This window comes from Scomber scombrus, chromosome 17 (genome assembly GCF_963691925.1).
Source record: "Scomber scombrus chromosome 17, fScoSco1.1, whole genome shotgun sequence".
Lineage (NCBI taxonomy): Eukaryota > Metazoa > Chordata > Actinopteri > Scombriformes > Scombridae > Scomber > Scomber scombrus.
This window is the reverse complement of record NC_084986.1, coordinates 5,274,200-5,335,147: the sequence shown is the minus strand read 5'-3', so window position 1 is coordinate 5,335,147 and position 60,948 is coordinate 5,274,200. Positions and strand designations below refer to the sequence as shown.

At 38.8% G+C, this 60,948-nt stretch overlaps 4 protein-coding genes across 4 annotated transcripts in view; all 4 read left to right on the top strand.

The window, feature by feature from the left end:
- Window positions 1-1,831: 1,831 nt before the first annotated feature.
- Window positions 1,832-10,744, top strand: LOC133998034 (interferon-induced protein 44-like). Its single transcript, XM_062437773.1, has 8 exons — window positions 1,832-1,856; window positions 4,292-4,345; window positions 4,453-4,486; window positions 4,581-4,776; window positions 9,086-9,232; window positions 9,374-9,545; window positions 9,691-9,791; window positions 10,565-10,744. Exons 1-8 carry the CDS (start codon window positions 1,832-1,834, stop codon window positions 10,742-10,744), a joined length of 909 nt encoding a protein of 302 aa, XP_062293757.1.
- A 5,309-nt stretch (window positions 10,745-16,053) lies between these two features.
- LOC133998033 (interferon-induced protein 44-like) lies at window positions 16,054-24,985 on the top strand. Its single transcript, XM_062437772.1, has 8 exons — window positions 16,054-16,078; window positions 17,129-17,147; window positions 17,937-18,132; window positions 19,598-19,732; window positions 22,759-22,905; window positions 23,070-23,241; window positions 23,388-23,488; window positions 24,797-24,985. The coding sequence occupies exons 1-8, from the start codon at window positions 16,054-16,056 to the stop codon at window positions 24,983-24,985; spliced, it is 984 nt and encodes a 327-aa protein (XP_062293756.1).
- A 3,316-nt stretch (window positions 24,986-28,301) lies between these two features.
- Window positions 28,302-32,387, top strand: LOC133998032 (interferon-induced protein 44-like). Its single transcript, XM_062437771.1, has 7 exons — window positions 28,302-28,335; window positions 28,444-28,477; window positions 28,577-28,772; window positions 30,378-30,524; window positions 30,733-30,904; window positions 31,095-31,195; window positions 32,193-32,387. The coding sequence occupies exons 1-7, from the start codon at window positions 28,302-28,304 to the stop codon at window positions 32,385-32,387; spliced, it is 879 nt and encodes a 292-aa protein (XP_062293755.1).
- A 2,276-nt stretch (window positions 32,388-34,663) lies between these two features.
- Window positions 34,664-60,948, top strand: part of LOC133998031 (interferon-induced protein 44-like) — a 34,244-nt gene continuing 7,959 nt past the window's right edge. Inside the window, exons 1-4 of the mRNA XM_062437770.1 lie at window positions 34,664-34,940; window positions 37,224-37,265; window positions 37,381-37,414; window positions 37,509-37,704. Coding sequence (XP_062293754.1) covers window positions 34,664-34,940; window positions 37,224-37,265; window positions 37,381-37,414; window positions 37,509-37,704 — 549 coding nt within the window. The remainder of the gene's footprint in view (window positions 34,941-37,223; window positions 37,266-37,380; window positions 37,415-37,508; window positions 37,705-60,948) is intronic.

Sequence of the window (60,948 nt, the reverse complement as noted above, 5' to 3'; positions counted from 1 at the left end):
TGGTTAGATTCCCAGCTCCTCCAGTCCACATGTTCATGTGTTCTTGAGAAAGATACTTAACCCCAAATTGCTCCCGATGGCTGCAACAACGGTGTGTGAATGTTAGCTTTCCTCTGATGATCAAGTTGGCACCCTGCATGGTAGCCCGTCATCAGTGTATGAATGGGTGAATGTGACTAGAAAAGTGCTATATAAGTAGTCCATTTACCATAACGTCCTGACAGTAGAATAAGATACAGATAAACGGTGAAAAAATCCACTGTATCTGGGTCCATCTGGTGGTTGGAATGTGATTTACAAGAATCCACCGCTCCCAAATCAAAACAACCAATCAGAGCAAGGAGTGTTAATGATGCTCATACTCACACTCGGCAGCATCTGCTTTGCTCTCACTGGGTCAAACAGGTTTCCTCTGTAACTACGGTGACAAGTCTTCACGTGCATGTAGCGTGCATGGCAGGTTCCTCTGTGAGGAGGGGCTTAGAAGGCAGGGCTGCAGCGCAGCAGAGAGGAAGAAGGAGGGACCTTCAGGTTGACCTGTTCAAATATTCTGGCTAAGTCCACTTTTTTTATCATAACTACATACTGCAGCTTTAACCATCGACATGTATTAAGACTTTGTCATCGCACCGACAGCTACTGCTACAAGGTGAGCTTACGATCTCTGCAGCTGAGAGGAAAGCAGTAATGATAAAAAGTAGGCTACTTTAGAAAAAAAAAGATGAGTGATGATGAATCATGCTAGAAAAAACATTTCAACAATGACTACTCTGAATTTCAATGTGTCAGTATTTCTGAAGGCGAATACTTTGGTTCACATCACAGGTTATCTGTATTGTTAAGTATAAGATTTGAGACAAAGGAATTTTAAATGCAATAAAATCAAAAGTGAAAGAAACACATCCAAAACTATGCAGTTTGATTTTATGTAATAGGGCGTAGATAAGGAACGTTAAGGGAAGCAGGTGAGGATCTTATCTAAAGAATTTGTTTTGGTCGACGTCGTTGTCTTGTTGTTGTGGCATTATACGTTTTAATTTGAATGGAAAAACCTAAATTATTGTTGTGATGTTCAAACGACAATAATAGTGGAATTTAAATAGTCGGTAACATGACATTCCCTTTTTTCATTATTAACGGACATGTTAACCATCGTCATGTATTAAGACCAACAGATGCTGCTACAAGGTGAACTTGCAATCTCTGCAGCTGAAAGCAGTAATGATCTCTACAAAGTACAATACTTGTTAACAACTGATTAATGATGATAAATCATGTTAGAAAAATAATTTAAACGATGACTTCTCTGAATTTCAGTCTGACAGTATTTCTTAAGCTCTTTGTTTTACATTACAGGTTATGTGTATTGATAAGTATAAGATTTGAGACAAAGGAATTTTAAATGCAATAAAATCAAAAGCGAAAGAAACACATCCAAAACTATGCAGTTTAATTTTATGTAAGGCACTTTACAGATAAGGGAAGCAAGTGAAGATCTTATCTAAAGAATTTGTTGTGGTCAACTTCGTTGTCTTGTTATATTGTTGTTGTGGCATTATACGTTTTCATTTGAACGGAAAAACCTACAATTTTTTTGTGACGTTAAAACGACAGTAATAGTGGGATTTAAATATTCGGTAACATGACATTTCCTATTTTCATTAAAGCTGCAGTATGTAACTATTTTTGTGTTATATTTTCTAAAATTGTCATTATGTGGCAGCTGTGGCTCAGGAGGTAGAGCGGTTGTCCACCAATCAGAGGATCCGGTTCTTCCAGTCCACATGTTGATGTGTTCTTGAGAAAGATATTTAACCCCAAATTACTCCCGATGGCTGCGACAACGGTGTGTGGATGTTAGTTTCCCTCTGATGAGCAGGTTGGCACCCTGCATGGTAGCCCGTCATCAGTGTATGAATGGGTGAATGTGACATGGAGTGTAAAAGTGCTTTGAGTGGTCAAAAAGACTAGAAAAGTGCTATATAAGTACAGTCCATTTACCATTACAGTCTGACAGCAGAATAAGATACAGACAAACTGAAAAAACCATAGACTGTATATAAAATGGACGTAACATCCGTGACGTCACCCATTGGTTTGTGGACTGCTGCTTGGAAGCGAATAGTTTCGGATCTAAGCAGCGCCATCTTGAAAATTTCAGGTGCATGCTGGGTAAAAAAAAAACACGGATTCTACTTACATGGGCATCAGGAGGAGCAAGAGGCGCCCTCCTGAACCTGTGAACCAATCAACCTGTCAATCACGACGTAGCCACGCCCTAATACATACCCTGCTTTATCGTCAAATATAAAATCAGGGAGGTCAAAATTTCACAAATGAACATCATACTGCATTGAAGAAGGCTTTAAACTAACGATTGAGCCCATAAACACATTTTGAAAATGTTTACTGAGTTTATAAATCAAGTGAGAAGTTGGTGAATTCTCCATTGACTTGTATAGAGACGGAAGTCCTTTTGACACCAAAACGGTCGCCCCCTGGTGACCTTTTGATAGAATGCGGTTTTAAGTTACTTCCACGTTCGCATCATTTCAGAGGACCAGAACTCCCCGCCTGGAAAAAACCCACTGTATCTGAGTGTGATTTGCAAGAATCAGCGACTCCCGAATCAAAACAACCAATCAGAGCTAGGAGGAGTGTCAATAACGCTCGTACTGTCACTCGGCAGCCCCACCCCTCCAGCACAGCATTTGCTTTGCTCTCACTAGTTGATTGCTCTGATTAATAAATGCATTCTTTCATTTAGAAATGTCCCTCATGTTGTTGTTGTTATTAAGCCTGGTTTAATTTTATACATTTTATTTTATACATTTTTTTTTGCAATTTTTAACAGCACCCTTGGTCACTTCATCCTGTCACCAGATCTGCAGCTAACATTATCATTCCAGAGGGAGCAACGCACCACCTCTCCTGATCTCACGGTGCAACAACTTGCTTCAGTAAAGGTCTTCTCTTTGTCCGTATTATATCTTGGAAGACACATTATATAGGCAAAGATGTTCTTGCCACATATTAACCAGCCTTTCCTTTATCTAAGCTGTCAAACACACACGTACAACAGCTTGTCGTTTCTTCAAGGTGGCCTTTTCTAAAGTCTTCTCATTCATTTCTGTCTCCCTTGTAGACATGTCTCTCATTGGCTATTGTGGTCCTGCTCATAAAGAAGTGACATAACGTATGTGTATATATATATATATATATATATATATATATATATATATATATATATATATATATATATATATATATATATATATATATTTAAGATTGCATCTGAACACCCCTCACATTACCAGATAATATAGGCTGAACTCCAGTACCAACCACAGTCCCAAACCAGATGTATTCTCTGTTCCTCAGTAGGGGTTGAATCTGGGATGAATCTGCCACATCCTATTAACCTAACTAACTACCATGCTAACAATATGTGAGGCTAGTGTGTTTTTTGTTGTGATAATCAAAATAAATGTTGCTGCCTCTTTCTGTTTTATTAAAAATATGTCCCACTGTGAGGATATGAGCATGTTTAGATCTGCAGCAGATCAGTTCTGAACGCGTCTTTTCATTTTCTTTTGTGAGAGTGGGAGAATAATTTACCATGTTTATCACTGAACTGACATTACAGGAGAGCATGAATTACTGTTCTTAATCTGTGGCTCACTTTCAGTCTTTCACTTTGTTCCAGTAAGACAACAACAACACAGGTATGAACTACCAATCACACCTATCCTCAAATGAGAGATATATAAATTATTGTTTCCTGTGTTACCGATCTTTTAAACAAAAACAGTTTAACAATCTGTTTTTGTTTAAAAGATCGGTATTGTGCTTATTTTTGAATAGAAAAAAAAGATAAGTGTATTTTTAAAAACGTTTACTTGTCGTGTCATTAACTTTAGTTGAATTAATTTAAAGCTTGTTTTTGGTCATTCATTTTTTAAATAATTTTTCTTATAATAAATAATTTTGATGTGTTTTCTTTACTGTCACGGTATGACCGTTAAAAAAAACTGAGCACATTTTGTGAACTGAAAAAGTTTATTAAGATGCACCATCATTTTCAGTGGTTTCAACCAACGTGGCTTTTTATATCTCATTTGCATTATAAATTACCCTAAAATATTTTTAATTTAAGTACAGAAAATCTAATTTGTTGTTGCAGCATATCAGAAAAAATTATTAATTATTAACTTACTTTCTTTACAAAAGTTTAACCTAAATACTTTGAACATGATTATTGAAATATTTGTGTGACTTTCTTACTCTCCAGCTATGGGAGCAATTTGTGCTAAAAAACGAAAATCTGCTAAAAAGCCTCCTCCACGTAAGACTGTTTTTGATAATTTTACAATTTTAAGAAATTAGCTCATTGCTGCATGATGAATGTATTTCTTCATAATCTTATGTGAACATGTGTCCTGTATTTATCAGTTCTCGACACACCATGGAGAGAAATAAACTGGAAGTGAGTGTGTCTACACCTTCGCTGCACAAATTAACTGTTAAATTGAACTTTAGTCGATACTCTAATGTAACATAATGTCTCCTTTTCTGAGCAGAGACAAACAGATCGATCTGCAGTATATGAAGGACTACAAACCTTACATTGAAGATCGGCAGCTCAGGATTCTTGTTTATGGACCAGCTGGAGCTGGAAAGTCCAGTTTCATCAACTCTGTTAAAAGTGTCTTAGAAGGCAGGATGTCCACACTGGCCATGGTGGATAACATCTCTCATGACTCTTTCACCAAAGAGGTATGAAGCAAGTTTGATTGCTTTGATGAATTAAGAAACCTCTCAAATGTAGTATGTCTTATAAAAACTTTGCAAACCTTTATGAAACTCGACTGAGCCTCTTCCCTCCTGATTATAACACTGATGATAATAGTAGCCTATTGATAACAATAAAATGCATTTGTAACATTTTCATTGTTCCATCTATCTATCAGAAGAAGGAATCTCTGTCTGTGTGTCTGTATGTTAGTCCTTCACGTATCTCTTGAACTCACTGGTGCATATTTCCTTGTTATTTTAACTGTGCATTATCAGGATTTTAGGATAGGCGGGTGCACAATGCAGGACAGGCAGCGGCAAACAAACATACAAAAAATAAATAAAAGTAGCCTATTACATCAACATATTAAAATAAATACATGTCATATTGGTTAGTCATAATATTTATCAGATTTAATTGATTGTAAAAATTACAGATTAAATGAAAATGAGCCTTTTCACTACTGTGTATGTTTATTAGTCTGGGGGATCAGCACCTTTTTTTTTTATCAACAAGAAAAGCATCTGAATATCTTTGGTTAAAACATCTGTATTGATCTGTTAATCAATATGGGTGATTCTTACAGTGTATTTAATCCACAGGTGGTCATACTGTAGTACTGATGTGTTGATACGTCTAAAGCCTCTGAGCTGCTACACAGAGCGCAGTGCCATTACACACAGCCGTTCACTGTTCATAAAATCAGCTGATGACACCAGGCTGTTGCAGTATAACCACACACACCTCTACACTCATCAGCAGACTGGTTGGTTATAACTCCATAGTCTTACTTTTTATGAATGAAATGTCGGGTTAGCAGCTCATCAGCCAACTTTCTTTTCAGCAACAGTAACTCATGTTTTATTCTTGAAACACATTGCTTGGCAAATGCGCCGTTATAATAGCAATCTGCCAAAGTGACAGCGCTCCTGGATTATAAAGGGAATGGGAGATGACATTCTGATTGGTTTACCGTGTGTTAAGCCCAAAACACACCTATGATTAATGAGGGAACTTAAGTCCAACCCTTTTGGACCATGCGCCCTGGCGCATTGACCATTTTTCCGCCGTAAGAATAGCAAAAGTGGATTTGGACACGCCCCAAAGGCACTTGCGCCATGTGATTCACGCCATGCACCATAGATCATTAAAATGGGGCCCGAGATAGAAAAGTACAATTCAAGAAGACAAACTTAACTTGCTGAAAGTGAATCACAAAATGTGGAAGATGTGTTTGACAAAAGGTGAATTTTGGATGATGTGAAAATATTACATCATCAAAATGTATCAGAAGAATTTATCAGTTTGTCTTCTTTCTTCAAACAGACGAATAATTATAACTGAAGTTTCATTCCTTTTTTTTTTTTTTTTTTTTTTGTTAGGGGTTTTTTACGCCCAATATTGCTTATCAAAAATTTTCAATTTCTGGCAACATTTAACAACTCCTCATATTTTATCTGGCTTCAGACAGCAGTTTGCATCTTTTAGGGTATATTTGTGATTCCGCACATGTTTACAGTTTGACTGGAAACAGGTCTACAAACATGACCCAGCTATTCTCATCTTCGCTGCACACCACTGAAATGTTTGTCTCTGCCAGGGGAAAGAAGTTATCAGTAAACACCTATAAGATCACAAAAATACATGACCATCCATCCATCCATCCATCCATCTTCTACCGCTTATCCGGGGTCGGGTCGCGGGGGCAGCATCATAAGCAGGGAAGCCCAGACTTCCCTCTCCCCAGCCACTTCGTCCAGCTCTTCCCGGGGGATCCCGAGGCGTTCCCAGGCCAGCCGAGAGACAGTCTCTCCAGCAATTTCTCCAGCGTGTCCTGGGTCTTCCCCGGGGTCTCCTACCGGTGGGACGTGCCCTGAACACCTCACCCGGGAGGCGTCCGGGAGGCATCCTAACTAGATGCCCGAGCCACCTCATCTGGCTCTTCTCAACGCGGAGGAGCAGCGGGTCTACTCCGAGCTCCTCCCGGATGACCTAGCTTCTCGCCCTATCTCTAAGGGAGAGCCCAGCCACCCAATGGAGGAAGCTCATTTCGGCCACTTGTACCCGCGATCTCGTTCTTTCGGTCACTACCCAAAGCTCATGACCATAGGTGAGGGTAGGAACGAAGATCGACTGGTAAATCGAGAGCTTCGCCTTTAGGCTCAGCTCCCTCTTCACCACAACGGATCTGTGCAGAGCCCGCATTACTGCAGACGCCGCACCGATCCGCCTGTCGATCTCCCGCTCCATCCTTCCCTCACTCGTGAACAAGATCCCGAGGTACTTGAACTCCTCCACTTGGGGCAGGATCTCATCCCCGACCCGCAGGGTGCACTCCACCCTTTTCCGGCTGAGGACCATGGACTCGGATTTGGAGGTGCTGATTCTCATCCCGGCCGCTTCACACTCGGTGGCGAACCGATCCAGTGAGAGTTGGAGGTCACGGTCTGATGAAGCCAACAGGACCACATCATCTGCAAAAAGCAGTGACCCAATCCTGAGGTCACCAAACCGGAACCCCTCAACGCCCTGGCTGCGCCTAGAAATCCTGTCCATAAAAATTATGAACAGGATCGGTGACAAAGGGCAGCCCTGGCGGAGTCCAACCCCCACCGAAAACGAGTCCGACTTACTACCAGCTATGCGGACCAAGGAACACGGAACATGGCCCACTCAGACTCAATGTCCCTCGCCTCCCCCGGTACATGGTCAAAGTTCTCCCGGAGGTGGGAATTGAAGCTCTCTCTGACAGGAGACTCTGCGAGACGTTCCCAGCAGACCCTCACAATGCGTTTAGGTCTGCCAGGTCTAACCGGCATCCTCCCCCACCATCGGAGCCAACTCACCACCAGGTGGTGATCAGTTGACAGCTCCGCCCCTCTCTTCGCCCGAGTGTCCAAGACATGCGGCCGCAAGTCCGACGACACGACTACAAAGTCAATCATCGAACTGCGGCCTAGGGTGTCCTGGTGCCAAGTGCACATATGGACACCCTTATGCTTGAACATGGTGTTCGTTATGGACAATCTGTGACGAGCACAGAAGTCCAATAACAGAACATCGCTCGGGTTCAGATTGGGGGGGCCGTTCCTCCCAATCACACCCTTCCAGGTCTCACTGTCGCTGCCGACGTGAGCGTTGAAGTCCCCCAGCAGAATGATTGAATCCCCAGAGGGAGCACTTTCCAGCACCCCTCCAAGGAGTCCAGAAAGGGTGGATACTCTGAGCTGGTGTTTGGGCCATAGGCACAAACAACAGTCAGGATCCATCCCCCCACCTGAAGGCGGAGGGAGGCCCACTGGGGTAAACTCCAACATACAGGCGCCAAGCTGAGCAATAAGTATTGCCACCCCTGCCCGGCGCCTTTCACCAACGGCAACTCCAGAGTGGACGAGAGTCCAACCCCTCTCGAGAAGACTGGTTCCAGAGCCCTTGCTATGCGTCGAGGTGAGGCCGACTATATCTAGCCGGAACTTCTCAACCTCGCGCACCAGCTCGGGCTCCTTCCCCGCCAGAGAGGTGACATTCCACGTCCCTAGAGCTAGCTTATGCAGCCGAGGATCGGACCGCCAAGGCCCCCGCCTTCGGCCGCTGCCCAGCTCACATTGCACCCTACCCCTTTGGCCCCTCCTGCGGGTGGTGGGTCCGCTGGAAGGGGGTCCCATGTGTCCTCTTCGGGCTGTGCCCGGCCGGGCCCCATGGGTGCAGGCCCGGCCACCAGGCGCTCGCCATCGAGCCCCACCCCCAGGCCTGGCTCCAGGGGGGGGGGGGCCGGTGACCCGCGTCCGGGCAAGGGAAACCAAGGACCATGTATTGTACTCGTCATTTGGGTTTTGTGAGCTACGCTTTGTCTGGTCCCTCCCCCCGGACCTGTTTGCCTTGGGTGACCCTACCAGGGGCATATAGCCCCCGACAACGGAGCTCCCTGGGTCTTCGGGACACGCAAACCCCTCCGGCACGATAAGGTAGTAGCTCAGGGAGGGGAATACATGACCACTTTTTGCAACTTACTAAACTGATTAATCAGACAATGTCTGGGGAAAATCTAACTAATCTAATACTGTTTACTACATGGAAGATGGGTATTGGGCAAGGTGCTATTTTTATTTCTCAAATTCCATCAATTCAATTTTTCCTGTTAAATGTTTGTTTTATGTAAAGCACATTGAGTTGCCACTGTGTATGAAATGTGCTATATAAATAAAACTGCCTTGCCTTGCCTATTGATGTATCTGTTCTTGCTCTCTAATGATCACAATAACTGCTCTTTTTTCTGTTTGTGGTTGACAGTACAAAACCTACAAGATGGAAAAGGAAAACCCAAGCACCTTTTACCCTTTTGTCTTCAGTGACATCATGGGCCTAGAAGAAAGCAAAGGTGTCATTGTGCACGATGTCAAACTGGCTTTGAAGGGACGCGTGAAGGACAATTACAAGGTAGTTAATGCAAACAGATATTTATTACTATTAATATTATTTTAAATTACAGTACCAGTCAAAGGTTCAGACATATTTTCTCTTCCAAGCAAATGGAAATGTGTTTTTGATCATTTAGGTGGATTTAACTTTGTTTTTCAGTTGAATCCTGAACATACGTTGTCAGAAGGCGACCAATATTACAACACAGAAGTAAATCCCAATGATAAAGTCCATGTCCTGCTTTGTGTCATTCCTGCTGACACAGTAAGTCATATGAAAGAAGAAGTTACCAGGAAGATTCAGGAAATCAGGAGAGCAGCCAGTGAGCTAGGTGAGAGCACAAATCAATGTCGTTTTTCTTTTCTACATATACTTGAAAAACATCACCTTAATGTGGAACCAAACATTTTTAAACACCTCCCTACCTCCTGTATTTTAATTTACTTCATTACAACAACTGTTTGTTGTCCTGGCAGGGATTCCCCAAGTGGCCATCATCACCAAAATTGATGAGGCCTGTCCTGAGATCAAAGAAGATTTAAAGAACGTCTACAAGTCTGTCAACCTGAAGGAGATGGTACATTAAATTCGATTAAAAAACTATTTTGACACTTTTATCTTACCAAAATTACACTGACAAGATCGTCAGTTTCACAGTAAACTGCCATAAATTTAAAGGATCATCCTGGCAATTTTCTATATTTTTGTCATTGTTAACAAATCTCATATTTGGATCCAAACCAACATTGAATTGGTCTACTTACGAGTATTGTTTGTGTATCCAAAGCCTGATGTATCTTATTCCTCTGTGCCACAGACTTTAGTTATTTCCAAAACACATCAATGAGCCACATCGGTCCCCCAGGCGACTTGTTCCTTCATAATGAAGACAATGGCAACTATAGTTTGTCTCAAGTCGTTCCCTGTAAGACAGACACCACTAAACCATTTGCAGGAATGTGGTTTTGTTCACAGCTTCACTAGTTTGTTGTACTACATTTAACAACCTGCAGATTTTCACTCTCAGTAAAGATGTTCCTTGTATGGTTGATGCCACTGAGCATGTGCAAGAATGCACAACTTCATGACTTTGTACTTCAACTTCAGGAAAATATTTTAATAGTTTTTGGAGAACAACAAATTGGATACTATTGGATGTGCATAACATGCTTGTTAGTAGATCATTAATCACCAGCCATATTCTTTGAAATATGTGATGGATTGATTATGTTTAACCAATATCCTCTATGTTTAATAATGTCAATATCAGAACAACTCAATTGAATGGTGCAGTGAGTACAGAAGCCAATGGTTACTTTTGACATGTGATTTATTTATTTTTTAATGTAGATGGAGCAGTTGAGTAGAAATGTGGGTATCCGAAGGAACTGCATCTTCCCCGTGAGAAACTACTTTGAAGAAATCAACTTGAATGATGACGTTGACTCACTGATCCTGAGTGCACTGAGACACATCATCGACTTCGGAGAAGAATCCATGAACCACAAAATGATTCAGTCTGAAGGTTGATACGAATAAGATTGAGGACAGCATAAAAAAGCTGTATGTCATGACAATTGCACTATTATCCAGCAAGATGTCTAAAATAATCTTTTTGCCTATGCTGTATGCAGTTTCATTCACTGTGTTAAGACTCTTACATTATACATTATAGTCTTTATGATATTTTAAGACTGATCAGTTTCTCCATTTATAAAAGTCATGTTGTTTTGTCTGAACATTGTTGAAACCCAATATGTCAGACTGAATGTGAAGGAAATGTGTCTAAAATGCTGAACATCAAGAATATTTCCCTTTATATGGATTATTGTGATTCAATCATTTACATAATAAATCTGCTTTTTTAACCTTTATTGTAAATGGGATTATTATTACCATTATAATGTATTTTGACATCTGAAGTTCAAACTATTACAGTCTACGGTAATTTTTCCAGTTTACAGAAACATTAATTTCATACTTTAATAGGAAAGCCTTTTGGAGGACTCTACTATCCGCTCCCTACTTTAGATGATGTCACACCAAGACAAGCTTAGGCACAGTGCTTCAGTTTAGTAGACATTAGGTCCAGGTACTGGACAATAGACCTCAGCCAAGAATCATCTTTGCTGACCACATTTAACACCAGTAACGACAGGTATTGGTTCAACAGTCTCCCCTTCAGAATCATTTCTGCACAAAGTAAGTTACAGAGGAGAGTGGATGAGGCTAATACGAGGTTACTGCTATTGTGGATAACATCTTCGTGTAAAGCAACACTGACAGCTCAGACATTATAATTCTAAAAAAAAATCGATTATAACTATTTTCTCGCTTCCAGTCCAGGCTAAACATCTTTTCTCTGTAGTGTATGCACAGCATAGACTGTATATAAGAAATGGACGCAACATCCATGACGTCACCTATTGGTTTGTAAACTGCTGCTCGGAAGCCAATAGTGACGGATCTGAGCAGCGCCATCTTGAAAATTTCAGGTGCATGACGGGAAAAATAAAAACACGGATCCTACTTATATGGGCATCAGGAGGGGCATGAGGCGGAGCTTTGTTAGCACATGGTGACTCGTAACTTAAACTTTACTCTTTGTCAGTAATGCACGTAAATGTTAACTATGATATTATTTGAGATTCTAATTTTGGCTAAAATAAGATGCAAGTCATTTTAAATGGGAAATGCAATGTTACTTACCAAAGCATCTGAATATCCGAATCCTTAGTGTATCTGTTAGTACATCCAAAAGCCAAACAGGGCATTGTTAGGTGACCCTGCTTTATCGTCAAATATAAAATCAGGGAGGCCAAAATTTCAAAAATGAACATCATACTGCATTGAAGAAGGCTTTAAACTAGCGATTGAGACCATAAACACATTTGAAAACGTTTACTGAGGTTATAAATCAAGTGAGAAGTTGGTGAATTCTCCATTAACTTGTATAGAAACGGAAGTCCTTTTGACACCAAAACGGTCGCCCCCTGGTGGCCTTTTGATAGAATGCAGTTTTAAGTTACTTCCGCGTTGGCCTCTGCTCAGAGTTCCGGAACTCCCCGCCTGATGCACAGAGATGAAACTGATCCATCTGTAACATGGCAGGTGGAGCCCTCTTGTGGCATAATAAGATGCACAACCCTGAGAGAGAGAGAGATAGATAGATAGATAGATAGATAGATAGATAGATAGATAGATAGATAGATAGATAGATAGATAGATAGATAGATAGATAGTGTAGTGTTTATATATATATATATCTCAAGCTTCTTGTGTTCCTTCTTCCTGATGTTGCTGTCGCTCGGGATTTCTAAATCTATCACCGCCTTCTTCTGTTGTTTATCTATCAAAACTATGTAAAGCTTATTGGTTGTGACTGTAAAGGTCTTTCACTGTAGTTACTATCTTTGTAAGAGTCCTACATGGGTTTGGCTACCTGATGGGTGACCCTCAACATATGTTGATGAAATGGGTGAAAAATACCCTACTGTGTGATTTGTAGGTATGGGTCAGGTCAGACACATGCAGACTGCAGGTCTAAAGTGCAACGTTATTTTAAAAATGTAGTTTTTGCAAATCTGAAAAATATATATATTTTTAGTAACACATCCATAACAATATGCCCTGGATTCCAGTTGATAAAAGCTTTTTTAAATCATGCGGACCGGAGGGGTTTCCTTATGGGAGCGCATGATGTCACTCAGGATTCCCCCGGTTATCCCGTTTTTGGCTTTATTCCTCTCAACAATGACAGCTGATCAAAAAGCGGTTATGATGAGCAAAGCATGACTTAAGCAAGTTATAAGATACATGGGAATTATAAATCAATCTATTAATTAAAATGAGCACGTCCAGTGTAAACACACACAGATCATTTGTTGTTAACGATCTCAAATCACTTGTTAAATGTAACCTCATCGGCCTGTCACCAATATTACTGCTCTTCTAAATCTCTTCTCATCTCAGAATATTCACAGAAAAATAAAAAAGACAAGAAGGTTGTTGAATTAATATTACAGGGCGTGGCCGAGCAAAACGTTGCATTCCTACAATGTTGTGGCGTATTTGAAAACTACTTTGTAATAAGTGAAAAACTAGACATCATATACATTCACTGAACAGAGATTGTGAAAACAAAATGCATATTTCTTGCTAAAAATTTCATCAAAACACATTTTAATGCAGAATCTATGTTAAAATATTACATTTTACACTGAGAATTAAATGAATGGCAGCCATTTTATTTGTTTTCGCAGACAAAAATTGAACACAGTCGTGACGTGAACGCAGTCCTATAGAAAAGAATAGGAGCAGGAAAAAAAAGTAACCATCTCACAATTTATGAGCCCAAATTGTGAGATGGCTACGTTTTACACTGTGGAACAACGTAACTGTGATACGTTTTGCTGTGAGACTGGGTTGGTGGCTCAGGAAGTAGAGCGGCCATTCGCCAATCCGAGGATCGGTGGTTAGATTCCCAGATCCTCCAGTCCACATGTTGATGTGTTCTTGAGCAAGATACGTATATAAATACAGTCCATTTACCATTACGGTCTGACAGCAGAATAAGATACAGATTTCTGGGTCCATACAGTCGTCGTAATGTGATTTGCAAGAATCCACCGTTCCCGAATCAAAACAACCAATCAGAACAAGGAGGAGTATCAATGACGCTCGTACTCTCACTCGGCAGCATCTGCTTTGCTCTCACTGGGTCAAACAGGTTTCCTCTGTAACTACGGTGACAAATCTTCACGTGCGTGTAGCGTGCACGGCAGGTTCCTCTGTGGGGAGGGGCTTAGAAGGCAGGGCTGCATGTGTCAGTATTTCTTAAGCTCTTTGGTTCACATTAGGTTATCTGTATTGTTAAGTATAAGATTTGAGACTAAGGAATTTTAAATACAATAAAATCAAAAGTGAAAGAAACACATCCAAAGCTACGCAGTTTAATTTTATGTAATAGGGCGTAGATAAGGAACTTTACAGATAAGGGAAGCAGGTGAAGATCTTATCTAAAGAATTTGTTTTGGTCAACTTCTTTGGTGTTAGTTTCCCTCTGATGAGCCGGTTGGCACCCTGCATGGTAGCCCGTCATCAGTGTATGAATGGGTGAATGTGACATGGAGTGTAAAAGCGTTTTAAGTGGTAAAAAAGACTAGAAAAGTGCTATATAAGTACAGTCCATTTACCATTACGGTCTGACAGCAGAATAAGATACAGATCTCTGGGTCCATCCAGTCGTCGTAATGTGATTTGCAAGAATCTACCATTCCCGAATCAAAACAACCAATCAGAACAAGGAGTGTTAATGATGCTCGTACTCTCACTCGGCAGCATCTGCTTTGCTCTCACTGGGTCAAACAGGTTTCCTCTGTAACTACGGTGACAAGTCTTCACGTGCATGTAGCGTGCACGGCAGGTTCCTCTGTGAGGAGGGGCTTAGAAGGCAGGGCTGCAGCGCAGCAGAGAGGAAGAAGGAGGGACCTTCAGGTTGACCTGTTCAAATATTCTGGCTAAGTCCACTTTTTTATCATAACTACATACTGCAGCTTTAACCATCGACATGTATTAAGACTTTGTCATCGCACCGACAGCTACTGCTACAAGGTGAGCTTACGATCTCTGCAGCTGAAAGGAAAGCAGTAATGATAAAAAGTAGGCTACTTTAGAAAAAAAAAGATGAGTGATGATGAATCATGCTAGAAAAAACATTTCAACAATGACTACTCTGAATTTCAATCTGACAGTATTTCTGAAGGTGAATACTTTGGTTCACATTACAGGTTATGTGTATTGTTAAGTATAAGATTTGAGACAAAGGAATTTTTAATAGAATAAAATCAAAAGCAAAAGAAACACAACCAAAGCTACACAGTTTAATTTTATGTAATAGGGCGTAGATAAGGAACTTTAAGGGAAGCAGGTGAAGATCTTATCTAAAGAATTTGTTTTGGTTTACTTCGTTGTCTTGTCTTTTTGTTGTGGCACTATACGTTTTAATTTGAAGGGAAAAACCTAAATTATTGTTGTGATGTTCAAACGACAATAATAGTGGATTTAAATAGTTGATAACATGACATTTCCTTTTTTCATTATTAACGGACATGTTAACCATCGTCATGTATTAAGACCAACAGATGCTGCTACAAGGTGAACTTGCAATCTCTGCAGCTAAAGGGAAAGCAGTAATGATCTCTACAAAGTAGAATACTTGTTAACAACTGATTATTGATGATAAATCATGCTAGAAAAAAAATTTAAACGATGACTTCTCTGAATTTCAGTCTCACAGTATTTCTTAAGCTATTTGGTTGACATTACAGGTTATGTGTATTGATAAGTATAAGATTTGAGACCAAGGCATTTTAAATGTAATAAAATCAAAAGTGAAAGAAACACATCCAAAACTATGCAGTTTAATTTTATGTAATAGGGCGTAACCTACAAGGTAAGGCATTTTACAGATAAGGGAAGCAGGTGAAGATCTTATCTAAAGAATTTGTTTTGGTTGACTTCGTTGTCTTGTTATATTGTTGTTGTGGCATTATACGTTTTAATTTGAACGGAAAAACCTACAATTTTTTTGTGACGTTAAAACGACAATGATAGTGGGATTTAAATATTCAGTAACATGACATTTCCTATTTTCATTTAAGCTGCAGTGTGTAACTATTTTTGTGTTATATTTGCTAAAATTGTCATTATGGGGCAGCTGTGGCTCAGGAAGTAGAGTGGTTATCCACCAATCGGAGGATCGTGGTTAGATTCCCAGCTCCTCCAGTCCACATGTTGATGTGTTCTTGAGCAAGATACTTAACCCCAAATTGCTCGAGATGGCTGCAACAACGGTGTGTGGATGTTAGTTTCCCTCTGATGAGCAGGTTGGCACGCTGCATGGTAGCCCGTCATCAGTGTATGAATGGGTGAATGTGACATGGAGTGTAAAAGCGCTTTAAGTGGTAAAAAAGACTAGAAAAGTGCTATATAAGTACAGTCCATTTACCATTATGTTCTGACAGCAGAATAAGATACAGATTTCTGGGTCCATACAGTCGTCGTAATGTGATTTGCAAGAATCCACCGTTCCCGAATCAAAACAACCAATCAGAACAAGGAGGAGTGTCAATGATGCTCGTACTCTCACTCGGCAGCATCTGCTTTGCTCTCACTGGGTCAAACAGGTTTCCTCTGTAACTACGGTGACAAGTCTTCACGTGCATGTAGCGTGCACGGCAGGTTCCTCTGTGAGGAGGGGCTTAGAAGGCAGGGCTGCAGCGCAGCAGAGAGGAAGAAGGAGGGACCTTCAGGTTGAACTGTTCAAATATTTTGGCTAATATATATATATAGATATATACACACAGTATATATATATATATATATATTTAAGATTGCAACTGAACACCCCTCACATTACCAGATAATATAGGCTGAACTCCAGTACCAACCACAGTCCCACACCAGATGTATTCTCTGTTCCTCAGTAGGGGTTGAATCAGGGATGAATTGGACCATAACTTCTGAAAACTTTACTAAGTAACACAGCAAATATGTCAATCTGCCACATCCTATTGACCTAACTAACTACCATGCTAACAATATGTGACGCTAGTATATTTTTTCTTGTGATAACCAAAATAAATGTTGCTGCCTCTTTCTGTTTTATTAAAAATATGTCCCACTGTGAGGATATGAGCATGTTTAGATCTGCAGCAGACCAGTTCTGAAAAAGACAAAACGTCCTGATGAAAGCAAAATTGAATGTGGAGCTTGTGGTTTGAGAGTTGTGTTTTCTTTTGTGAGAGTGGGAGAATAATTTACCATGTTTATCACTGTACTGACATTACAGGAGACTGCATGAATTACTGTTCTTAGTCTGTGGCTCACTTTCCGTCTTTCACTTTGTTCCAGTAAGACAACAACAGCACAGGTATGAACTACCAATCACACCTATCCTCAAATGACAGATATATAAATTATTGTTTCCTGTGATTGTTAAACTGTTTTTGTTTAAAAGATCGGTATTGTGCTTATTATTGAATAGAAAAAAAAGATGTGTATTTTAAAACATGTTAGAATTTTGGGATTTCTGTCTAGTGTCATTTACTTTAGTTGAATTAATTTAAAGCTTGTTTTTGGTCATTACTTCTTTCTTTTTCTTAATTTCTTATATTAAATCATTTTGATGTATTTTCTTTACTGTCACGGGTATGACAGTTAAAAGAACTGAGCACATTTTGTGAACTGAAAAAGTGTATTAAGACGTTTTTAATCTAAGTACAGAAAATCTAATTTGCTGTTGCAGCATATTAGTAACATTATTTTATGTAATTTTTATTAACTTACTTTCTCTACAGAAGTGTGACTTTACAGTAAAACCTAAATACTTTGAACCTGATGAGTTAAACAATATTTGTGACTTTTTTATTCTCCAGCTATGAGAGCATTTTTTGCTAAACAACCACAGCTGCCTCCTCCACGTAAGACTGTTTTTGATCATTTTATAATTTTAAGAAATTAGCTCATTGCTGCATGATGATTGTATTTCTTCATAATCTTATGTGAACATGTGTCCTGTATTTATTAGTTCTCGACGCACCATGGAGAGAAATAAACTGGAAGTGAGTGTGTCTACACCTTCACTACACAAATATCACTACAGTAAAATTGAACTTTAGTCGATACTCTAATGTAACATAATGTCTCTTTTTCTGAGCAGTGACAAACAGAGCGCTCTACAGCATGTGAATGACTATGAACCTTACATTGAAGATCGGCAGCTCAGGATTCTTCTTTATGGACCAGCTGGAGCTGGAAAATCCAGTTTCATCAACTCTGTTAAAAGTGTCTTAGAAGGCAGAATGTCCACACTGGCCTTGGTGGATAACATCTCTCATGACTCTTTCACCAAAGAGGTATGAAGCAAGTTTGATTGCTTTGATGAATTAAGAAACCTCTCAAATGTAGTATGTCTTATAAAAACTTTGCAAACCTTAATGAAACTCAACTGAGCCAAAGGCTCCTGATTATAACACTGATGATAATAGTAGCCTATTGATAACAATAATATGCATTTTCATGGTTTCATCTATCTACCAGAAGACTGTCTGTGTGTCTGTATGTTTGTCCTCTATGTATCTCTTGAACTTAAATGAATAAACAAGCTCTGCAGCCAAACAGTGGAACTTTATATACCTGCCATAAGAAATATGAAGGGACAACATCTCACTTTGTTTGATAACACTGAAAGTAAGGATTTCTTGTGGGATTCCCCACTCATTTTTAAAAAGACAATAGAAAAAGAAGGAGCGAGAGCGAGTGCAAAAGGGAGCAAAAGAGACAAGCTGAAAAGTTTTCTTGAAAAAAGAAAACTAGCCGAGAGGATCACAGACAGTTTGACTGGCAGCAGAATCAACCAATGGAAGTCTATAGTTCAACCTCAGTTTAGTCCCACTACTGAAGTCTCTGCCTGGATTAAAACCATTTGATTTCTTAAATCCTTATTATCATTTTAATTGATATGTTTGTCAATTGATGCATATGTGCTTGTGCAAAATAATAAGTAACTCTCCAATTCCATGTAGTGAGTGCTCAATTAAGTCATGTAATCATCTATCATGTGCTTTTACTAAATACTAGAACTGTTAAACAGAGTACTACTCAACTGAATATCACTGTTGTCAGTAATGTAATGACTCATTGATGATCTCAGGAACCTCATTAATGTACATACTAAAGTCAGTCATGGTATCACCATGTATAACGGTGTAATAGCCCTACTAATACACAGATGCATTGTGGGAAATAGTAGTAACAACAGCAACACATGAATAAACATGTTTAGAAGAAATATGGTTAATAAACGGTAAACTACCCACCTAAGCACAATATGGATAATAGAGAAATAAACTCTGATAGGTTGATTTCTAGGGCCAGTGGCAACAGGACATTCTGTTGCTATGTCAAACGATGCGCTACTACCATAGCAACGTGCTGTTTGACCAACCACCTTCATGTTTATTCATATGTGCACTGTTTCCCACAATGCTGCTGTGTAGTTTTAGGACTATTATAGAGTTATACATGGCGACACCATGACTGACTTTAGGAGGTAAATTAATCAGATTTCTGAGATTTAGTACAACTATTTTTAACTGATTAACAGAAAAGCGCACCTTTGAATCCAAAACAGACTATTCCAGTCTCCCGGGTCTAACCTGGTGCAATAACTAAATTGTGGGTAAGACTTTAGTCTGATCAAAATGTTGTTATGTATGTGCATCAGAGCCAAATGTGTCAAACTGTGCAGAGGGAGCTGATGCTCTGACGCTCCTGTGCTAATGAATGAGTGTATTTGTCACCTGGAGTTCTCTTTCATAGCCGCTTCTTCCTCCTCACACTGAGTGGAGGTCGGGGATGGCCGATCAGACCGAGTCCCTTCCTGGGGTAAAGGCTTTTTCTGCCACGGACCCTTCGGAGCTAGTGCTCTCGGCGGAGCCTGAGGGGCTGTCTGAGGTTTGGGCAGCCTGGGGATTTTGAAGGTGGCTGTGCCACAGCCTGGGCAAGGGATTAGCGATGGACCAGGGGGGTGACAGCCGATGCCATTCTCGGCAGACAAAGCTTTCTCTCCTCACACATCTTCTGCATTGACCTGACCACTGTGCCGAAGAGACCCAGGGGTTTTATTGGTGTCAAGGAGGTCCTCCTTCTCTTTGGTTGACAGGGTGGTGAGATTGAGCCAGGCTCTCTCCTGCAAAACCATCAGCCCCATGGTTCTGCACTATGACTGGACTGCCACCTTGTGCAGGTGGAGGCAGTGATCAGTGATGACGCACACTACTTCCCATAACACTGGGTCAGGCAAAGCTGTCATCTCGTCCTCCAGCTTGGCTTGGTATGCCATCAGGAGAGAGGTGGCGTTCAGAGCTCGGACTGACTGCAGCCACCATGTACACTTTGTCTGTGAGGCTGGAGTGAAAGTGGTCCACTCTCGATGGGAATGCGGGCCCCAGTGATGACAAGGATGCTTTCGGGTGGAGGTGAGCCGCCACCAAGGGCTCCACCAGAGGGATGTTGCGGAAGCCGTGGCTCTCCATATCCTCACAGTCAAGCATGGAGCTGCCTGCCACCGGATGCTTCTCTCAATGGCTTGTTGCGCCAAGAGACAGCAAATTCCTCCAGCAACTCTGGAAAGATTGGCAGGAGTTGTTTTCCTGTTCTCTTCACTTTTGGCCACTTTTTCCCGTCGTAATAAGACTGCTTCACCTCAGCTTGGACCTCGGGCCACCGGATGTTGAGATTAGCAGCGGCGCGTTTACACACTTCCTGCAAGTCCAAATCTGCTGCGGGTCCGCTGGCGTCTCCCGCCGAAATTGCCATTGAGGGTTTGGATTTTTTTTCAGCTGTGAAGCTATGCTGTATGATTGCTAACGTTAACCTGGTGTGGTTAGGGAATAGCGGAAACAGGCTGGAAGTGTTACGACTTCCAGGCAGGTTATACAGCAGGAGTGTTGCGACTCTGTTGGGCATTAGCCAGGTGAGGCTAGCACTAGCTTGGCGTTGCCACTCGGTTTGGGTATTGCTAAAAGTATTGCTACTTCCCGCAGTTAGCGATAACTCTCGGATAACTGTTAGTTAGCTCGAGAGGGTTTGGAACATCTGCTCGTAGCAAGAAGAGGTTTTTGAATGACTAGCAGTGTATTGTCAGGCCCCTTTATAGGGGGAGGGTCTCCACCATTCCTGACACTGACGAACTTAGTTCCAGCCAATCCTGGCTGGCAGAATGCAATAGGAGCTTCTGATGAGGTCACGGCATTGGCGTTCCCATGTGAGACACTCACACATGCTACTCGAAGAACCGGGGTTATGCAAGTAACCTAAAGTTCTTCACCTGGTTAACTGTCTCCTTGTGAGAAGCACACATTCAGAAATCTAGAGCCGCTGCTGTGTGCTTTTTACGACGGAGTATTAAGGCCACACTAAGAGAACAATTTTTTTAATTGTTTGATAGTTAAGAATAAGATAATACAGTTATAATATTAGGTCTACAAGAATAAAGTTGTAACATTACTAGACTGAAGTCGTAATATTACAAGAAAAAAGTCATAATATTACGAGAGCGCAGTGCCATTACGCACAGCCGTTCACTGTTTATTAAATCAGATGACACCAGGCTGCTACAGTATAACCACACACACCTCTACACTCATCAGACTGGTTGTTTATATCCAGGCGGGGAGTTCCGGTCCTCTGAAATGATGCCAACTCAGAAGTAACTTAAAACTGCACTCTATCAAAAGGCCACCAGGGGGTGACCATTTGTCAAAAGGACTTCCGTCTCTATACAAGTCAATGGAGAATTCACCAACTTCTCACTTGATTTCTAACCTCAGTAAACGTTTTCAAAATGTGTTTATGGTCTCAATCGCTAGTTTAAAGCCTTCTTCAATGCAGTATGATGTTCATTTGTGAAATTTTGGCCTCCCTGATTTTATATTTGACGATAAAGCAGGGTATGCATCAGGGCATGGCTACGTCGTGATTGACAGGTTGATTGGTTCAGGAGGGCGCCTCTTGCTCCTCCTGATGCCCATATAAGTAGAATCCGTGTTTTATTTTTACCCGGCATACACCGGATATTTTCAAGATGGCGCTGCTCAGATCCGAAACTATTGGCCTCCAAGCAGCAGTCCACAAACCAATGGGTGACGTCACAGATGTTACGTCCATTTTATATACAGTCTATGGTTATATCTCCATATTCTTCCTTTAGATGAATTAAATGTGAGGGTTAGCAGCTCATCAGCTAACTTTCTTTCAGCAAACATAACTCATGTTTTATTCTTGAAACACATTGCTTGGCAAATACGCCATTATAATAGCAATCTGCCAAAGTAACAGTGCCTCTGGCTTTTAAAGGGAATGGGAGATGACACTCTGATTGGTTTAGTGTCTGTTACGCCCAAAACACACCTATGATTAATGAGGGAACTTAAGTCCAACCCTTTTGGACCATTTTTCCGTCGTAAAAATAGCAAAAGTGGATTAGGACATGCCCAAAGGCACTTGCGCCATGTGATTCACGCAATCACAAAGAATTTGTTTTGTTAACAGACAGATGAAGGTTTTTTTAGGCGCAATATTGCTTATTTAAAAATTGCAGTTTTTGGCAACATTTAACAACTATGTTATCTGGCTTTAAGCAGCAGTTTGCATCTTCTAGGGTATATTTGTGATTGCACACATGTTTACAGTTTGACTGGAAACAGATCTACAAACATGACCTAGCTATTCTCATCTTAACTGCACACCACTGAAATATTGGTCTCTGCCAGGTGAAAGAAGTTATCGGTAAACACCCATGAGATCACAAAAATATGTGTCCAGTTTTTGCAATTTACTAAACTGATTAATCAGACAATGTGTGGGGAAAATCTAAATAATCTAATACTGTTTACTACATGGAAGATGGGTATTGATGTATCTGTTCTTGCTCTCTAATGATCACAATAACTGCTCTTTTCTCTGTTTGTGGTTGACAGTACACAACCTACAAGGTTAAAAAAGAAAACCCAAGCAACTTTTACCCTTTTGTCTTCAATGACATCATGGGCATAACCCAGAACAAAGGTATCGTTGTGGACGACGTCAAACTGGCTTTGATGGGACGTGTGAAGGACGATTATGTGGTAGTTACTGCAAACACTGGAAACATTTATTATTAATATTATTTTGAATTACAGTACCAGTCAAAAGTTCAGACACATTTTCTCTTTCAAGCAAATGGAAATGTGTTTATGATTATACATATTGCAACTGTCATCATTTAGGTTCATTTAACTTTGTTTTTCAGTTCAATCCTGAACATAAGTTATCAGAAGGCGACCAATACTACAACACAACAGTAAACCCCAACGATAAAGTGCATGTCCTGGTTTGTGTCATTCCTGCCGACACAGTAAGTCAAATGAGAGAAGAAGTTACCAAGAAGACTCTGGAAATCAGGAGAGCAGCCAGTGATCTAGGTGAGAGCACAAATCAATATGGTTGTTCTTTTCTACATAGACTTGAAAAACATCACCTTAATGTGGAACCAAACATTTTTAAGCAAACCTCCTGTATGTTTGATTTGAATTTACTTCATTATAACAACTGTCTGTTGTCTTGGCAGGGATTCCTCAAGTGGCCATCATCACCAAAATTGATAAGGCCTGTCCTGAGATCAAAAAAGATTTAAAGAACGTCTACAAGTCTGTCTACCTCAAGGAGATGGTACATTAAATTCGATTAAAAAACTATTTTGGCACTGTCAGTCTTACCAAAATTACATTGTCAAGATGGTCAGTTGCACAGTAAAAAGCCATAAATTTAAAGGATCATCCTGGCAATTTTCTATATTTTTGTCATTGTTAACAAATCTCACGTTTGGAAACCAACACTGAACTGATCTACTTACGAGTATTGTGTGTGTATCCAAAGCCTGATGTATCTTATTCCACTGTGCCACAGACTTTAGTTATATCCAAAACACATCAATGAGCCACATCGGTCCCCCAGGCGACTTGTTCTTTCATAATGAAGACAATGGCAACTGTAGTTTGTCTCAAGTTGTTTCCTGTAAGACCATACACTGTATATAAGAAATGGACGTAACATCCGTGACGTCACCCATTGGTTTGTGGACTGCTGCTCGGAGGCCAATAGTATCGGATCTGAGCAGCGCCATCTTGAACATTTCAGGTGCATGCCGGGAAAAATAAAAACACGGATTCTACTTATATGGGCATCAGGAGGAGCAAGAGGCGCCCTCCTGAACCTGTGAACCAATCAACCTGTCAATCACGACGTAGCCACGCCCTAATGCATACCCTGCTTTATCGTCAAATATAAAATCAGGGAGGCCAAATTTTCAAAAATGAACATCATACTGCATTGAAAAAGGCTTTAAACTAGCGATTGAGACCATAAACACATTTTGAAAACGTTTACTGAGGTTAGAAATCAAGTGAGAAGTTGGTGAATTCTCCATTGACTTGTATAGAGACGGAAGTCCTTTTGACACCAAAACGGTCGCCCCCTGGTGGCCTTTTGATAGAATACAGTTTTAAGTTACTTCCGCGTTGGCATCATTTCAGAGGACCGGAACTCTCCACCTGTGTAAGACGGACACCACTAACCATGTGCAGGAATGCAGTTGTGTTCACAGCTTCACTAGTTTGTTGTACCGCATTTAACAACCTGCAGATTTTCACTCTCAGTAAAGACGTTCCTTGTATGTTTGAAGCCACTGAGCATGTGCAGGAACTTGTTGACTTTATACTACAACTTCAGGAAAATATTTTAATAGTTTGTGGATAATAACAGTGGTCTAAGATATATCAGGCTTTGGATGTGCATAAAATGCTTGTTAGTAGATCATTAATCACCAGCCATATTCTTTGAAATGTGTGATAGATCGATCATGACCAATATCCTCTATGTTTAATAATGTCACTATCAGAACAACTGATTTGAATGATGCAGGGAGTACAAAAGCCCAGTTACTTTTGACATGTTAATTTTTTTTTTTTTTAAATGTAGATGGAGCAGTTGAGTGTCAATGTGGGTATCCCGATTAACTGCATCTTCCCAGTGAGAAACTACTTTGAAGAAATCGACTTCAATGATGACGTTGACTCACTGACCCTGCGTGCGCTGAGACACATCATCGATTTCGGAGAAGACTTCATGAACCACAAAATGAGTCAGTCTGAAGGTTCACACAAATAAGCTTAAGGATAGCATAAAAAGGCTGCATGTCATGACAATTGCACTATTATACAGCAAGATGTAAAAAATAAATAAAAAATTCTTATGCAGTTTCATTCACTGTGTTAAGACTCTTATATTATACATTATAGTCTTTATGATATATTAAGACTGATCAGTTTGTCCTCTTTAAAAGTCATGTTGTTTTGTCTGAACATTGTTGAAACCCAATATGTCAGACTGAATGTGAAGGAAATGTGTTTAAAATGTTGAAGATCAAGACTATTTCCCTTTTTATGGAACATTTACATGGATAATAAATCAGCTTTTTTAACCTTTAGTGTAAATGTGATTATTATCATTAAAATGTCGTTTTTAAGTGACATCTGAAGGTCAGCTGTTGAATTCTAGGTGATTTCTCCAATGTTTTATCCTATACTAGGTTACAGAAATTTCATACTTTAATAGGAAAGCCTTTTGGAGCCTTCTAAAGGACTTTACTTCCCGCTCCCTATTTTAGATGATGTCACACCAAGACAAGCTTAGGCACAGTGCTTCAGTTTAGTAGACATTAGGTCCAGGTACTGGACAATAGACTTCAGCCAAGAATCATCTTTGCTGACCACATTTAACACCAGTAACGGCAGGTATTGGTTCAACAGTCTCCCCTTCAGAATCATTTCTGCACAAAGTAAGTTACAGAGGAGAGTGGATGAGGCCAATACGAGGTTGCTGCTATTGTGGATAACATCTTTGTGTAAAGCAACACTGACAGCTCAGACATTATGATTCTAAAAAAAAAAAGGATTATAGCTATTTTCTCGCTTCCAGTCCAGGCTAAACACGTCCTTTTCCCTGTTAGTGTATGCACAGAGATTAAACTGATATTCATCTCTTTGCCTCCTATTTACATTGGGAAATCCCTGAATCTGTTGTATAGTTTAGATAAATGTGGTGCTGATAAAGTATAAAAACAGAAAAAGAAACAGCAGAAATTGTTTTATTTCCACTCAATACCAGCATAACATGGCAGGTGCAGCCCTCTTGTGGCCTAATAAGATGCACAACCCCAATATAGATAGATAGATAGATAGATAGATAGATAGATAGATAGATAGATAGATAGATAGTGTAGTGTTTTTATATATATATAGCTCAGACGGGGAGTTCCGGTCCTCTGAAATGATGCCAACGGGGAAGTAACTTAAAACTGCATTCTATCAAAAGGCCACCAGGGGGCGACCGTTTTGGTGTCAAAAGGACTTCCGTCTCTATACAAGTCAATAGAGAATTCACCAACTTCTCACTTGATTTATAACCTCAGTAAACGTTTTCAAAATGTGTTTATGGTCTCAATCGCTAGTTTAAAGCCTTATTCAATGCAGTATGATGTTCATTTGGGACATTTTGGCCTCCCTGATTTTATATTTGACGATAAAGCAGGGTATGCATTAGGGCGTGGCTATGTTGTGATTGACAGGTTGATTGGTTCACAGGTTCAGGAGGGCGCCTCATGCCCCTCCCGATGCCCATATAAGTAGAATCCGTGTTTTTATTTTTCCCAGCATGCACCTGAAATTTTCAAGATGGCGCTGCTCAGATCCGATACTATTGGCTTCCGAGCAGCAGTCCACAAACCAATGGGTGACATCACGGATGTTACGTCCATTTCTTATATACAGTCTATGGTTAAAATTGACTGCCAACAAGGTTTTGATATTGAGGATAGACTGGCTGTTTGATGGCTAGTTAGAGCATACCTTTCACCGGCCCTAATAGTAATTCAGTCTTATTTTCATTAAGCTAGAAAACATTTAAATCCGTCAAAGTGTTTACATCTTTTAAAGAGTTCAACAAATGCTGCTGTCATGGGCTATGTTTCCATTTCAGTTTAAACACTCCCAAAAAAGTCCAGGACACAGATGATACATTTCCATGTTCCAAGTTTTACTGGGATTCTTGTGAAACTATAAACACAATACAACAAAATGTCTGCATTATTAAACAAACCAAACATCACAACAGTATCTGGTAAATAGCATGGCTTAGCTATCGTAGCAGTGCCGCCAATATCATGAAAACACAATTAACCGAATGAAAACAGTAAGCAGCAGCAAATATAGAGTTAACTTAGCTTAGCAACACAATTAGCATCTCAGCAGTCTCAATATCCACATAAACTCAAAATTGATTCATAACTTTATGTTACTGGATGAATAATACTCACAGATGTTGCCTTAGCAAAGAGGGAGGAAGAATAGCCTAGTAACTGAAGAGCTGGTGACTGCGCTCACACAACTGTAGCTGATGGACGCATGGTGAATTTACTTCCTGTCTGTCTCCCAGCATACACTGCTTCTATGTTGCTATGATTACGAAAATAAGCTGCTTTGAGCTGTTTTAGTACTATAGCGTGGTATAAAACCAGACTAAAACTTTTCATAAATGCATCCATTTTGTATTAATGTTATCTAAAAATGATTGCAACTGAGTAAAAACTCTTTCAAAACTTTAGACAGAAATTACAGGTTAGACATTTGCAGAGAACAGAAGTGTCCAGTTTTATGAGGATGTGAGCATGCTTAGATCAGCAACAGAACAGGTCAGAAAAAGACAAAACTTCCTGATAAAAATGAAATTGAATGTGCAGTTCATGGCCTGAAGAGGATGAGTTGAACGTGTCTTTTGTCATGTGAAGGACTGGAAGGATAATTTGATGTTAACCACTGTACTGACATTACAGGAGGCTGCATGAATTACTGTGCTTAGTCAGAAACTCACATTCAGTCTGACTTTGTTCCAGTAAGACAACAACAACACAGGTACGAACATTCAATCACATTTATGCTCAAATGTGTGATTTATAAATTATTGTTTCCTGTAAGTGTTTATGTTTGTTTTAAATATCATGCTTATTGTTGAATAGAAAGACAAAACAAAATATGGTCATCAGCGAACATGACAAAATACAGTGTATTTTACCTCATTTTAATTTTACTTTAAAGTTAGTAATTTAATGCCTGTTATTAAATGTTTTTAATAGGTTTATCAATTTGTACCATCATTTTCAGTGGTTTCAATAAACTCTGAACCTGCAGCTACATTCTAAGCTTTTTAAGAACGTGGCTTTTTATCTCATTTGCACTGAAAATTATACTAAAACATTTTCAATTTGGGCACAAAAACACCACATTTGCTTTTGCAGTATGTTAATATTACTATATGTATTTTATATGTATTTACTTTTTCTACCAATGTGTAGCTTTACAGCAAAACCTAAATATTTCCTTCAAAGATGAGTTTAAAACTTTTTGTGTGACTGTTTTGTTTTCCAGCTATGGGAGCAGATAATTCTACACAGCCGCCTCCATGTAAGACTGTTTTTAAAAAAATGTTCAATTTAAAGAAAATTACTCATTGCTGCATGATGATTGTATTTCTTCATAATCTTATGTGAACATGTGTCCTGTATTTATCAGTTCTAGACACACCATGGAGACAAATAAACTGGAAGTGAGTGTGTCTGAACCTTCACTGCACAAATTAACTGTTAAAATTAACTTTAGTCTATACTCTGATCTAATCTAACATAATGTCTCTTTTTCTGAGCAGAGACAAACAGAGCGATCTGCAGTATGTGAAGAACTACAAACCTCACATTGAAGGTCGGCAGCTCAGGATTCTTCTTCATGGACCGGTTGGAGCTGGAAAATCCAGTTTCATCAACTCTGTTAAAAGTGTCTTACAAGGCAAAATGTGTGCAGCGGCCTTAGTGCATGACATGTCTCAAGACTATTTCACCAAAAAGGTATGAAGCAAGTTTGATTGTTTTGATAAAGTAGGAAGACCCCCCAAATGTAGTATGTCTTATAAAAACATTGCAAGCTTTAATGAAACTCTACTGAGCCTCTTGGCTTCTTATAATAATAGCATTGATAGGAATAATGAAATTTTTGCTCTGCAGTGGCAGGGCTTCTTAGCTCTGTAAGTGTATGTCATTTACATCCCTTCCATGACTGAGTTGAAGGGACGATATCTCTCTTTATTTGATCATGTTAAAAGTTCAGCTTCTTTGTGGGTCTCCTGATTGATTTTTTAAAAAGCAAGAGAAAAAGAGAGAAAGGGTTAACAAGCGAGTGACAGGCTGGAATGTTTTCTCTGAGAGAGAAAACTAGCTAATGTTGTACTGTAACTAGTGTAGACAGACACAGTGACAATACAGCTGCAAATAAGATGTTAAAGGCCGACAGGACGTTCTGACTGCTGCAGCAGCAACAGAGAGCCACTGACTTTTCAAGAACACAACGTCCTGAACTGTTATCATGCATAAAATTAAACACATAATTTGCAGACACACAAGATGTTGTACAAGATATTATATTCTCCTGCGTCTGCATCTGTTAAAAAGAGAGAAACCAGCTTCAGATTGAGCAGTTTAAAACTCATGTTACTCTGAGTGTCCCAATCTCCACAATGAAGTTCTTTGTTTGTGAAAGGCACTGATTTATGATAGTAGTTTCGTGATTTTATGTGAGATGGAAAAGTACAATTCAAGACATGAAATTTATGCCGAAAGTTTTTTTTTTTTTTTTAAAGGTCCAATATTGCTAATTTAAATTTTCTGTTTTTGGCAATATGTAACAAATCCCCATATTATTTCAGTTTTCAGGCATCAGTTTGCATCTTCCAGGGTATTTTTGTGATTACGCAGGTGTTTACTGTCTGACTGGAAACAGATCTACAAACATGACCCAATTGTTCTCGTCTTCACTGTACATCAATATGGTGGAAATACTGGATTTAAACATTTGTTTCTCCCTGGGCGAAGAGGTTCTCAGTAAACACCTGTAAGATCACAAAAAAACATGCACTTACTTTTACTTATGTACTTTTTGCATCCCCATTCTGTGGTAACTGAAAAAGGCTTAGACAATTTAAGGGATTTAGTGGCATCTGTCTGTGATGTTTCAGACTGCAACCAAATGAATACACAAAAGGCCCTTTCTATTGTTTGGTTTGTATGTTCTGGGCTGCTGTAGAGACATGGTGGTGCAACATGGCAGACTCTGTGAACCCGCTCCCTATGCAGATATAAGTGGCTCATAACAAAAACACAATGATTATTGGTTTCAGATTATTTTTCACAAACGAAAACATACTTCATCAATCATATTCCATTTCTGTAAATAGATCCCACTAAAGTTTACATACTGGGCCTTTAAACCTGAAAACTAACATATCTAAACTGATTAATCAGTCAGTGTGCAGAAAGATATAACTAATCTAATTCAATTAGGAGAGAACAGAGAATGAAGTACAAAAAATGATTTACTACATGGTAGCTGGGTATTGATGTATCTATTCTTGCTCTCTAGTGATCACAATAACTCTTTTCTCCATTTGTGGTTGACAGTACACAACCTACAAGATCGAAAAGGAAAACCCAAGCACTTTTTACCCTTTTGTTTTCAATGACATCATGGGCCTGGAACCAATAAAAGGTGTCCTTGTGGACGACATCAAACTGGCTTTGATGGGACGTGTGAAGGAAGATTACAAGGTAGTCACTGCATACACTGGAAACATTAATCTGTTTAAGTAACAAGATTATTTTGAATTGCCGTACTAGTCAAAAGTCCCCACGCTTTCTCATTCAAGTGAATGGAAATGTGTGTCCAAACTTTTGACTGATACTGTATTTATTTATTATATTTGATTATACATCTTGCAGCTGTCATCATTTAGGAGGATTTAACTTTGTTTTTCAGTTCAATCCTGAACATAAGTTATCAGATGGTGACCAATACTACAACACAGAAGTAAATCCCAACGACGAAGTGCAGGTCCTGGTTTGTGTCATTCCTGCTGACACAGTAAATCTAATAAGTAAAGAAGTTATAAGGAAGATCCAGGAAATAAGGGAAGTAGCCAGTGAACTAGGTGAGAGGTTGTTCTTTTCTACATATGCGATCACACTTCAAAAACATCATCTTAATGTGGTACTAAACATTTTTAAACATACTCCTGTGTGTTTGATTTTAATTTCCTTCATCACAGAGAACAGCAGCTGTACTAAGTTTGAATTTGTCAGTTTTGGGACTCATTGCTTTTCTGTCTGTTGTCTTGGCAGGGATTCCTCAAGTGGCCGTTATCACCAGAATTGATCAGGCCTGTCCTGAGATCCAAAAAGATTTAAAGAACGCCTACAAGTCCACCTACCTGAAGGAGAAGGTACATTAAATTATTTTTTAAATCCTTTTGGTACTGTGAGTTGTGACATTGGGCCCTATCTTACACCCAGCGCAACTCATATTTCTTTGCTAGTTTAAGAGTGACGCAGCTGTCATTTTCCCATCCAGCGCCCACATTGTCTAAATAGGAAATGCACTTGCACTCGTCTGTGTGCCCATGGGCATGTTGGTCTCAGAATTAGGTGTTGTCAGGCGCAATGCTATTTTGAGTCAGAGGAAAGCGATTGCGCTATTGACCAACAAAAACCTGGTCTGAAATCTGAAATCTAATAGGCTGGTGCACAATGCATACAATTAAAACCTTGCTGAGTTTACATGTTACTCCATGATTGAACAAAACAAGTTTAACCAGAACCAAAGCTGTAACCGCAATGTCTGTGTGGTGCACAGCTGCATACATGGTGACCTTACGAGAGATGTATCTGATGTATCTTATTCCTCTGTGCCTTAGACCTCAGTTGTCCAAAAACTATTAAAAACACATCAATGAGCCATACTGCTGCACTGGTCGCATGTTCCTCCTTAATGAAGACAATGATAACTGATCGACTAAGATCCACACCACTAACCATGTGAGGGAATGCTGTTTTGTTTACAGCTTCACTAGTTCGTTCTGCTACATTTAACAACCAGCAGATTTTCACTCTCAGTAAAGATGTTCCTTGTATGGCAGATGACACTGAGCATGTGCAGGAATGCACAACTTCTTTACTTTGTACTACAAGTTCAGTTAACTATTTTAATAGTTTGTAGACAACAACAGAGGTATAAGATATATCAGGCTTTAGATATACACAAAATACTTGTTAGTAGATGATTATTCCAGCCATATTCTTTGAAATGTATAATGGATCAATTATGTTTAACCAACATCCTCTTCGCCTAATGAGGTCAACATCAGTATAACTAATTTGAATGGTGCAGTGAGCTCAAAAGCCCTGGGGCTTTGAAATCTGATTTTTCTTTTTTAAACGTAGATGGAACAGTTCAGTATGGAAGTGGGTATCCCAATGAACTGCATCTTCCACGTGAAAAACTACTCTGAAGAAATCAACTTGAATGATGACGTTGACTCACTGATCCTGAGCCCACTGAGACACATCATCGACTTCGGGGAAGACTTCATGAACCACAAATTGAGTCAGTCTGAAGGTTCACACAGTTATGATTGAGGACAGCATAAAAAGGCTGCATGTTATGATAGTTGCAATAATATCCAGCAAGATTTCAAACAGAATCTTCTGTATTTTATTACTCTGCTTATATGTATGACTGTATTAAGACTCTTATATCTCATATATATATATAGACATATATACACACACACACATATATATATCCTCAGGTTGAGTTGCACCCAACACAGATAAGAACCACGGTGAGGTTAAACCTGTGGGGAGACGTTCTGGGGTAAACTGCGTTTATTTCAGTTAATCGTGGTGACTGTGTTTGTTGGGAAAAGAGAGGTTATGGCACCAAGTTATGGATTGTGTATACAGGCATTCTGAGTTCATGCTTACTAATTTGATTAGATTTACTAATATCCCAAATAAAGGGTACTAAATTGCGTGTGTAGTGCAACAGATCATGTGTGATCTACTAAGAATAACTGCGCAAATGAACAGGTGCAGACAGCAGTATTTAAATGACGGTTTTGCGTTTCTTAATGGAGTTTGGACGAGCAGATAGCCCACAAGCGCAAGATGAAATTTGATCCCATGGAATTAAAGGTTCTAGTGGAAGAGGCTAACAAGCATATTGAGTTACAGCAAAAAAAAATATTATCAGAAAAAAAACGCCATATGGGAGAATATTTGTGACAAAATCAATGCTGTTAGTAAAACTAAAAATATTCCCCTCGAAAAATATTAACACGGGTGGAAAAAATATCTCCTCTCCACAGTAACAAACGGTTAATACCTGCCCTTCAAAACATATAATTTATAGATGCAGTTACCGTCAGCAAAATGACCTCCAGGTTTGGGAAATCACAATGCGCGTGCTAAATTAATATATTAACATTTTCTCCTCCCTGTATTTTGCATACTGGAGTACAAACGCTCCATATTACATATTCATTATGGCAAACATACTAAATGGATAGCGCATATTATCTTGCACATTTGAAAGACGCAAGCCTCAGTGTTCCCCGTTAGTACACACTTTTTGCAGGTAATGTCAAGTTTGCTCACGTTTTTACACATGCATACCTTTAGTAAATCAGGCCCTTAGTCTCAAAGTACCACCACTGAAACACACATTCTATGTATTTTACTCTCACTTTATTTTAACCTTTTTTTAACTTATGTCATCAAGTAAGTTTTATTTTCCATTTTATATTACATTAATGTTTCTTACATGTTATATTTCGTTTCATGTAAAACTTGGTGCATGTAAATTCCTTAGTGGTATAGCACTTTGTGCTGCATTTCTTTTATGTATGTACTGTACATTCTCACTATTATTATTTTGCATGGATACAAAATGTGCTTTTTGAACCTTTAGCACAAATGCGATCATTACCATTAAAAATGCATTTTTAATTGACATCTGAAGGTCAAACTATTGGAGTTCCAGTTTTCATTTTGTACTTCAAAAGGAAAACCTTTTGGAGCCTCCTAAAGGGTTGTTTACCAACTGGTTTGGCATTTGTTCACCACCTAAACCATATATGTCAATATAACAAATGCATGTCATCATTTTTTCTAGCACAAATTCACCTCTAACAATAGTAACATTTCTCTTATTAAAAATATATATTTAACTTGCTTGACAAAAAGTAGCATAGAGTATTAAAATACCTACTTAAAAGTCATGTAACTGTGGGAGGTTTTATTAACTTTTTTATGGTATGAGAGATTCGTCATTCAAATAAAACTTCAAAAAACACAGTTAAAAATGGTTCTTGTTGACCTCTGGTGAATTCAATCTGTGAAGCTAAAACAACGCCTTCTGCCTCAGAGTTATAGACTAGAATAGATCGTTACAATTTAAAGAGGGTTTCCATCTAACTGGCTGATTAATGTTTTAATAATTATTCAGCTTTTAGGGATGGAAATGTATACATGTGCTTTTTATGAGCATTATTGCATTTTGAAAAATGGCATGAACCTCTTTCAAACATGTTGGACGAGGTTCAACATAAAGTTACAGCCCAGGCATTACACTTACACTAATATACTTGAACAAACTTGATGGGGCATCTTACTTGATGGGGTTATTTTTAGCCATGGAGGTTCAGTTTTAAAGGGCTGGAAAACAATAACACTGATATTTGGAGTGGATCATGGTGATGGTGGGGCCTCCTGTCATGTATAATTACTCGATTCTATCTCCTTGTGCTTTTTGAAATTATTTAAAATTTAGAAATTTGCATCAGAAAAGCCCTTCTCTCTTTTGTCTGTATGGTTATGATATATCTTGGAAGACATGTTATATAGGCAGTCACATGTTAAGCAGCCTTTCCTCCATCTCAGCCGTCCAACACACCCATACAAAAGCTTTCTTCGAGGCCCTTTCAAAAGTCTTCTCGCCTGACAATATCCTCAGTCGAGGTCAGCAGTTCTCCACCCTTGCCAAGAACAGCTTCCCCTTCCTGAGTCGCCTGATGAATTGCCAGAACTTCTTGGAGGCCTATAGTCCTTCTACATGGTCTCACCAAACTCCTCCCACACCCGGGTTTTTTGCTCAGCAAACACCCGAGCTGCTGCCTTCTAGGCCGTCTGGTACCTGCTGCTTCTGGAGACACCTGGACCAGCCAGGCCCTAAAGGCCTCCTTCTTCAGCTTGGCAGCCTTCTTTACCACGGGTGTCCACCAATGAGTTCTCCGGTTGCACCCCCATCAGACAACAACATAAAAAAACACACTAGGTAAAATACTTTGGCTCCAGGAGGATGTCCCGGTCTCCCTATTCCGGGCGAAGTCCCTGCTGCGCTGTGTTGTTGCATCATCTAAGGTCATCTGAATCGTTCTTAGTCTGGCCCCTCACCTGAGACCCATATGCCTTGGGAGACAACGTCCCCGACAACACAGCTCCTAGGGTCACTGGGAACCGCAAATCCCTCCATCATGATAAGGTGACGATTCTCGGGGGGGTCAGAAAGTGGTGACATAATGAAATTGAGTTTTACCTCCTAAATATTAACCATGTTTAAAATTATTGGGGTAGCCCTAAAGAGTCTGCGTTTAGCCCTGGAGGTTTAAGATTGGATCTGTAAACCCCTCACTTTATGAGATAATGTGGACCAAACCAGACTAGGATCAGGGATAAATCGGCCCAAAACTTTTGTAGTCTGAGCATGGCTTTAGCAAGCAACAAAGCAAAAACTTCAATCTACCACGTCCTGTTAACCTAACTAACTAGCATGTTAACAATAAGAGACTATACTTCTTTTCGTGATAACAAGTAAAATCAATGTTGTTGCCTCTTTCTGCTTCATTGAAATTGTGTCCCACGGTTTGTGAGGTTGTGAGCATGTTTACATCTGCAGCTGAACAATTCAGAAAATGACAAAACTTGCTGATGAAAATGAAAATCAATGTTTGTGGTCTGAAGAGGATGAGGTGAACGTGTCTCCTGTCATGTGCGAGCGTGGGAATACAGCGGCAAGGAGAAACTAGAAGAAACCTAAAGCAGAACTGGGCTCTAGTTGCGCCTAGTTGCAGTTTGACAAAGAGAGAGGAGAGAGAGATACAATATGAGAGGGGGAGACACACAAAGAGAGGCTCCGCAATAGAATCACTAATAGTAATAGAAGTATGACTAATGAGGAAGTGCAGAATGCATGAAGCAGTACAAGGTCTTCCTAAATACTTTTCTTCAATTATGAATTTAAAGTTTTCTAAAAATCTAAATCACCTATTAAAAATGTGTCCCACTGTTTGTTAAGCCAAGTTACAGTGCATTTAAAACAACCACAGCTGACCAGTGCTAAAATACCAAAATACAAAAATATATTTTTTTAAAAGTTAAAGATATTAGAGTTCCCTGAATCAACAGTTAAGAGAAGATCATTAAAAAAAACTCTCTAAAAACTGTTTCAGTGCTATGGCGTGGTATTAAAGCAGGTTAAAACCTTTCACAAATGCCACGAGAACAGAAGTGTCCAGTTTTATGAGGATGTGAACATGTTTAGATCAGCAAAGTAACGCTTCAAAAAAAAGACAAAACTTCCTGATGAAAACAAAAATGAATGTGCAGTTTGTGGTCTGAAGAGGATGAGGTGAACGTGTCTTCTGTCATGTGAGGGACTGGAAGGATAATTTGATGTTAACCACTGTACTGACATTACAAGAGGCTGCATGAATTACTGTGCTCAAGCTCAATTTCAGTCTTTCACTTTGTTCCAGTAAGACAACAACACAGGTACGAACTTTAATTCACACTTATCCTAAAATGTGTGATTTATAAATTATTTTGTCTAAGATTGTTAAACTGTTTTGTGATCGATTTAAATGTCAGTATCATGCTTATTGTTTAATAGAAAGACAAAAAAAATATGATCATTGTAAGAACAACATGACAAAATGAAGTGTATTTTAAAAAGCTTTATAATTTTGAGATTTCTGTTTCGTGTCATTAATTTTAGTTGAACTAACTTTTTGGCCATTACTTTAATTAATATTTGTTCTTATAATAAATCATTTTGATGTGTTTTGTTAATTGTCACAGTATGATAGTTTAAAAAAATCTGAGCACATTTTGTACACAGAAAAAGTTTAATAATATATACCATAATTTTCAATGGTTTCAGTGAACTTCGAACCTGCAGCTACATTCTAGGTGTTTTAAGAATACAGCTTTTCTCATTTGCACTGAAAATTATACTAAAATATTTTCTATTTAGGTACAGAAAACCTAATTTGCTATTGAAGCATATTTGTAATATTATTATATATAATTTTTTATTAATTTAAATTTCCTACCAAAATGTAACTTTACAGAAAAACCTAAATACTTTCTTCAAAATGAGTTTAACACTTTGTGTGTGATTGTTTTACTCTCCAGCTATGGGAGGAAAAAAGTCTAAGCAACCAGAGCCGCCCGCATGTAAGACTGTTTTTGATAATTTTACAATTCAAAGAAAATTGCTCATTGCGGCATGATGAATGTGTTTCTTCATAATGTTTTTGTCTTATGTGAACATGTGTCCTGTATTTATTAGTCCTCGACAAACCATGGAGAGAAATAAACTGGGAGTGAGTGTGTCTGAACCTTCACTGCACAAATTAACTGTAAAATGTAACTTTAGTCTATACTGTAATGTAACACAATGTCTCCTTTTCTGAGCAGTGAGAAACAGAGCGATCTGCAGTATGTGAAGAACTACAAACCTCACATTAAAGATCGGCAACTCAGGATTCTTCTTCATGGACCGGTTGGAGCTGGAAAGTCCAGTTTCATCAACTCTGTTAAAAGTGTCTTAAAAGGCAGGATGTGCAGAGTGGCCTTGGTGGATAACACCTCTCATGACTCTTTCACCAAAAAGGTATGAAGCAAGTTTGATTGTGGTGATCAAGTAAGAAAACCTCCCATATTTAGTATGTATGACAACAACTTTTGCTAGTGGTCTGTAAACACCTGATTTTTAGGTGGAAGTAACTTGCAGCTGAGCACAACCAGTAAATTGCCTGGACTGTCTTTGAAGACTTCCTGCCACTTGTGAGGAAAAATTAGGTTTTCGAACAAATGATCAGTGCTGTCATTTCTTGTTGAGTACAGACTTACTCTTCCACAATTCAGACTGCAACCAAATAAATACACTGTCCTGGGCTGCTGTATACACATGGTATGACATAGCCCTATGTAGATATAAAGAGCTCCCAACACAAAACACAATGGTTCCTAGTTTTAAACATATTTTAAACATACTTAAAAATACCATATTCCATTTCTGTCAACTTTTTACTCAGACAATGTGTTGGAAAACATAACTAATCTTATACTGTTTACATGGTATCTGGGTATTAATGTGTCTATTCTTGCTCTCTAGTGATAATAATAATATATATATAACTGCTCTTTTCTCCATTTGTGGTTGACAGTACACAACCTACAAGATGGAAAAGGAAAACCTGAGCACTTTTTACCCTTTTGTCTTCAATGACATCATGGGCCTGGACCCAAGCAAAGGTGTCCTTGTGGACGACATCAAACTGGCTTTGAAGGGACATGTGAAGGACAATTACACGGTAGTTACTGCAAACACTGGAGACATTAACTATAATAAGTTTAATCAGTATAATTAACGAGATTATTTTGAACTACAGTACCAGTCAAAAGTTCAGACACACTTTCTCATTCAAGTAAATAGAAAAATGTGTGTCCAAACTTTTGACTGGTACCATTGTTGTTTTTGATTATACATATTGCAACTGTCATCATTTAGGAGGATTTAACTTTGTTTTTCAGTTCAATCCTGAACATAAGTTATCAGAAGACGACCAATATTACAACACAGAAGTAAATCCCAACGATAAAGTGCATGTCCTGGTTTGTGTCATTCCTGCTGACAAAGTAAATCTAACATGTCGAGACGTTATAAAGAAGATTCAGGATGTCAGGAAAGCAGCCAGTGATCTAGGTGAGAGCACAAATATTAATGTGGCAGTTATTTTATACATATGAGATCATACTTGAAAAACATGATTTTAATGTGCTACTAAACATTTTTAAACACTCACCGTATGTTTGATTTTAATTTCCTTCATCACAGAGAACAGCAGCTGTAGTCAGTTTAAATTTGTCATTTTTGGGACTCATTGGATTCTGTCTGGCAGGGATTCCTCAAGTGGCCATCACCACGGGTATTGATAAGGCCTGTCCTGAGATCAAAGAAGATTTACAGAACGTCTACAAGTCCACCTACCTGAAGGAGCAGGTACATTAACATTGTCAACATCGTCAGTTTCACAGTAAACTGCCATAACTTTTAAGGATTAAAGCGTTTGGAATACACAAAATACTTGTAATGGGTGCGGAGGTGGTAGGACCCAATTGCAGCACAGACCACCAGGGAGCAGGTTGAAGTGATCTTTATTGATAAAGTCAGCAAGATAACTGAACAGATATTTGAGAGATTGTGCAAGGGGCAGGCTGGGCTCAGGAACAAAGATGAAGCAGAGTCAGCGGCAGGTAAGCAGGCAGTGTAACAGACAGACCGAGATGGAGGATTGTGGATTCAGTAAGTAAGTTAAAGCCAGAAGCACTCATGGTGTTGAGTCCAAAGAAGGCCAAACAGCCACAGGTAGGCAAGAACCAGAAAATAGACAGGCAAAACTCGTGGTCAGGGACAAGAAGGCTATTGCATTTAACGGGGCAGAGACAAGGTCAGAGGCAAGCTGAGTCGACACCAAGGAATCAGTCCGTGAAATAGTGCTGGATGGTCTGGCATGAAGCAAATGACAATCTGGCCAGGAGTGAGTGAAGAGCAGGAGCATATATACTGGGTTGGCTACTGGCGAGGTGCAGCTGAGAGTCCAGGTGAACAGAGATGGCTGATGAGGTGGGTGTGGCTGATTAGCAGGAGTAGAGCAGGGGTGTGGTGAATGGAAATTTACCAGCAGTAGAAGGGTAACAGAGCAGACTGTGACAATACTTGTTAGTAGATAATTATTTGACTGCCATATTCTTTTAAATGTATAATGGATTGATTATGTTTGGCCAATATCCTCTCTTCTCAATGAATTCAATATTGGTCCAATTGATTTGAATGGTGCAGTGAGCTCAAAGCTGAGGCTTTTTGTTACATTTGAAATGTGAATCTTCTTTTTTTAAATGTAGATGGAGCAGTTCAGTGCAGATGTGGGGATCCCAATGAACTGCATCTTCCCTGTGAAAAACTACTCTGAAGAAATCAAACTCAATGACAACACTGACTCACTGATACTGTGCACACTGAGACACATCATCGATTTCGGAGAAGATTTCATGAACCACAAAATGAACCATGACGGTTCACCCAGAAATGACTGAGGACAGTACAAAAAAAAGGCTGCATGTCATGACAGTTGCACTATTATCCAGCAAGATTTCAAACAAGATTTTCTACATTTTGTTAATTTTTACTTGTTTGTATGCAGTTTTAAGATTCTTATAGCGTTTTATATATAACAATATATTATTAATTAGTATCTCCATTATTTTACAGACATGTCAAAGTCCCCCCAACACACGCACCCAACACACCACAGACAATAGGATAGCCTTAAAATTTGCTAATATAGTATACTAAAAATAAAGAAAATATTGCAAATTATTGTACAATAACCATCAAGTCCTTTGTTTTGAACTGTGTTTTCCATTATGTTGTTCCATGTTGTTTTTCCTGACTTTTGCACAGTACTGTTGCTACTGTTTTTGTTTCCATGTGGTTTAGTCAAATTTCTTCATGTGGTTCAAGTGAACCACATGAAGAGTGTCTCAAAGTGTAACCACCATTTAAAAGGCCATTTCATTAAAGTTGTGAAGAGCGCCATATACCAGGAAGTGGTTTGAGAGAGAAGGACCCCTGATGATCCCAACTGCTGCAAGACAAAGTTAAAAGCTCTTAACAATTACTCATAAACTGATGTTTTTTGGGTTTAGTCACGTTTGCTCAGTTTATATGTCCCATGGTGTAACCCTAGAAAAACACATAATTCATAAGAATTAATTACAATGAATATTTACTTAAAGAATTACATTTCAAATATTGTGCTTACACTGGTGTCAAATTTGATTTTAAAATAAAATGTCAAAATCGTATAACTGCTTACAGCATTTGAGTCCTATCAAAAGCCTTCCTGTTGGAGGATAATTTTTTCAAATATATCATATCATATTATGCTAGTTTTGTTAGATATCAATTAAAGACCTATCATAAAAACTACTTTTGAACATGTATAGTAGCTTTAAAATATCTTAAAATTCAATTGATTTAAATGAGAAACGTTAGTCAAACATAACCTCTGTGAAATATAATTACTAATATAAACAAAACTAGAACAATCAAATTAAATAAAATACATTTTCCCCATTAGATGCCATGCAGTGGGAGACCTGCCTGGCATACCTGGACGACATCATAGTGTTGGGTAGGGATGTAGCATCTGGACTTTTCTGTTCCTTGGGACCCTTAGTATAGTGGGGGTGGTGCGGCAGAGCATGGCCATCATTTTCAAAGGCCAAGCCACCAGCACAGACTGCCAGTCAAGTTTGGCAAGTGGGTTTCTCACTGAGTGTAAGATTTCATGGACTATTTTCAATCAAAGTAGGCTGTTGTGGACTGTTTTCAGCCCAGTAGGTTGTGGGCTCTGATTGGACAACGCACCGCCTAACCTGCACGTGGTGTGTGTTTCATCAGCTGATGAGCGTCAACAACACCACTGAGGTAAACGAGGAAGTTCCAATCCAGGGAAATAACTTCCAGTTGATCGTAAATTTGGCTGTGAATCTCAATTAATTTAGATATTGCCACCTCAAAATCCACCAGAATGCAGGAAATCGTATCTAACAAAACCAAAATTTGCTTTCCAACTGCTGGTAAAAGTGAAGGGGGGTAACCTCGAAGTGAGCAGCATCAACTTTGACCCTGGAGGTAAACAAATCTCCCCTGTGATTTCTGACTACGGTCAGGGAGCTGAAGAAGGAATGGTTAACAGGAAGTATAACAGAGATAACTCCTCATTTTAACTAATCAGCTGTTTTATCCTCCATGACACTTTTTCAATGTGTGCAAGTTCAGGTGAAAACAATGCATTGACGCTCATTTGTGTTGCAAACACAGAGCTTCACAGTGTTCTGACTGACCTCACCTCGACTCCACTCCAACTTGTCTAAACTTCCTGTGTCGGTCAATTGAAAATAAAAGTCCTTCGCAAAGTCATGGAATTGTTCTCATGACATTTCATCAAATTCTGAAGAAGCAGCAGTGAAAATTCAGCAGCAGCAGCTAGCCACTACTGAATGAATGTAGTGGAAACAGTGCATTGAATTTAATGCCAATGCACTGTGCAAGACAAACAATTCTTATGATCCACAGTGTCAAAGGCAGCAGTCAGGTCTAATATGAGCAGAATAACAATAACAATAATAAGTTCCCTGAATCAACAGTTAAAAGATAATTAAAAACTCTTCAAAAAGCTGTTACAGTACTATGGTCTGGAATAAAACTTAAAATATAAAAAGTGTTACAAGTAACACCAGCCCTTAGTTTTTGTTGTCTGGATTTGTTTTGTTTTTCTAACTCTCCTGTCATTTCAGATCCCGCCTCCCTCATACCATGCACCTGGTTTTCCCCGCCCATCTCTTCACCTGTAGCCCATCTGCTCATTAGTCCCTCATTTAGTCCTCTCTATATATACCAGTCCATTCCCACATACCCTTCGACAGATTGTGTTGTGTTCTGTCAAGCTCTCAAGCCGTTTTTGATTCTGCTTACCCTAGTTTGACTTTGCATACCTGGTTAACTGGACCTTGAGTTTCTGCCTGACCCTTTTTGGAATTGTTTGGACTGTCTTCCTGGTTTTGACCCTGCCTGTGCTTGACCAAGTAAAACTTTGCTACTTGCATTTTGGGTTCCTCTCTGCCAGTACCTTTCCTGACAAAAAGTATAAAACTTTTCAAAAATGCCATGATTATCTAAAAATAATTGCATTGAATAAAAACTACTCTTTCCCAAACTTTAGACAGAAGGGGCAGTTTAGAGTATTATAGTTTATTGGCCTTAAGTTATAGAGAACAGTTCAGTTTCTTGAGGATGTGAGCATGCTTAGATCAGCAAAAAAAAAAAAAAAACAGTTCAGAAAAAGTCTAAACTTGCTGATGAAAACAAAATGAATGTAGTTTGTGGTCTGAAGAGGATGAGGTGAACATGTCTTTTATATTGTGTGGGACTTGGAGTATAACTTAATATGTTAACCACTGTACTGACATTACAGAAGACAAAATGAATTTCTGTACTTGGTCCAAGACTCACATTCGGTCTTTCACTTTGTTCCAGTAAGACAACAGAGCAGGTACGACCTTTCATTCACACTTATCCTTTAATGTGTGATATATAAATTTCCTGTGATTGTTTTTGTTTTGTGAACTGTTTTATTTGTTTTAAATATCAATATTGTGATTGATGACTACAAAGAATACAACTAAATATGATAATTGTACAAACATGTGCATTCTGAATAAATACTTTTTTGTCTGTCCTGCTTTGCTCTGCATTTGGATCCACCTGTTCCCCTACTGTGACACTGTGACTGTTTTACTCTCCAGCTATGGGAGGAAAAAAGTCTAAACCACCACGGCTGCCTCCGCGTAAGACTGAAAATTTTACATTTTAGAGAAAATTACTCATTGCTGCATGATGAATGGCTTTCTTCATAATATTTTGTCTTTTGTGTCCTGTATTTATCAGTTCTCGACAAACCATGGAGAGACGAAAACTGGAAGTGAGTGTCTGCACAAACTGTTATTAACTCTCTTACACTGAACTTTAGTCTATACTCTAATCTAACATAATGTCTCCTTCTCTGAGCAGAGACAAACAGAGCAATCTGCAGTATGTGAAGAACTACAAACCTCACATTGAAGATCGGCAGCTCAGGATTCTTCTTCATGGACCGGGTGGAGCTGGAAAGTCCAGTTTCATCAATTCTGTTAACAGTGTCTTACAAGGCAGAACGTGCGCACTGGCCTTGGTGGATCACACCTCTCAGGACTGTTTCACCAAAAAGGTATGAGGCAAGTTTGATTTTGATAAAGTAAGAACCTCCCAAATGTAGTATGTCATAAACTTTAATTAACTTGACTGAGCCTCTTGGCTCCTTATTATAACACTGATAAGATTAATAACAATAATAAGATGTATTTGTAAAATGTTCATTATTTGATCTATCTACTAAAGGAAGGAATCTCTGTGTGTATGTTTGTCCTTCATGTGTCTATTGGATCATTCATCTGATCAACTCCACACTTGGCAGGTGCATTGCTGCAGGTGTCAAATTTGGTGCAATTTGGACATGCAGCACTATTAATATTAATAAACTTAAAATCTGAATAAACAAATGATCAGTCGCTCTGCTCTATAGCAGCGGGGCTTCTCAGCTCTGCGAATGCATGTCACAATCAGAGCTTTAGCTCCCTGCCAGGACAGAGATGAGGGGATATTAAGGAAGTTAAGCTTTCTTGTGGTTTTCTGATTTTTTTTTAAAAAGATTTTTTCAATGCACAAGTGAGTGACAGAGACAGGCTGGAAAGCTTTCTCTGAGTATGAAAATTTGCCAATAGGAACACAGACAGTTTTATTGGCAGCAAAATCAACCAATGAAGTTCAACCTCAGTTTAGTCTCACTGGTGAAGTCTCTATCTTGATTAAAACCAATTGTTCTATTAACCTTCTTTAGTTGATATGTTTGTCAATTGATACATATGTATTTGCTTCTGGAGAAATAATGGGCATCAGGCCTGTTGTGAACAGGCCCATTTTAAATGGGCACTGCAATAGTTATGATTACAGTCAGTAAAATTAGCAAACTTTGCATCCTATGTAACACAACATTAGGACAATGCAGCAATTAGGGATGGGAGTCTATCGGCACCTCACAATTCGATTAAAATCAGATTCAGAGGGCTACGAATCGATTCTAAAGCAATTATTGATGCATCTCTGCCTTTTCCAAGTCCACAAAGCACATGTGGACTGGTTGGGCAAACTCCCATGCACCCTCAAGGATCCTGCAGAGGGTGTAGAGCTGGTCCACAGTTCCACGACCCGGACAAAAACCACATTGCTCCTCCTGAATCCGAGGTTCGACTATCCGACGGACCCTCCTCTCCAGTACCCCCGAATAGACCTTACCAGGGAGGCTGAGGAGTGTGATCCCCCTATAGTTGGAACACACCCTCCGGTCCCCCTTCTTAAAAAGAGGGACCACCACCCCAGTTTGCCAATCCAGAGGCACTGCCCCCGATGTCCACGCGATGTTGCAGAGTTCCTTACCGGAAGGCGTGTCGGTGGGATTGAGGAGGTCTTCGGAGTTTTCCTTCCACCGATCCACGACGTCCCGAGTCGAGGTCAGCAGGGCACCGCCACCCCCATACACAGTATTGACGGTGCACTGCTTCCCCCTCCTGAGACGCCGGATGGTGGTCCAGAACCTCTTCGAAGCCGTCCGGAAGTCGTTCTCCATGGCCTCACCGAACTCCTCCCATGTCCGGGTTTTTGCCTCAGCGACCGCCGCAGCCGCCCCCCGCTTGGCCTGCCGGTACCTCCCTGCTGCCTCCGGAGTCCCACAGGCCAAAAAGGCCCTATAGGACTCCTTCTTCAGCGTGACGGCATCCCTCACCGCCGGTGTCCACCAGCGGGTTCGGGTATTGCCGCCACGACAGGCACCGACCACCTTGCGGCCACAGGACCAGTCGGCCGCCTTGACAATGGAGGCGCGGAACATGGCCCACTCGGACTCAATGTCCCTCGCCTCCCCCGGTACATGGTCAAAGTTCTCCCGGAGGTGGGAATTGTAGCTCTCTCTGACAGGAGACTCTGCCAGACGTTCCAAGCAGACCCTCACAATGCGTTTAGGTCTGCCAGGTCTGACCGGCATCCTCCCCCACCATCGAAGCCAACTCACCACCAGGTGGTGATCAGTTGACAGCTCTGCCCCTCTCTTTGCCCGAGTGTCCAAGACATGCGGCCGCAAGTCCGACGACACGACTAAAAGTCAATCATCGAACTGCGGCCTAGGGTGCCAAGTGCACATATGGACACCCTTATGCTTGAACATGGTGTTCGTTATGGACAATCTGTGACGAGCACAGAAGTCCAATAACAGAACACTGCTCGGGTTCAGATTGGGGGGGCCGTTCCTCCCAATCACACCCTTCCAGGTCACACTGTCGCTGCCGACGTGAGCGTTGAAGTCCCCCAGCAGAATGATGGAATCCCCAGAGGGAGCACTTTCCAGCACCCCCTCCAAGGAGTCCAGAAAGGGTGGATACTCTGAACTGCTGTTTGGGCCATAGGCACAAACAACAGTCAGGATCCGTCCCCCCACCCGAAGGCGGAGGGAGGCTACCCTTTCATACACTGGGGTAAACTCCAACATACAGGCGCCAAGCCGAGGGGCAATAAGTATTGCCACCCCTGCCCGGCGCCTTTCACCAACGGCAACTCCAGAGTGGACGAGAGTCCAACCCCTCTCGAGAAGACTGGTTCCAGAGCCCTTGCTATGCGTCGAGGTGAGGCCGACTATATCTATCCGGAACTTCTCAACCTTGCGCATCAGCTTGGGCTCCTTCCCCGCCAGAGAGGTGACATTCCACGTCCCTAGAGCTAGCTTCTGCAGCCGAGGATCGGACCGCCAAGGCCCCCGCCTTCAGCTGCTGCCCAGCTCACATCGCACCCTACCCCTTTGGCCCCTCCTGCAGGTGGTGGGTCCGCTGGAAGGGGGTCCCATGTTTCCTCTTCGGGCTGTGCCCGGCCGGGCCCCATGGGTGCAGGCCCGGCCACCAGGCGCTCGCCATCGAGCCCCACCCCCAGGCCTGGCTCCAGGGGGGGGGCCCGGTGACCCGCGTCCGGGCAAGGGAAACCAAGGACCATGTATTGTACTCGTCATTTGGGTTTTGTGAGCTACGCTTTGTCTGGTCCCTCCCCCCGGACAACGGAGCTCCTGGGGTCATTGGGACACGCAAACCCCTCCACCACGATAAGGTAGTAGCTCAGGGAGGGGAGAATGATGAACCAGCTTTGACTATTACCAGAGGTACTGTAAAAAAAAAAAAGAGAGAAAAAAAAAAGAATGATGAACCAGCTTTGACTATTACCAGAGGTACTGTAAAAACCAGTGTATAAGTTGCAGTCTATTTTGGGGGGTATCATGCTGGGAAAAACACTTTTCTATTACAGACTGGTTTATTTGAATGCACCATGAGTTATCCATTTATAAACATAGGTTTATATTCCAAAACGTTCTCAATTTACTTTTATTAGAAACACAATTAAAACACACATATTACACCTGAAACAGTGTATCGGGTTAATGGTTATAGGAGAGAGAGGAGAACCCTGGCCGGATTCGAACCAGGGACACTGAGATTATGTGGCATGCGCTCTAACCACTCGACCCATAGGGCGCACGCCACCCCACTTTTAAATTAAAAACGATTGCGTTAAATGTGCGTCTTATACACTGGTTTTTACGGTAGATCTGTAAACCACATTGTAAAAGTTACACATTTCTTCATATGTCCACCTGCCCACACTGACAGTAACTTGCAGCTGAGCACAGGCAGTGGATTGTCTGGAGGCCATTTGTCAGGAAAAATATTGTGGGTTTCTGAACAAATGATTTGTGCTGAGAGGTCAAAGTCTGTCATTTTTTGTTGAGGACACACAATGCATTTCGTTCTTACCCGAGCTGAAATCAGCAGGCTGAAGCTCATTTCATTTTAGCTCTAACTATGTAAATATACCACTTTATCAACAACCTTTTTGGTGAGAAACTAGCCCTTTAGATCCACAATGTGACGCTAATTTGTCGAGATAACATCTGTTTAAAGTTTTGTTCCTGCGAATTCGGAGCCACTCAAGTTAGCCGTAGCGAGTAACGCACTTCCAGTCATTTTCACAAAATAAAACTCTGTTGCCATTTATTATTAAGAAAACCATAACGATAGATTCGTTGCTTTTATTTTCAAACATACCCTCACTGTATCTAACGTGAAACCACCGAGGTGGTGATCTGTGACGTTTGTATTTTGGGGAAGTTACGTTGCATCTTGGGTAATTTGAGTATGAGTAGTCAGCTCTTGATGCATACTCCGCATTTCTGGCAAATCTAGTAAACCATCCGGGAACTTCTCGCATACTCTAAATCGCGTACTACTCACAGACCCATACTCTTCCACAATTCAGATCGAGCTTAAATTTCATGTTACTTTGTTTCTGAATCTGCACAATCAACACTGCCACCGCAGAATAAAGAACTTGTTTGTGGTTTGAAAGTGGCTAATTTACGGTAGTAGTCAAGAAGTGAAAAGGTAAACTTTGGTTGATGTGAAGATATAACTACATCAGAATGTGTCAGAAATGTATCAGCTTGTCCTTTCTCTTCAAACAGAAGGGTGACAGTGTAACTGATGTTTTGGTAACATACACACTGTCAGACCAGAAACAGATATACAATCATGGCCCAACTGTTCTCGTCTTCAATGTACACTAATGTGGTGGAAATACTGAATTTACACATTTGTTTCTCCCTGGGAAAAGAGGTTCTCAGTAAACACTCATAAGCTCACAAAAATCCTTATGAAGTACTTACTTAAACGTACTTACTTATTGCTTTCCCCATTACGTGGTAACTGAACAAGCCTTAGAGAGTTTAAAGGACCAGTGTGTAGGCTTTAGTGCTGTGAAGTTGCAGACTGCAAAAAAAATGTATAGGAGATTCTACAATGGCCTTAAAACTTGTGAAAAACACAAACAAACAAAATCCCTCTGATTGTTTTGTCCATTGAAGGCTACTGTACAAACATGAACCCTAAAAGTTTAAACTAACAAAACTAAAATGAGTAATCAGACAGTGTGTGGAAAAACATAACTAATCTAATGCTATTTACAATATGGTATCTGGGTATTGATGTATCCATTCTTGCACTCTAGTGATCACTATAACTGGTCTTTTCTTCATTTGTGGTTGACAGTACACAACCTACAAGATCCAAAAGGAAAACTCAAGCACTTTTTACCCTTTTGTCTTCAATGACATCATGGGCCTATCCGAAAGCAAAGGTGTCCTTGTGGACGAAGTCAAACTGGCTTTGATGGGACATGTGAAGGACAATTACAAGGTAGTTAATGCAAACACTGGAAACGTTAATCTGTATAATTAACAAGATTATTTTGAATTGCAGTACCTTCGGACACACTTTTTCATTCAAGTGAATAGAAAAATGTGTCATACTGTATTTATGTATTTATTTTATTTGATTGTACATCTTTCAGTTGTCATCATTTAGGAGGATTTAACTTTGTTTTTCAGTTCAATCCTGAACATAAGTTATCAGAACGCCCATTCTGCAACACAACAGTAAATCCCAACGATAAAGTTCATGTCCTGGTTTGTGTCATTCCTGCTGACACAGTAAATCTAATAAGTAAAGAAGTTATAAGGAAGGTTCGAGAAATCAGGAAAGCAGCCAGTGATCTAGGTGAGAACACAAACCAATGTGGTTGTTCTTTTTATACATATGAGATCATACTTGAAAGACATGATTTTAATGTGGTACTAAACATTTAAAACACTCACCTCCTGTATGTTTGATTTTAATTTCCTTCATCACAGAGAACAGCATGTGGTCGGCTTAAATTTGTCAGTTTTGGGACTCATTAGCTTTCTGTCTTTTGTATTGGCAGGGATTCCTCAAGTTGCTGTTATGACCAAAGTTGATCAGGCCTTTCCTGAGATCAAAGAAGATTTAAAGAACGTCTACAAGTCTGTCAACCTGAAGGAGAAGGTACATTAAATTCAAAAAACTATTTGTTACTGTTAGATAACCAAAATGACATTGTCAGCACTGTCAGTTTCACAGTAAACTGCCATAACCTAAAGGATCGTTCTGGTGATTTATGATATTTTTCTCATTTGTTAACAAATCTCATGTTTGGATCCAAACGAACAATGAACTGATCTACTAACAAGTATTGTGTGTGTATACAAAGCCTGATGTATTTTATTCCTCTGTGCCATAGACTTCAGTTGTTGTCCAAAAACTATTAAAAACACATCAATGAGCCCCACCGGCAACTTGTTCCTTCATAATGAAGACAATTACAACTACAGTTTGTCTCAGAGAGTCGTTCCTTGTAAGACAGACACCACTAACCATGTGCAGGTGTTTACAGCTTCACTAGTTCGTTCTACTACATTTAACAACCTGCAGATTTTCACTCTCAGAAAAGATGTTCCTTGTATGGTAGATGCTACTGAGCATGTGCAGGAATGCACAACTTCATGACTTTGTACTTCAACTTCAGTTAACTATTTTAATAGTTTGTGAGAGGCTTAAGATAAATCAAGCTTTGGATGTGCATAAAATACTTATTAGTAGATCATTAATCACCAGCCATATTCTTTGAAATGTGTGATTGATTATGTCTGGCCAATATTTTCTGCTTTTCTGTTACATTTGAAATGTGAATTTTCTTTTTTTAAATGTAGATGGAGCAGTTCAGTGCAAAGGCGGGTATCCCAATGAACTGCATCTTCCCCGTGAAAAACTACTCTGAAGAAATCCAACTGAATGATGACGTTGACTCACTGGTCCTGAGCATGCTGACACAAATCATCGACTTTGGAGAAGACTTCATGAACCACAAATTCAGTCAGTCAGTGTGAAGGTTCACACAGATATTAATAATTAATTAATACATTTTATTTGAAGGCGCCTCTCTGGGCACTCGAGGACACTTTACAATTAATAAACAAAACGATAAATAATAAACAAGACAAACAAGGACAGAGAAGTGGACGGAGGAGGCAGATCTGAGTGAACAGGAAGGGGTGGAGGACAGCATAAAAAGTCTCATGACAATTTCGCTATTATCCAGCAAGATTTCAAATACAATCATTATTTTGCCATTTTTTGCTTATTTGTATGCAGTTTCAAACACTGTGTTAAGTCTCTTACATAATACACTATAGTCTTCATACTATATTAAGATTGGTCAGTGTCTCCATCTTTACAAATCATGTTTTGCCTGAACATTGTTGAAACCCACAGAACCTGCATTCATTTCTGTTTCTAAAGATACCCAATATGTCCGACTGAATTTGCAGGAAATGTCTAAAATGCTGAACTAGAATATTTCTATTGTTTTAATAATGTCAATTTAATATTATATGTAATTGTCTCTCTATCTCCTGTTACATGGATGTTGAGGTCAATGGTTGCTAGATTTGAGCAAAAATAATAGGGTGTTTACTTTTTGTTTTTTAACACCCACTGCACCACTAAGGGTGCTTTATTCTGGATCAGCTTCAGAGGGCGGTTGCACAAAACCAGTGGATTAAGCAGTGAATAGGTTACACAAAAGCAGAGTCACATAACTTACCATGGAGTTTTATTCTTTGCAGCCAGCCTGCTCCCAACCAGGCTCATAGCCAGGCTTTATTAATCATGATCTCTTATTTGTTCAGTCAACTGTCACTCTGATCAGGAATAAATGTGTTTTACAGTTATTTCATGGTCTTCTGCATGTATTTTGCCTAATTTTTAGTAGCCTGCATTAAAATACCAAATATACATTGTCATTCAATTATGTAAGCCAACTGTTATTGTAATTGTAGCTAACTATCATTTTTATAATCATTCATGTGATAGTTATTACTGTTAGGCTTATTGTTATACTGTCTTTATGAAGTTTGTGGATCCCATTGCTGTCAGAAATTTGATAAATACATATTTTACTGCAGTTTTTTCAGATGATTAGAAATGGCTGAAGGTGGTTTAAATGAAGTCAGACACAAGCACAATGCATAAAGTCCCATTCACGTGTTTCTTACGTCACAGTGGAGTGCCCATGTTTGTATAAAGTGGTAAATGAAAAAACACTGCCTTCTTGTGCAAACTGCTGCGTACCAAAATTCAGCACCATGCAGCGCAGAGTCCTCACCATCCCAGATATGGTCTCTATGGTCTTCAGTATAATGTCACACCAGAAAGTCAAATCAAATCTGCATATGATATTATTAAGATTATCATACCAGAGGGAACAATGTACCACTTCTTGCATGTGATCTCACGGGGAAGCAGATGTAAACAAAATGGAGACTGACTGGTGCCACAACTTGCTTCAGCAAAGCTCTGCTCTTAGTCTGTATGGTTATGATATGTCTTGGAAGAGATGTTATATAGCCTTTCCTCCATCTCAGCTGTGCAACACACCTGTAAAAAAGGTGTTCTTGTTTATTTGAAGTTATTTCAAAAGTCCTCTCATTCACTTCCATCTCCTTGTGGATTTATCTCTCATTGGCTATTGCGGTCCTGCACAGAAAGTACTGAAATCATCAAATAGATTTTAATTCCTAAATATTAAACATTTTTTAAAGTCTTGGGGCAGCCCCTATAAGTCTCTGAGTAATCCTGGAGGTTTAAGATTGAGTCTGTAAACCCTTCACATTATACCGGATAATGTGGACCAAACCCCAGTACCAACCAAGGTTCCAGACCAGACCAGGTTGAATCAGGGATAAATCGGCCCAAAACTTCTGAAGTCTGAGCACAGCTTTGGCAAGCAACAAAGCAAATACTTCAATCTGCCACATCTGTTAGCCAAACTAACTATGGTTAGATTTGCAAGAGACAAAACTTCTTTATGAAAATGTAATTGAATGTGCATAAATATTAAATTAATATTAAATTGGAATAAAAGAAATAAAAAGACATAATAAAATTGCTGCACAATATAATAAAACAAGCAAGGTGTCAAGGTCAACTCAAAAGCCAATGAGTAGAGATGGAATAATTATATTTCCTAAAAATGGATCCCAAAGACAGCATATACAGTGAAAACAGGTTGTAAATGTGGCCACAGTCGAAGAATGTTTTCCCAGGTGAACTAAGAAGCACCTATATGTCAGGTATGACCGAACCATTTGAGGGCGTTGCCTTTGATGCCGGTACACTATAGAAGGTATGATAAGAGGATCTGCAGTCAGGTCGAAAAACACCAGAATATCAGAGTTCCCTGAACCAACAGAGAAAATCATTACAAACGCTTTGAAAAAAGAGTTGTTTAAAACCCAACTAAAACTTTTCATAAATGCATCCATTTTTTATTAATGTTATCTAAAAATGATTGCAACTGAGTAAAAACGACTCTAGCTTTAGACAGAAATGACAGGTTAGAAATGTGCAGAGAACAGAAGTGTCCAGTTTTATGAGGATGTGAGCATGCTTAGATCAGCAACAGAACAGGTCAGAAAAAGACAAAACTTCCTGATAAAAATGAAATTGAATGTGCAGTTCATGGCCTGAAGAGGATGAGGTGAACGTGTCTTTTGTCATGTGAAGGACTGGAAGGATAATTTGATGTTAACCACTGTACTGACATTAAAGGAGGCTTCATGAATTACTGTGCTTAGTCAGAAACTCACATTCAGTCTGACTTTGTTCCAGTAAGACAACAACAACACAGGTACGAACATTCAATCACACTTATACATTATTGTTTCCTGTGATTGTTGAACTGTTTTGTGGTTGTTTTAAATATCAGTATCATGCTTATTGTTAAATAGAAAAAACTAAAAAAATTATTGTAAGAACAACGTGACAAAAATGTGGGATATCAAGTCTGTTTAATATAATTCGCTTTTGTTTAATTCATTTAAAGCCTGTTTATTTTGGTCATTTATTTTCTCTAGTTAATAAGTTTTCTGAAAATCAATTATTTTAATGTGTTTTGTTCACAGTCACAGTATGACAGTTCATAAAACTGAGCATTTTTTTTGTTTGTTTATTATTTGCAACATTATTTTTAATGTTTTCAATCAGCTTTGAATCTGCAGCTACAATTTATCAATTGCTAATAATGTGGCATTTTGTATCTCATTTGACATGAAACATTTTCAATTTAGGTACATAAAGACCTAATTTCCTGCTGCAGCCTATTAGTACTATTATTATTATATGTATTTTTTATTAGTTTACTTTTTCAACCAATGTGTAGCTTTACAGCAAAACCTAAATATTTCCTTCAAAGATGAGTTTAACACTTTGTGTGATTGTCTTACTCTCCAGCTATGGGAAGAAAAAAGTCTAAACAACCAGAGCCGCCTACATGTAAGACTGTTTTTGAAAATTTGAAAGTTAAAGAAAAATGCTCATTGCTGCATGATGAATGTATTTCTTCATAATATGTTGTCTTATGTGAACATGTGTCCTGTATTTAACAGTTCTCAACAAACCATGGAGGGAAGTAAACTGGAAGTGAGTGTGTCTGAACCTTCACTGCAAAATGTAATTCTGTTAAATTGAATTTTAGTCTATACTCTGATCTAATCTAACATAATGTCTCCTTTTCTGAGCAGAGACAAACAGAGCGATCTGCAGTATGTGAAGAACTACAAACCTCACATTGAAGGTCGGCAGCTCAGGATTCTTCTTCATGGACCAGCTGGAGCTGGAAAATCCAGTTTCATCAACTCTGTTGAAAGTGTCTTACAAGGCAGAATGTCCGCACTGGCCTTGAGGACAGACAATTGTGTTGATCAAGTAAGAAAATCTCCCAAATGTAGTATGTCTTATAAAAACCTTGCAAACCTTTGTAAAACTCAACTGAGCCTCTTGGCCCCTTATTACAGCATTGATACATATAATAATAATAGTATTAATAACAATAATGAGATGTATATGTACTATTTTGATTACTTTATTTTTTTTTTTTTATCTAAAACAAATGGCCAATATTGCTTTTTCAAATTTGCTGTTTTTGGTGACATTTAACAAACTATATATACATTATCTGTCTTCACGCAGTGGTTGCATCTTCTAGGGCAGGGGTGTCAAACATACAGCCAGAACCGGTCTCCCCCACTGGATAACTTTGCAAAGTATGAAGATTACAGAAACATTATTCAAATTTTTCACCACAAATGTCTTTTACTATATAAAAATATTATATTGCAATACTTTTGTATAGGTGCTACAACATTTTGGCTTTTTGTTAAATTAATAGTTAATTATGATTGTTATGTTATAAATAGTTTAAAAGTAGCTATGAGGATTTCTTTTTATGGTTTCATTAAGTTCTTGTAATTTTCAGTTTCAAAAAAATACATTTAAATAATTATTTAAATAATTATATGTTATAGTTTTTGTTTTTTTATTTTTTAGGTAAGATATAAAATGATTTTGTGCTAAATGAAATTGCTAATTTTTCATATATTTTTATATATATATATATATACATATCAAATTGGGCTGTATGTGGCCCGTGAACTAAAATGAGTTTGACACCCCTGTTCTAGGGTGTTTATTATCTGACCAGAAACAGATATACAATCATGGCCCAACTGTTCTCGTCTTCACTGTACACCAATATGGTGGAAATACTGGACTTAAATGCTGTTTTTTCCCCGGCCAAAGAGATTTTCAGTAAACATTCATATCGACTTGTGAAGTCGATTGTTCCTTCCTTATTCTGTGCTAATTCAACAAGGTTTAGAAAGTTTAAAGTACCAGAGTGTAGGCTTTCGTGTCATCAAGTTGCAGACTGCAGGAAACTCTACAGTGGCTGCAAAACTTGCAAAAAAAAAACCAAAAGCCCTCTCTCTTTTCTTCATTTGTTGACAGAACACAACCTTCAAGTTCAAAAAAGAAAACCCAAACACCTTTTACCCTTTTGTCTTCAATGACATCATGGGCCTAACGGAAAAGCAAGGTGTCCTTGTGGACGACATCAAACTGGCTTTGAAGGGACATGTGAAGGAAGATTACACGGTAGTAACTGCAAACACTGGAGACATTCATCTGTTTAAGTAACAAGATTATTGGGAATTTACTACTAAAAAGTTGAAAAACACACTTTGTCATTCAAGTGAATGGAAATGTGTGTCCAAACTTTTGACTGATACTCTATTTATTTATTTTATTTAATTATACATCTTGCAGCTGTCGTCATTTAGGTTGATTTAACTTTGTTTTTCAGTTCAATCCTGAACATAAGTTATCAGAAGACAACTGTTTCTACAACACAACAGTAAATCCCAACGATGAAGTTCATGTCCTGGTTTGTGTCATTCCTGCTGACAAAGTAAATCAAATAAGTAAAGAAGTTATAAGGAAGGTTCAGGAAATCAGGAGAGCAGCCAGTGATCTAGGTGAGAACACAAATCAATGTGGTTGTTCTTTTCTACATATGAGATCATACTTGAAAAACATGATTTTAATGTGGTACTAAACATTTAAAACACTCACCTCATGTATGTTTGATTTTAATTTCCTTCATCACAGAGAACAGCAGCTGTAGTCGGTTTAAATGAGGGCTGTCAGCGTTAACAAGTTAATCACAATGCAATTAAGAGCAGAGCATCATTTTTTTTAAATCATTTTTTTAAATCCTGTTAATCGTGCTGCTCACTGACTCACTCACTCAAAACCACTGTCAAAGATTGCAGTAATACTCGACCTTTGTAAATTGTTAGTATGGCAGAAGTCTTGCTGCTACTGTCATATTCCTGTACACATTGTTGTGACTTTCCTTGCCAGTGGCAGATTTTGATAATTGATATGTACATATATATACTTTTCTGTTTAAGGCAAGCTGTATTTTTGAGGTAAACATTGTGTTGCCTCATGATCATTGCACTTTTTAAAATTTAGAATAAATCTAAAGGTCAAGTTCATAAAGTTACTTTCTTTGCATTAATTTGATTCCTAATCAAGATACACTGGTAATAATTGCTTTACATTGTTAATATGGACTTAAAAACTATTGTGAAAAGCAAAATGAAACGCTGTTAACTATTGAAATTCAGCGATTACTTGTGTTTTTGTTTTTTTTTAAGTAATGACCTGACAGCCCTTGTTTGTATGTGTGTCAGTTTTGGGACTCATTGCTTTTCTGTCTGTTGTCTTGGCAGGGATTCCTCAAGTGGCCGTTATCACCAAAATTGATAAGGCCTGTCCTGAGATCAAAAAAGATTTAAAGAGTGTCTACAAGTCTGTCTACCTCAAGGAGAAGGTACTTTTTTTAAATTAAAAATGAAAGTTTGGTCTATTTTTAGCTAACCAAAATGACATTGTCAGCACTGTCAGTTGAACAATGAACTGATCTACTAACAAGTATTGTGTGTGTATACGAAGCCTGATGTATTTTTTTCCTCTGTGCCATAGACTTCAGTTGTTGTCCAAAAACTATTAAAAACACATCAATGAGCCACACCGGCAACTTGTTCCTTCATAATGAAGACAATGGCAACTACAGTTTGTCTCAGAGAGTAGTTCCTTATAAGACAGACACCACTAACCATGTGCAGGTGTTCACAGCTTCACTAGTTCGTTCTACTACATTTAACAACCAGCAGATTTTCACTCTCAGAAAAGATGTTCCTTGTATGGTTGATGCCACTGAGCATGTGCAGGAATGCACAACTTCATGACTTTGTACTTCAACTTCAGTTAACTATTTTAATAGTTTGTAGACAACAACTGAGGTATAAGATATATCAGGCTTTAGATATACACAAAATACTTGTTAGTAGATGATTATTTACAAGCCATATTTTTTTTAAATGTATGATGGATCAATTATGTTTAACAAATATCCTCGTTGCTTAATTTATTTGATATCAGTCTAACCAATTTAAATGGTGCAGTGAGCTCAAAGCCCTGGGGCTATTTGTTACATTTGAAATCTGAATCTGAAATCTTTTTTAAACGTAGATGGAGCAGTTCAGTGCAGAGGTGGGCATCCCAATGAACTGCATCTTCCCTGTGAAAAACTACTCTGAAGAAATTGACTTCAAAGACGACGTTGACTCACTGATCCTGAGCCCACTGAGATACATCATTGACTTCGGGGAAGACTTCATGAACCACAAATTGAGTCAGTCTGAAGGTTCACACAGATATGATTGAAGACAGCATAAATAAGGCTGCTTATGACAATTGGGTTATCATCAACAACATTTCACACAGAATCTTCTGCTTTATTTTGTTACTTAGTCCTTATTTTTCGTATGCAGTTTCATTCACTGTATTAAGACTCTTATTATAGTCTTTATATATATATATATATATATATATATATATATATATATATACACACACATGCGCACACATATGTGGGTCAATGACGTGAATATGACATTTTCAGTCTAACTGCATTTTTTCAGTTAGAAAAAGGTTTAAATTGATTTTAAAAAATACCATATATATGTAGTACCTTTCCTTTATATGAAATCACTTTAACTTTTCAAAAACCACAAGTTATTAGTAATTTTTCTGTTATTTAAAGTGACAAAATATCATGTGGTGTGACCAATAATACCAATAACTGTATTAAATTCAGAGTAAAATATCACTTTTAATATTAATCACTGATACAGTATGCTTAACTGAATTGTATTTTTACATTTTTTCAATCATTTTTAAGCAATCTACAGGAAAAATAAGTCTTACATACATTTAAGAAGGCAACTGTGACATAATAGAACATAAATATGAGATTATTATTTACAAAAACTTAAAAGACATGCAAATAATTTGTTTCGAAACACTTTAAATTCATTTATTTTAAGATAGATCACGGTCGCACCACATGACTTTTTTAAGGTCAGTTCTAATTCATCGAGATGGGAAAACACATAAAACACCTAATTTACTGTTTTCATATGTATTTATGTGTACTCAACCTTTCTTAATGTTTGAATTACTGCAATAGATATTCCCATATTTATTATTTTTAAATAAATCCTTATACGTCATTGACCCATGTATGTATGTGCATATATAAACTACATACATACATAATATATGTATATATAATATATGTGAATATATATACACACACACAAACACATATATATATATATATATATATATACACATACATATATACACATACATATATATAAACACTAATTAGTTTCTCCATCTTTGCAAGTCATGTTGTTGTGCCTGAACATTGTTGAATCCCAGAGAACTTTGTATTCATTTCTACACTTCCAAAATTACCCAAAATGTCAGACTGAATTTTTAGGAAATGTGTCTAAAATCCCGAACATCTAGGATATTTCAATTTGGAACTTGAATGTTGTGTTTGTGGTGGTGGCGTGTCCTTTTCCTGTGAAGCGCTTGGTGTACGTAATTTCCTTTGTTGTAAAGTACAAAACTGTATTTCTTGTATGAAAGGTGTTATACAATAGTTATTATTTTGCATAGATAATAAACCTGTTTTTTGAACCTTTAGCTAGCACAAATGTGATTATATTATCATTTAAAATGTATTTTTAAGTGATATCTGAAGGTCAAACTGTTGGCATCGAAGGACATTTTTTCCAATTTTCATTAATTACAAAGTAACAGAATCGTAAATTTCACACTTCTTTAGAAAAGCCTTTTGGAGCCTTGTGAATGGTTGTTTATCAGCTTATTTGGCATTTCATTACTGTCAATAGTCAATAGAACAAACGCGTAGCATCATTTTTGTAGCACAAATTCAGACAGTGTGTCAGCAGTAAAATGTCTAAATAAAAATACATGGTTCATTTATTGACAAAAAAGCATTAGAAGAATTATAAGTGCAAGAACACCTTTTTAAAAGTCATGTAACTGTGGGAGGTTTTATTAACTTTTTTATGGTATGAGAGATTAGTCATTCAAATAAAAAAAATAAAAAAAACAGTTAAAAATGGTTCTTGTTGACCTCTGGTGAATTCAATCTGTGAAGCTAAAACAACGCCTTCTGCCTCAGAGTTATAGACTAGAATAGATCGTTACAATTTAAAGAGGGTTTCCATTTAACTGGCTGATTAATGTTTTAATAATTATTCAGCTTTTAGGGATGGAAATGTATACATGTGCTTTTTATGAGCATTATTGCATTTTTAAAAAATGGCATGAACCTCTTTCAAACATGTTGGACGAGGTTCAACATAAAGTTACAGCCCAGGCATTACACTTACACTAATATACTTGAACAAACTTGATGGGGCATCTTACTTTATGGGGTTATTTTTAGCCATGGAGGTTCAGTTTTAAAGGGCTGGAAAACAATAACACTGATATTTGGAGTGGATCATGGTGATGGTGGGTCCTCCTGTCATGTATAATTACTAATTTCTTGCTTTTTGAAGTTATTTAAAATTTTGAAATTTGCTTCAAAAAAGCCCTTCTCTCATCACTCCAGTTCAAAAGTCTTTACACTGGCTCCCAGTCAGCTATAGAATAGATTTTAAAGTAATGCTACTGGTCTACAAATCACTGAATGGTTTAGGTCCAGAATACATGAATGACATGTTAGTAGAATATAAACCCAGTAGAGCTCTGAGATCTACTGACTCAGGTCAGATAGTGGAGCCCAGAGTTCAGACTAAACATGGTGAAGCAGCTTTTAGCTGTTATGCTGCACACAACTGGAACAAACTACCGGCAGAACTGAAATCAGCCCCAACTGTGAATATTTTTAAATCCAGGTTAAAAACACTTCTCTTCTCCTGTGCTTATGATTGAGCTCTTTCAAAGCACTTTAAATTTAAATCTTTCATTTGCACTCTATGTCCTTTTAATGATTTTAAAGCAAATCATTATTTTATGCTGCAAACTTATATTTAATGCTCTATTATAGTATTTTATTTCTCTCTCTTTCTATGTTTCTGTACTTTGTTTTTGTTTTTATTATTAGTGTGTGAGTTTAATTGTGTGTGTGTGTGTGTGTGTGTGTGTGTGTGTGTGTGTGTGTGTGTGTGTGTGTTTGTGTGTGTGTGTGTGTGTGTGTGTGTGTGTGTGTGTGTGTGTGTGTGTGTGTGTGTGTGTGTGTGTGTGTGTGTGTGTGTGTGTTTGTGTGTGTGTGTCTATGATTGTCATAGTGTGTACTATGATTGGGTTTTATTTTTATTTCTCAAATTCCATGGGTTTTTTTTCAATTTCTTTTCTGTTAAATGTTTGTTTTATGTAAAGCACATTGAGTTGCCACTGTGTATGAAATGCGCTATATAAATAGAACTGCCTTGCCTTTTCTCTGTATGGTTATGAT

Coding starts and splice junctions, on each gene's coding strand:
- LOC133998033 (XM_062437772.1), top strand. CDS start 16,054: ATGGCTGCAACAACGGTGTGTGGAT. Junction 18,133..19,597: donor ATGACTCTTTCACCAAAGAG/GTATGAAGCAAG, acceptor TCTCTTTCATAG/CCGCTTCTTCCTCCTCACAC. Junction 23,242..23,387: donor GAGAGCAGCCAGTGATCTAG/GTGAGAGCACAA, acceptor TTGTCTTGGCAG/GGATTCCTCAAGTGGCCATC.
- LOC133998032 (XM_062437771.1), top strand. CDS start 28,302: ATGGGAGCAGATAATTCTACACAGCCGCCTCCAT. Junction 28,336..28,443: donor TTCTACACAGCCGCCTCCAT/GTAAGACTGTTT, acceptor TGTATTTATCAG/TTCTAGACACACCATGGAGA. Junction 30,905..31,094: donor GGAAGTAGCCAGTGAACTAG/GTGAGAGGTTGT, acceptor TTGTCTTGGCAG/GGATTCCTCAAGTGGCCGTT.
- LOC133998034 (XM_062437773.1), top strand. CDS start 1,832: ATGGCTGCGACAACGGTGTGTGGAT. Junction 4,777..9,085: donor ATGACTCTTTCACCAAAGAG/GTATGAAGCAAG, acceptor TGTGGTTGACAG/TACAAAACCTACAAGATGGA. Junction 9,546..9,690: donor GAGAGCAGCCAGTGAGCTAG/GTGAGAGCACAA, acceptor TTGTCCTGGCAG/GGATTCCCCAAGTGGCCATC.